The sequence below is a fragment of the Lycium ferocissimum genome, chromosome 4 (genome assembly GCF_029784015.1).
Source record: "Lycium ferocissimum isolate CSIRO_LF1 chromosome 4, AGI_CSIRO_Lferr_CH_V1, whole genome shotgun sequence".
Lineage (NCBI taxonomy): Eukaryota > Viridiplantae > Streptophyta > Magnoliopsida > Solanales > Solanaceae > Lycium > Lycium ferocissimum.
Genome location: NC_081345.1, coordinates 32,856,763 through 32,918,846, shown reverse-complemented (window position 1 = coordinate 32,918,846; position 62,084 = coordinate 32,856,763). Strand labels below are relative to the sequence as shown.

Sequence of the window (62,084 nt, the reverse complement as noted above, 5' to 3'; positions counted from 1 at the left end):
TGATTTTAGACTTTCTACATTTGCTTGTATTTATTATTTATGTTGTTGGATGAATCTTTAGGGACGGGTTCGCCTACCGTGGGTGGAAAAAGGGTAGGTGCCCGCACGATCAATGACTTGGGTCATGACAAGTTGGTATCAGAGCCCAAGGTTATCCGGTCTATAAGTTCAAGAGCATGTCTAGTAGATTCTTGCGGATCGGTACGATGAGCTCTGTACTTATCTGCGAGAGGCTATAGGACATTTTGAAAACTTCCCATTATTTCATTCCTTCGTGCTACTTCATTCGAATTGGTATCTAGTCGATTCTAATTGGCATCTGAATATCTTTATCTTAACCACCCACGGAAGGTAGGAACTCATCATTAAATACTTATGCGATCGATTTTGTTGGTACAAGATATGTCATCTCTATTCTGACGCGTGACCAAGTTCAGTTTCTAGCTATGGCCTGAGGATTAAGTTGTGTGGGATTGTGGTTAAGACTTATTTATTGTGGGGGTTTTCTTGAGAAATGGAAGAGATAGTATAGAGGACCAATTGATCTCTATGTTTTCGGTGTTGGGTTTCTCGGGAGTCGCAGAAGTGCATTTATGGATTAACAAGAATGATTTGCTTGGGATATGATTGGTTTCCAAAAAGTTTCAACATCGTCATGTATTATGATGGTGTGCATGGCACGGGTGTACTAATGGCAGGTCAACGATTCAGCAGTGGCAATGTATTAAATGTCGATATGCGGGGACGAGTGTAAGTTTGGTATGGATCTGTCATGTCCCGAACCATGGTCTGGGCGTAACACGACAATTGGTGCCTAGCTGCATATGACTGAGCGAACCACATGGCTTGCTAAATCGACATGGGGCATGAAGTGATGGGGAATATAATATAAACATGTGTGGTGAGAGTAACACATGAGATTAAATAATCATAAGTTTGAGATTATTTAATAAATGCCGAGCCAATACTGGCTATACGACTATGAACATCTGACATTGCATAACTGAACTACTCTAGTCTATGAAACCTCTGACATGATACGCAGCTGACTACTAAACTATTTATCGGGATAAGGCCCCCAGCATCGCTTGGCTGCATAACTTATAATAAATAAGTAAAAATAAAACCTCGAATGAGACGGTGCTCACCATCAGCTGGTATGCGCAAAGTCCTAACGAGCTGATCCGTCGTCCTGTAAATCAGCATCGTGAAATGTAGGCCCTCGAGCAAATAAAAGGGGACGTCAGTATATTTGAATTGTACTGGTATGTAAAGCTACTGAATGAAATAACATGACACATGAAATAATAGAACTAAAACTGAAACTGCAATCTGAACATGATCATGGGTATATCTGACATGAATATACATATAACATGAGTAAAACATTTTAAGTGGGAGAGCGTTAATATAACCGACATGTAACCACCACGTAAGTATGTGGCGTCTAATCTCTACCTAACCAGCTAAGCCATTATGTACCTTGCCTGGGTACAAGACATGAACATGAACATAAATGGATCCAATAACCCATAATGGGTAAAGATGAAGGAATCGTCCTAACTGAGCAGAGCGATCCTTATCCTAAGCTGGCATATGTAGTTTCAGGCTGTCTGAGCGTTCTCAATAATAGATGCAACTCCTAAAACATGTACATGAATAAAATTGGCTTAGTAGCCCATGGATTAAGTAAACACGATTCGTGAATGTATTATAACATAAAGATAGATATACATTATGGCTTGTATGAAAACATGGAAGTATGTAGGAGTTCATGAAAATAAACATAAAAGTTCATATCTTGCATTTAAGAACCTATGGAATGTAAAATATGGGTATTCATGGATTACAAACAAATTCTCAATTACCAAAATGGACTATTAAGAACACAAAAGCGAATTATTAATACAACATGATATGTCATGGTACATATAGTTAGGGTTATCATGAACATGGCTGGAAACCCTAGTTACGGTGAAATTTTGTATAGTCATAGAAGAACGTGGCATGGGAAAGAACAATGATGTTTCCATACGTAGATAGAAACCCTACATACTTGTAACGCTCCAAAACTTGTAACAATGGTCCGAACTTGGAGAAGAAACCCAAAAGCCTTAGTCTTGAATTCTTGTGATGGGTTTTCTTGAAAAACCTAGGTTAGGAATAATGAATTTCTATTTAGAATTCATGGATATACAATAGAATTCACTTGGAATGCGTGGAATAGGCTTACCTTAGTGTATCTTGATAGTCGGAGGAGAAGGACTTCGTTCTAGGGCTTGAGAATATGAAAAGTGGTATTAAAAACTGAACCCACGTATTTATACTATAGCTGAGTCGGGAAAATATACGGGCACCATGTACGGCCCGTACATGAATGTACGGCCCGTACAATGGGGCCGTACCTGGAATGGAAAATTCCAATAACTTCTAATTATTTTTTATGAGGTACGGGCACCATGTACGACCTGTACTTTAATGTACGGCCCGTACAATATGGACGTACCTGGAATGCCAAATATTAGAGACCTCTAATTTTCCCTTGTGAGGTACGTCCATAAAGTACGACCCGTACAAATGACATAAAATGTCAATTTAACGATCTGAGGTATATTTTCAATCCCAACACTTCCCATCTTGGTTTCTAAGTCCCTGAATCATGAATATTACTTAGTTTGAAGGTATGAGGTGTTACCATATCTCCCCCTTGGGATCATTTGTCCTCGAATGATGGGTTGTGGTGAAGAATGTGTAACATCCCGTAAAGTTGAACTAGGTGTGAATATGTAAAAATCTAGTGTTAAGATGATATTTTATCTATACGAATCCATTCTTGATGAATTCGAGTGGAAGAGGGTCGTTTGAAGTCAAACCAACAATTAAAGTTCTTAAGGGCTTCTAAATTCGTCTAAATCTGAGACAGTCTTCACTTATGGCTAGTTTTAGGGTATTTGCGTTGGGAATTTGAGAAAACTTATAAAATAAAAGTTGTAGGCCTCTGAAATACCTTTCCAACCATATAAAGTGGGGCTCAAACGGAGCTATGTACAGGGAGTTATGATCATTTTACTGAGCGAATATCGATTGTCGGAAAAATGTGCTGGGCGCGCGTCGCGGACCCAGCACGGAAAAATTCAGCTGCAGACCAAAAAAAAACATGATCAGGTGCTGAACCCGCGATGCGGACTCAGCACGGAGCGGGGAATATTTTCTGGTTCCGAATTTTCTTTAAGTCCTACTTCGTTATGTTATTTCCCACTTCGTTTCAAAATCAATATTTCTGAGGAAAAGAACCCTAGAAAAGTCTCTTTAACCCTAAGGTAAGTTCTTACTCAATCTTGATCATTCCCACACTATATCCATCCCCTCTTGATAGCAAATCATCTCTCTAAAACCCTAAGTTCTTGAATTCTCAAGAAGAAGAAGATAGGGGCGTGTGGAATTCGGCAAAGAGTGTGATTATTGAACCTTGGAAAGTGTGTTTGAGCGGGATTTAAGGTATGTCTAGATTTTGCCAAAAATCTTTCTTGAAGTATGTCTGTATTCCAAAAATCATCTTTTCAACTATGTCTACTTGTGAAGTACGTTTATATTGTGAAAGCATAATTTATATTTGAGAATCCATCCTTGATTATTTGTATAAGTTATAACTCTTGTTTGGTGGAATTTCTTTTGGAATTAAAAAATAATTTCTTTTAGACAAGGTCATGCGTGTGTAGGGTCAAGCCCGCATCAACCTTATACGAACTCTACTACTTTGTGAAACTCGTGTTTCCCATTATTGGATGATTGAACTTATTTTTCTAAAGGTTGGACTTTAAACCTGTTTTGTTGTTGAATAGGTTACTTGAACTTGAAATTGAATAAGAGATTTGAATAATATTTCTAAATCGGTTATGACTTGAAATGCCTCTATTCTGAGATGATGACTTGAGAAGTAAGATTCAGCTCTAAGCCACGATTGATGATTCGGTAATATACCATGATTTGTATTTTGTTCGTGTTTGGGCCTGTATGGGCAAGCTGTGCTAGTCTAGAGGATGATTAGCCGTTATGGATCCTAACATATCAATACGAGTATTCTTTGTGTCAGTCCAGAGGATGATTGACCTCCGTTGCTTCATAGCCCAAAGTATCTATTGCTGTGTCAGTCCAGAGGATGATTGACCTCCGATGCTTCTTAGCCCGGAGTATCTATTCTTTGTATCAGTCCAGAGGATGATTGACCTTCGTTGCTTCCTAGCCCGGAGTATCTATTGTTGTGTCAGTCCAGAGGACGATTGACCTCCGAGGTATGTCACCCATTGCATTTGTTGCTGTGCTAGTCTAGAGGACGATTAGCCTCTGTTGGAGTATCTATTGCTGTGCTAGTCTAGAAGATGATTAGCCTCCGTGGTTTCCTAACCCGGAGTATCGATTGATGGATTTTCCTGTGAGTGGCTTGTTTCGTACTTTGATTAGCCTGTGAGTGGCTTGTTTCGTATCTTGTTGCCTGTGAGTGGCTTGTGGTGATATTGAATTCGTAAGTGAAATACTTGGCATGGTAAATGGTAAGGAGTTAAGTTAATATGTCTTTCGTTGTTGGATTCTTTGATGACTCTTTAATGTTGCAAACTTACGTTATTCCTGGGTTTGAATTGTGATTTTCATTGATATCATTTTATTGATTTTATTCATCATATCTTGTTTTGTTAACTATTTCCCCCTTAGACACTTACAGTACGAGTATTCATACCATTGTTGTTTTTGATGGTATGTTAGGTACGGAGAAAAGGTGTTCTTGATACTCAAAAAGCTTAAGAAGGACTTCTTTATATTGTAACTTGCGAGCCCACATGTTCATTCGTGGGACACCCCTTATCATTTTTATTTACTATTCTAGTTTTTCGGGCTGCGTCCCGATGTGTCAGACAAATTACTCTTTTATCTTAGAAGTTCCATATTACACATTCTTGTGGGTAGTTGTTGAGTTTTGTTTAACTCTTGGGCGTTCGTCACGTTTTGGTTAAGTTTTATGACATTAAAGACTTCCGCTAATTTAATTCATATATCATGATTTGATTGTATTTATTTTATAAACTGTTAGAGGTGAATATTGAACCTGGCGAGTTCAAGTGTTGTTATTTCATCTTTTAGGTTCTTTCGATGTTGTTCATGACGTCGGATGCCCGTCACGTCTAGGGTAGGTTTTGGGGCGTGACGAAATGTGACTGGACATGGTTTGAGTACATGAACGTGAAGAAAACATGACATGAAACATGGTAACTAAACTAACATGAATGCTGGGACATAAGACATGAATAGAGAATGCATGAATGTGAATGTGAACGTGAAATGTGAGGCATGAATACTTAAGGGACATGACATGGATTCCGAAGGTATTCACCTTAAATGTCTTCTGCTTGCTCTGCAAACAAATGAGGATATCTAGATTTCATGTCCTCTTCGGCTTCCCATGTAGCCTCTTAGACTTTCTAACTCCTCCACAAGACCTTTACTGAGGCTACTTCCTTAGTTCTCAACTTGCGCATCTGACGATGAAGAATTGCCACTGGGATCTCCTCATAGGTTAGGTCATCCTTAACCGTTATAGTTCAGAAGGAACAATCAATGACGGGTCTCCCACATACTCTCTCAGTATGGATACATGGATTACTGGGTACACAACAACTAACTTTTATCCCAACTCTAGCTCATAAGCTACTTAACCAACCATTCGCAGGATTCTATAAGGTCCAATATATCTGGGACTGAGTTTCCCCTTCTTGCCAAATCTCATCACACCTTTCATAGGTGAAACCTTTAAGAACACCTAATCATCAACTTGAAACTCTAAATCTCTTCGCCGCACATTTGTATAAGACTTCTAGCGGCTCTGAGCTATTCTCAAACGCTCTTGAATCAACTTGACTGTCTCCATGGCCTGATAGACCAAATATAGCCCTAACAACTCTGCTTTACAACCTTAAACCAACTAATAGGTGATCTACACCTTCGCTCCATACAGAGCTTCAAACGATGCCATCTTGATGCTAGAATGGTAACTGTTATTATAAGCAAATTCAATGAGAGGCAAGTGATCATCCCAATTACCTTTAAATTCTAGGACACACACTCTCAACATGTCCTCAAGGGTCTGAATAGTATGCTCTGCATGACCATCTATTTGCAGGTGAAAAGTTGTGCCGAGGTTTACCTTGGTACCCAATCCTTTCTGAAAGGATCTCTAAAATTTTACTGTGAACTGAGCACCATGATCTGAAATAATGTACACTGGGGTCCCATGCAATTTGACAATCTCATGAATATACAACTTGGCATAATCTTCTACTAAATCGGTGGTTTTGACTGGCAAAAAGTGCACTGACTTAATAAGTCGGTCCATAATCACCCAAATCAAGTCATGTCTATGGGGTGAGCAAGGTAGACCTGTTATAAAGTCCACATTTATCATCTCCCATTTTCAAATCAGAACATTAATATTTCGAGCCAACCCACCAGGCCTCTGATGGTCGACTTTCACTTACTGATAATTTGGACACTTAGCCACAAAATCTGCTACATTATTTTCATATCATCACCAATAAATTTCTTTAAGCGTCAGCGACACATCTCCGTGAACCCGGGAGGAAAATATCCGGAATGTGGACTTCTGTCATGATTCTCTCTCCGAGCCATCCACGTTTGGAACACTTAGTCTGCCTTGGTACCGCAAGGTACCATCATCTCCCCTTTGTTCAAAAGACATCGTCTGATGCTTGTAAATCACCTCTTTCAACTGTAATAAAAAGGGATCATTAAACTGCTTCTCCTTCACTTTGGCCACTAGGGAGGAATAAGCCTTGTTCTGAACAACAACTCCACCATCTTCGGTGTCCAAGAGTCAAACTCCTAGGTTAGCTAAGCGGCGAACTTCCTTTGTCATAATCCTCTTATCAACCTCAACGTGAGCTAAACTTCCTGGGGAACCTCAACGCGCAAAGCTAAAGATATCTACATCATAAACTTTAAGCAATTCAAGCCACCTCCTCTGCCTGAGGTTCAACTCTCTTTGCTTGAAAATATACTGCAGCATTTTGTGATCGGTGAAAATATGAACGTGCACTCCATAAAAATAATGACGTCATATCTTAAGTGCAAAAATCACGACTGCCAATTCCAAGTCATGCGTCGGATATTTCTTTTCATGAGCCTTAAGCTGACGGGATGCATAAGCCACAACCTTACTATGCTGCATTAAGACACATCCGGGACCAATTCCCATAGCATCACAATAAACTACTAACCCCTCGGTTCCCCCTGTTAGTGTCAAAACTGGAGCAAAAGTCAACATCTTCTTCAACTCTTCAAAACTTCAAAACTTTTCTCACATGCATTTGACCACTGAAATTTGTACTTTTTTTGAGTTAACTTAGTCAATGGAGCTAAGATAGAGGCAAATCCCTCTACAAAAACATCCGTAATACTCGCCAGCATCCAAGAAACTTCTTATATAAAAGTTTTTTACGGCATTTATATTTTGAGAATCAACTTTCATACCTGCACCAGAAATTACATGGCCTAAAAACGCCACTGACTTAAGCCAAAATTCACACTTAGGAAATTTAGCATAAAGCTTAGGATCCTGAAGTGTTTGCAACAGTATTCTTAGATGTTCTGCATGCTCAGTCTCACTACGGGAATGTACCAAAATATCGTCAATAAACACAATGATGAATAAATTAAGATAAGGCTTGAAGACTCTGTTCATAAGGTCCATGAAAGATGTTTGTCAACCCAAATGACATGCCAAGAAAACAAAATGATCATGACTCAACGCGATCGAATATCAATTAAGATGGTATCCTGATCCGAGGTCAATTGTAACACCTCGTATCGTTAACCTAAGCTTTGATCATGATCCTAGACTTAGAGAAGTAGATAAATGATGTGAGAATTGGAATTTCCCTGTTCAGTTGTAAGATGGGGGTTTACGCCCATGAACAGGACCGTATTTCACGGGTCGTAAATCAAGTCGTAAACCGACACCAAGGATTTCGAGCATTCCGGAATTTGACATTTGATGTTACATTGTTAAATATGGACCGTATTTCAAAATACGGCCCTTATTTCAAAACGTATTTGGAATTTGGGAAAACTTCCTTGATGAAAGTTGTAGATCTTTGAAATACCTTTCCAACGGTATATTATGGGGGTCAAACGGATATATTTACAAAGAGTGACCATTTTATCAAGAGACGTTAACTTCACGGACCGTATTTCAAAATACGCCAAAAGATTTCAAAATGCGGCCAAGATTTCAAAAGATGAGGCGGTGGCCGTGGACGTAACCGCAATTCTCTGCTACAAGATATACATCTCAAATCATTATTTTTCATTCCTTCAAGCTCCTAACGACCTCCTCTACCCTCTCCCATCATCAAGAACACCAAGGTAAGCCTACTCGAATTATTCCAACTCAATTCTAACACATATCTTAATGTTCTAAATAAGAAATCATCATTCCTAAAACTAGGGTTTTCAAGAAAACCCATCTCAAGGTTCAAGAATTCAAGATTTTGGAAATCATCTTCAAAGCTCAAGTCTTTAATTCAAGTCTTTGGGAGCGACAAGATACGTAGAACTTCCATCCACATGGGAATCTACGGCTCTTCCCCATGCCCGTTTCGATATCCTGAAGTTCAAATAGGCATTAAACCCAACATATTGCTAGCCCGTATTTATGTATTTATATACATGAACTTTGTATCTATATTCGTTATTGTATTCCTAATCTTCCATTACTTTATTAAGCCTACTAATCCATGAATCATGAATTTTTCCTCACGTGTTCTCATTATGTTTATATGAAATTTTATGATTTTATTTAGCAAGTTACAAGCATGTTTTCAAGTCAAATTATATATATAATTATGAACTATTGTTATTACTCATGAATCAAGAACATGTTTAATACTATGACAAGTTATCTTATGAAACCATATTACAAGATATTTCATGAAACCATGTTACCGAAATCATGATTACAAGTTATTTACAAGTTATTTTTACGAAAATCATGGGCTTCTTAGCCAACTATATCACGTTCATGTTTTTGGGATTGCATTAGTTAACCGAGAAGGCTCGTATACCAAAAATATCGTCAATAACACCTTTCATTATGCAGCTGATCCTTACATGCTTATTATTACTTAAATCTCATATCCCCTCGGGCAAGGTGAGTGTTTTCCCCGGGTAGGACGCAAGTACTCGTATCATGTTGTCTACATAATATAGCATTCCCCACGTTACAAGAAGTTTTATATACATGTATTTCTTATTGATTTATCGTTTTCGTACTTTACTCCCGTTTCATGCCTGTTTGGTTTCGGGCCCCATGTCCTATACCTATGTTGTGCCATGTTCTTCATTTCACAGGTTTTACATAATAAATGACCAATTATGTACTAACGGGTTCTTAAACGCGATCTATACACCGGAATAGATCAACGCTTATTGGTGAGCCCCACCTGGGACAGGAGTCCGTATTAATCATCGAGTGGCCACGTCCGGGCGAGGTACATGTTTTAGAGGTTTCAGCGTACATTAGGGCGACGGGCTATGCTGGTCAATAAATTACATTTTCATGATTTTACACTATGAGATAATTTTAAGATTTTATTCCGCAAATTACATTTTCATGATTCATTTAAATTGCATCATATAGAGTAGTATCGTTTGATGCCCATGTTGACGAAGTTACGTAGGTTCGGCGACACAATAAAACGAGTGCCGTGTTACGCCTAGGCCATGGTTCGGGGCGTGACATCAATTTTGGAGTAACATTGGGCACCCTGAAGTTGGTCAAATAAATCAATTATGTTACAGTATAAACACTTATCAATTCAACATTATGCTAAGTAAAACAACTTTGGAAGGATAAGCATTATTAAGTATATTTTATCGAAGGATGCATATATGAATTTAAGGTCCTATAAGAAAATGAGTGGACGAAGTTGAGTTAGTATGACTTTGGAAGAAGATGAGCTCTACTTTGAACGACAAGAATGAGCCAACTTGGGGAGAGGATATCTTTTAGCATATGAAGAGTTTTGAAGTAAATTAAAAGCCTAAAATGAAGTTCATGAATTGTAGTTTCCAACGCAACAAACCGTTCGTCGATATGACATCGGAGTAGAGAGTTATGGACGTTACAAGTTAGGCGGAGGAAAGAGAGGCGCGCCCAAAATACAAGTGAGCGAACACGCGGCTACAAAGGCGCGAACGCAGCCATGCTCGAAAGGCAAAACCGACTCTAGAATAATATAAAATGGGGTTAACCCCCTTATTTTTCATCCAAACACCCCTAAAACTATCCCAAACTCTCTAGAACATTCCCCCAACTTCCACCCATAAAATTTTAGTCCAAATCAAGTGAAATCTCTGGATTTAGGTTCGGATAGCGTATAGTATGATTATAGCATCATATTGCGATGAATCTTGGCTTGGGTTCATGTGATATTGGAGATATTGTGTTCTAGTGAGGACAAGGTATGAATCTCTCCTTAATGATATTGCTTTAGGTTTATTTATGAAGATACAGAGCTATTAAATGGCCGTATAATGAATTAGTTGGTCGAGAAATCGAATAAACATCGGGAGATCTTTTATGGAGTATTTTGGTATTGATGATGATGTTGTTGATGTTAATGTTGTTGTTATTGTTGTTGGTTGTTGGTATTGTGATTTCGTGCTGGTGGATATAAAAATAGTGGAGACGCCGCCTCGAATTTCGCGCATTCTAAAGTGGGTTTAAGGCTCAAGCTTAAGATAAGCATATGACGATAAGCTTAACAATAATATAAATTCTCTTGAATGTAGATTTAAGAGCTTGGGAGGATAAGCGTTAAGTAGTTAAGGAGGCCAAAAAGGTATGTTAAGGCTGCCCCTTTCTTTCAAAAGGCATGATCGCTATGTTATGATTCCATACATGTTTCCCCTAACATCCTTATTCCCAAAAGCAAGAAGTGCATGATTCTTAGAGTTTCTTATGATGCTAAAGATAATGTTTTCTATGATGAAAACAATTTTTTTTTGGAAATACCCAAGAAAGTATATCATAAGCTTCGCAACCTCTTAAAGTTTGAATTTCACTTACACTCCGCTAGTATAAAGAATTTTTAGTAAATTTAATTTGAACTTGTTGCAATGTACAATCTACCTTATTTTTCAGGTTGTTAGTCCCATAATCCCATTTTCTATGGATAGTCATCTGTAATAATCTTTTATGTGATATGTTAGAGTAAAAATTCTTTTACATTATCGGTGTATAGAATTTCTTTATTTGGTACATCTTTATCGGTGTATAGAATTTAAAGTAATTAAAATGACATTCTTGAATGGACAAAAATGCAAAGGCATGTAACTTATATGCTTCCATTGTTATATATATAATTAAAAAAAAAAAAAAAAAAAAAAAAAACACCTTTTTCAATGAATAAAAAGGCAAACGGATGTAACTTATAAACTTCCATTGTAAAAAAGAAATGCACTATTTAACATGTAATGACAAGTTTCTTGCTTATTATATGGTAATTTTCTTTTATTAAGTAATCTGATAGTGTAAAAATTGAAAGATTAAATTCAGGGAAAAGCGCCTGTCAATAACATTTGCATATATGAAATTACTTGTGGTGGAAATGCACTATAGGGGTAATTGTTAAAATGGAGTGAAGTGGTTGCAATATTGGGGGCAGCTGCAGCTTTGGCGACTGTGGCACTGGCAGCATCACCATAATTTGCTTGTGGTGGAGTCGGAATGGTCGGGGCCATGGCGTAGGACATGAAGGGATGACAAGGAGTGGCAATTGAGGTTGGATTATAAATAAGGGGAGCTGTAAGAGACTGAGCATTAGCTCGAGCTAAATTAGCAGTCATATTGTTAAGCATTCCTGCATTGCTCATGCCAAGACTAAGACCATCCATTCTTGCTAGTAATGGCATTTGAATATGTGGTTGCATCATCATCATTTGCTGGTCCATGTTTCTAGCATAGTTTATCAACTGAATTTGTGCTTGAAGCTGCTTTAAGTACTTTATCACTTCCTCCAGCATTGATGCTTTATCTGTCTGTATATACATAATCCATAATTATGTGAATATTCCATCATCCTTAATCTATATATGGAGTATAAATTATATAGTAGTGCTTGTTAACCCACCTTACTTGCATTTGGCACCAACTTCTGTAGAGCTTTCATCTTTTCATTGATTCTATCTCGCCGTCTCTGCTCCAAATAACACAAAACAACATATGAGGCCACAACCAAGTTTTAAATACTATATATTGTTCCATTACCTTATTTTCTGATATCCTAATTATAGTGAAATCTAAATTATATACATGCACTGACAGCGTAATCTATATGTATCAAGCTACTTTATTTCTTAGGTTACTAATTTCACTTTCTATGGTTAGTTACCTTTCATATTGTCAGTATATATAAGTTAAGCTTTTATAGTGTAAATAAATAGTCTGCAACTTAGGCATTCATATAATCCATCCTGTGCATTAAATCCAACATACCCGCTCTGACTGGTTATGAACAGCAGCCTTTCGGCTGTGTTTTAAAGGGTTGGAGCTTTTTCTTTCACGTTCTTCCTCCTTTTTTTTCCTGTCACAAGTGGATCCAATATGCATGAGAATTTGGTAACATATATATATTTTCTCGAGATAGACATATACACCACTGCAAAATATAATTTCAAAGTATTATATATATGTCCAAAAACATATATAGAGGGACATATCTAGGTGGCTGCTGCTATAGTGATAATGCATTTGATCATCATACTAGCTAGCTAGCTACTACCATTAGAAATTTGGCTTTTAGCGATCACTTTTTAGTGAAGAAACATGAATCTGATTGTTTTAAGTGTACTTATAGCAGCAAATTTTTTTGTTGGTTTACTTAGGAACTATGTAAAAAGTCAATTACCGAGCCACCATGGAAGGGGGAATCCTCGTTACAAGTGGCTTTAGACTTAAAACTGCGAGAAGATTCATCAAAGGAACAAGGCCATGTCATCATGGTGGTATCATTGTCCCGAGCACTTGCACGAGCGCTAAGTTCAGCATGCTGATCAATCATATTCATACTAAATTCTCCTACTGATCTTCCACCAACATATAATTGGGGGTCAGAATCTGATCTCATCCTCTTTAGTACTCTTGTTTGTTGCTTCAGTGCAGAAGAAGTCTCACCCCATTGACCCCCACAAGAATACGCATTTTTCTCCCTGTTGATGCTTGCCTGATTTTGGGCACTTCCCATTAGATTATTAGTATGATTTTGCTTTTGGAAAGTGGCTTGATGCACGAAGGACTCTAGTGTGTCGCTGGCCCTTTCCCATTTCTGTTTTGCTTGCTCATTGTTACTTCCAAGTCTTTGCATGGCTAGTTGCCCATTTTCCCATGTTAGCTCTGCAACTTCACACTTGGACCTGAAATTTTTTAAATGCAGATATAAATAAATTTAAATGCATATAACATTTATGAAAAATGTTATCACTATCTAGTATAAGAAGAGCATACATGGTGTCAAGACGAGTCTGATTCTGCTGGTTATGCATGTGGCTGCGGGGGTTTTTGTTCTCCTCTTCTTCTTCTACATCTTGTTTTTGTCTTTGTTGCCTATGATTCCAAGTATGACTCATATTGGTGCCTTTGACAGAGTCTACCCTCTTTATTCTCAGTTACTGCCAGTCGTAATATTGAGTTGGCTTCTCTCTTTTATACTAAAAATATATTTCAGTATCTTCTGGTCCCCTACAGGATTGTCATATTCAGCTGACTGTTTAATGTATACAACCATGTAGTAGCAATAAAAGCCTGGATTTCAAATGGATAAGTTTTGGCATCTTAGTGTATATGTTTTACTCTTTTTCCTTGATAGACTCTGGGGAATCAAAGAGCAAAATTTATCCACCTAAAGAGGTGCAAGATTTGGAACTGCTCTCTTCTTAGATATTACCTTTCAACAAAGATATTTTCCAGTTAGATGGGGTTAAGAGCATTCAATGCGATTAAATTAGACTTTGGCTGCTCTGACTAGTGATTCAACAATTCAAATAAACTGACTGGATCTTTGTATGTAGGTGCAATTATGTTAATTTTCAATCATTTTAAAACTTATGTCCACCTCAGCAGTGGAGGTGGGGCTGGTCCTTTAATGTTATCTCTTGTCACTCTCATCTCTGATTTCGTATAAACATCAGTATAAAGTTCTAATTCAGTATAAAGTTCTAATTAAGTACACTTAACTTAAAATTTGGAATCCTTACTGATCTCAAAATCAATGTATATTAATTAATGTGGGTAGTAATTTCTTACTGATAACTTATTCACTCTTCCCAAACTTTGCTACCGCTGGATGCATTGTGCATCGGGATGCCCTTTTATTCAGTAATACCACTAAGCTAGCATGGAACAGAAATGATGCTGCTTTAAATGCATTGGTCCTGTGTGAAACACTTGCTAGCTAAGGCAGCAGGCAGAGGGACAAAAGGTTTCCTCAAAGTTAGTATGTTTTGTTGTGAATTAAACATGTCAAGTATTGTCGCAACACCTAGTCATCAGGTTGAAGATTGGACAGAGGAATGTTACATACTCCTCATTTATGGGATCTCCTATTTTGGACTCCCCAAGTACCTACGTGTTTGCCAATTGGATTTAAGCTGTATACACTGATGGTCAATAGCAGAGCTATGTATGGTGAAGGGGTTCAATTTAATCCCTTTCGACAGAAATTTTTTGAATCCCCTAGTAAGAACATCTGGCTTCGCCACTATTGAAAAAGTCAGTTTTTTTACACTGTCACTTTAGTTTAACCAGGCATAGTAGGTTAGTTACCATTTTTACCAGATTATCAATTAATGTTAATGATAGAGGCTTACCAGTACTTACTTTATAAGTGAAATGATTCTGTAACTATTTTTCACACCATCATTGAAATCAAACTTAAAATCTTTTTAATTATGCGACTGGTTCTGGAGACATATCAAATCACAGTTGATTATGGATTGATATATTTGAATGTTCTTTGCGACCACAACAAACATTTCAACATATACTGCACTCAATTCTAGTTGCTTAATTAGATATGTGGTCTCATGTAGGGATGTCAGGTGGGCACCCATAATCAATTCAACAGAAAAGGATTTACCTAGAACTGTATGAAAAATCATTTTGTAGTATTTCTTGTTTCCATGTGATCCGTATTAATTGATGTTTCAGATATTGATATACAATATCTGGAAATTGCACGTCCAAACTTAGATGTTGAAAATGGTTTTATTATGAATGTACATCAATAGCTAATAGAGACAGTTTTCAATAGCTATTGAATGTCCATCAATAGCTAATAGAGACAGTTTTCAAGTCTGTTTAACCATTCAAACTCTTTGTAAATAGATTATTTCTCTTCATGATTGAGGTACAAGAAGGGAGGCCTTGGAGCAACATCTGACCAAGGTTCGAAATCTAGGAAGGTTGTTAACATTCGCTTTCCCCCGAGCCTGCCTGGGCAGGAGTGCCTAGTAAAACCTTAACTGCACAAAGTATTTATACCAAGCCAGTGAATGCATGGTGTGTATCTTTCATATACACATTTATAACTTAACTATGGTCAAGTGATATGTATTATCACCTTAACTTTTAACTGCTAAGATTATATTACTTGGCTCGGTGTAAACACGTGTACTGGTAAGTATTTACCGACTTCAGACACTAGGTTCCCCTAATGATTGAGATAGAAGTCTCTGTCTCTAGCTAGCTAAGCCCTGCTAGCTTCTGAGAAACAAAATTCGTGGTTCTAACTATAATGCTACTGTTGGCATTTTGTTTGAGTCAGCCGGTCTGTCACGTGTTACTGTATTGGTCCATCATCAGGCAAAAAAGGGCCACCTTTCAATTCTGCATGCTCATTAGCATACATATATTATCAAATGAAAATGACAGTTTTACTTTTGAGCAACAGTTAGTCTAGTTTATCAATTGAAGTTTATGAATGTCAGTAGAAGCAGGAGACAGCATGTTGTTTGAAAGTTTGCAAAAATATGTCAGGAAGGCCTCTATTGATTGTGTATGAAAAGGCTTTAGCCTATGTTAATATTGACTCTTCCAGGAACCAGTAACGCGTAAACATGTCAAACTGGTGGTAGATTATACCAGTGTTATAATGCAGAATAATAGCAGCAACTATCACTTAAAACACTTGAATTGGTTGTTCTTTGATTACATCCGTTTCATCTAATGATCAAATGCAGCACAACAGAATTAATGCGTTTCTGATGCTATTTAGTTCTAGTATTTACCAATCATGGCACACTGGGGAAACAATTGTTAAGATGGGTTTCACGATAAAATCAATGAGTGACTACAATTCTTGTGTAGATAGAGTTTCAGAGGATTCATATACAGGTCTTGTTCTCTCTCTCTCTTTTTTTTTTTTTTTTTTTTAGAAGCAGAAGCATGTAACAGGTCCATTCCCTGTTAATCTGATCTTGTTTGATTTCTCTTTCACTATAGATTCTTCGTATCTTCTTTTCTCTTCTGCTTGTGTTCTTGCTCCTTTGGTGATATGATCAATCCTCGCTAGTTTGTTCTTGTAATGCTGCAAATTCCTTTTCATAGCAAGCTCCAATTGATTCTGCAATCTCCCAATAACAGTCATTTATAAGCACTAAGCATTTTGCACTATAACATCTTGAAAACTTGGAGAGTACTAACCTTTCTCCTTTCCATTTGTTGTTTTGCCATCATCTTCTTTTCATTCTCCCAAGCAAGAAGCGCAGAAAGCAGTTCATCATGTCTGAAATTTGAGAACATTCCTTATTAAGATCCTCTAACATATATCTTGCAACAAAATATTAAAAAAGTATGTTATAGCATTAAAAAAAAAAACATGCAATAAGTGTACCGCTTTCTTATTTTGGCTATCTGAGCTTTCTCCCAAGCATCAGCTTCATTTTCTGCCTTTCTGCTTCCTCTTGAAATCCCATTTTGCATTTTATCATTAGTAGTAGGAGTTATGGTCATTATTTCTGTCGAAGCTTTATGATTAGACGCCGATGGCCTTCTCATTGGAGCTTCAAATCAAACATGGTAAGGTTGCCAAGGGAAAACCATTTTAAGTTCTAAATGTTTACAATGTAAAAGATATTTACACAACCAGGTAAAATAAACTTATAAGAGGTAATTACTGATAAATCTCAATTATAAGCATTGATTGATAAGCTAGTAAAAATGTTAAATAACCTGCTATAAAAGGTTAAATTAAATCTCCGTGGAAAATTATGTATTAGAGTGTTGAGATTTACCTGTTTCTGCTGGCCTGATAACAGATCCTCTTGTTTTTGTCTGATGTTGAAAGCCAGCCTTTTCTTCAAGGGAACATATAGCAAATGCAGAAGCTGCCATTGCTGCTGCAAATTCGCCATCATCCAAATCATAATAGTTCCTTTTCATCCGGCCAAACAATTATTACTTCAGGTTCCTGTTCTGATGGCTGCTAACGAAACTTTAGCTATTAAAACTTCCAAACTAGAGGAAATTCTGCCTTGATGTAAAATATCTACTAGATACAAATAACAATCGATTGAAAAGTCTAGAAAATCAAGAACCAGACAGGACTAATACTAAGCCTTCAATAGTGTCCTCCAGATGCTAGTCCCTTTTTGATAAACTCAGATTTTATTTCATTAACCTTTCTAAAACTTGAGAAAAAAATTAAACAGAAAGTAAGAAGAATTTACAACACTACAAGTCTACAACCTGTTTAGTGGAGAAAGACAGGCTTATATGTCCAACATTATGTACATAATCTTTGCAACTATGTTTGGAATAACTTTTTGGAAAAGCAATGGACTTTTTCATCTTACTTTCCTATTCATTCTTTCCCAACACCTTTGCGGCTAATCAAGAATTTAGACGTTGTGGATTCTTAGATATCTAATTTTATTTTATACTTAGTTTTTACACATATATAATACTATAAGGTTTGGCCTCAAATTAAAACACTGAATTCTATCAAACTCGCGAATGCATTGGTGGATCCAACACTGTCCTGACCCAAAAGAGATAGAGATAGAGATAGAGAAAGAGTGCTTAGGAAGCAAAGATGAAAAGACAAGCTTTAACCAAATTGACAGCCCTTTCTTTCTTCTTGACTTATTTCAGTGTAAGATGGTCCTGGAGGAAAGGTATGTCTCTTGTTTCTATTGCATGCTTTGCAGGAAAGGTAGCACCTGTTGGAGTTTATAGAGTTAATGTGGGCCTATTTTGTGTAATCAAGCCCAAGAGTCCAAATGGAAGGGTACTTTGGGCCTCATGCAAATAGTAAGGCCCACTGTAATTTTGCTGAAAGGCACTTATGCCATTATTTTGTGTTGGTCTTTAATTTTTGTCCTCATAACAAATAACTTTTTCACAAGACATAAAATTTATATTTTCGCATCATAATATCCCACAAGTTGTGTCTCCCATGACTGTGTCCTTAAAGAATTTATGCCCCGCTAAGCATAAGTTTGATTGCTAAAGGTCAAAAATTAAAGACCATCTCATTTAAAGGACAAAAATTAAAGGGAAATTTGGACGATTTCCCTTATTCGAGGGTGGTCTTTAATTTTTCCCCCTCAAATTGGTGGTCTTCAATTTTTTCCTTCGCTAAAAACCCCTCGGTCCTGGGTTTGAATCCCTGCTCAGTCAATTAAAAGTTTTGCCTTCAAAACTCTCCCTTCAGGCAGAGTTTTAAACTTTACCTTCAGGCAGAGTTTGCCTGATCAGGTAGAACTTGACTACAAATTCTACTTAAGGTAGAGTTTTGCCTTTAGGCATAAGGCACACTCTCCCTTAAGGCAATTTTTTTTTTTTTTTAAAACTCAGTTGAAATTTTACAAAACTCTGCCTTGCGATTTTTTTTTTACTGAGTCGGGGTTCGAACCCCAAACCTCATGATATTAGACAAAGGACAAAAATTAAAGACCAGCAATTTGAGGGGTAAAAATTAAAGACCAGTGACTTTGAAGGGCAATCCGCGCAAAAAAAAATAATAAAAAAATAAATTAAAGGCCAATCCATTTGAAGGTCAAATCGTGCAATTGCATCAGGTCATTAGCACAAATGTCCCTATTTCGAAGTGGTCTTTAATTTTTACTCCTCAAATTTGTGGTGTTTAATTATTTTCAATTCAGCACCAATTTTCAATTCAGCACTTTTGGTGCGGCATAACTTTAGATTCATATGTATCATAACATCCCACAAGTTATGCCGGACAAAATAAAAATTTCAGCACTCAACATAATTTGAAAAATACTACACAACTTATGCCGCATTACTACGGAACTTGTGTCGAGCAAGGCAAAAGTTCAATTTCCGAATATAAAAATGTTACAGAACTTTCCGAGCGAAGCAGGTCTGAATATTTTCATTAAATGAGCAGCAGGACAAAAACTAAAGACCACACATATGAGGGGCAAAAATTAAAGACCAATGTGTTTGAAGGGAAAGCTCTGCAAAAACTTCATTTGTGTTCATTAATTATTGTCCCTCATAACAAATAATCTTTTCGCGGGGCATGAATTTATATTTCCGTATCATAATATCTCACAAGTTTTATTATAGCTATTAAAGAACTTAATTATGTCCCGCTAGAAATAAGTAAGGACAAAAAATTAAAGATCAGTCACATTTGAAGGGCAAACCGTGCATTTTCTTCATTTTATCTCCTATTGTTGGTACCATATTTCATGGTCGAAACAAATTAAGTATTGAATAGCAACCTAAACGGCATGAAATCTGCACGTTCGCAGGCACCATTGTTGTGCCCACTGCGACTGCCCCTACCGGATCTTGATTTCCCAGCCGAATCGGATTTTAGCAGCGCGGACGAAAGTGAGTATTACTATGTATCCAATTATGAAGATGACAATTACACCAACGACGAAGGTGAGGGTTATTATTCAGATCAAGAATACGATAAACCAAGCTACTTCCAACACGTCGATGAAAGCGTACCGGATTCCCCGGCAGTGAAATAAGATATCTATGACAATAGCAGCGATGACGAAAGTGAAAGTGAGGGTAATGTTTGTAAACTGAGGATAATAGACGGTATGGACTATGATTCAGATGAAGAATACGATAAACCTATTTGGAAGACCTACTTCAAACAGCTCGATGAAAGCCAGGGTTTTGATATTAAAGATTATCCTGGTCCACCCCCGTTGGCTACTGTCTATCCCCAACCACACTACTTAAATAGTAGTAAAAATTATAAGATGTTGAAGGGTCGTGCTGAAAAGGCACTTAAGAAATACAATGACGATAAGGTATGTTCTAGTCAGTTATGCATGCTATCTTTCTTATCCATAAAAAAATAAAAATAAAAATAAAAATAAAAAAAGGTTTGCTCTAATCATATATTTCATTGTCTTGCCTGTTTCCCGGCCTTTTCCTTTGTTTGTTTTGTTCATGAGAAAGCTAAGAAAGTTCCCTGTTTGTTTGTTCATAAGAAAGCTAAGAAAGTTCCCTTGTTACTGATTGTAGGGCACCAAACATGTGGTTGAGAAAGTTCTTAAGGTGAATGGAGGTGGCTGTTTTTACTACGAATGGTATCTTACTTTTCAGTCAAGACGATGGGGCCTTTTCAGTCAAAACGGACTATTTTCAAGCTAAGGTGGTCGAAGATCTAGACGATAATTTGGAGATCGGATTGTCAGGCCAAGGAAGAAGAAAGATTTGGACATATAGTGTCTGCATTGAAATCTCCTTTCCTAGTACTCAACCTTGAGCATTATGTTAAATGCTAGAGTTGATGGTCACACCTGAAATATCGCTTTTTCGTGCGTTTCACACTCCAACTATCAGTTGTTCTATTTTTTCTATCTGAACTATGACGATCTATGTATTTAAACACATCTCGAAGTTGACTAGGCCAACTATCGGTTGTTCTTTTTTTCTATCTGAACTATCACTCTTTACGTATTAAAACACATTTCGAAATTAACTAGGCCAACTATCGGTTGTTTTTTGTTTCTACCTGGACTATCACCATCTACTCAACTAGGTGTATTTTAATACATAGATTGTGATAGTTCGGTAAGAAAAAAGAAACAACGGATAGTTTAATATATGTGAAACTCGCGAAAAAGTAATCGTTCATGTGTGTTTTTTACCATTATCTCTAAATGCTATTATGGGGACGTTTATCTGGATTACAAGCTTCGTAACTTATGTTATTTGACTGTCATGTTCAATATTACGTTGGACATGTTAAAGTAGTAATGGAGTGTTTCTGGCAGGGGCGGTCCTATGTGATTTCAAGTGGGTTCATATGAAAAATAACATTGTATATACATGTATATTTAATCTGTTTTTAAAAAATATATATGTATATACAATGTTATTTATATATTGAACCCACTTGGTAAAAATCTTAGATCTGCCACTGGTTTCTGGTGTGAAAAATATGGAGGAAAAAAACTTCAAATGTTGATTTCGAAAATATCCCTATGTTCAGGCTATTAAGATGAGGTCTACAAAATGAATCCACCAGTGTGTTTTAAGCCTAAAGGTCCCATCCCCAAGATCTATCTGAAGCGTCCTGGGAAGTTTCTTGGTAGGCTTTTAGATACTATATGGTTGAGATTAAAAAAAAAAAAAAAGTGAAGTTGAATTTAAAAATAAGTATTTGAAAATTGTTCTACATATTTAAAACTAGGGATGTACATGGATCGGGTTAGTTCGAATTTTTCAAATACCAAACCAAACCAAATGCATCGGGTTTTTAAATTTATAAACCAAATCAAACCAATAAAATTCGGGGTTTTCAACTTCGGATTTTCTCGGGTTATTAGATTTTTTCGGATCTTTTTCCGAAAAAGTCTTCATACAAAACATATGACTTTTACTTCAAATATTTCTTTAGTCCTAGTAAGATACAACTATATAATTAAGGTGTTTCTTAAGAAAATAACACAAAATTTGAGATGGGCGATGACATCGCATTAAAATATTCAACAAAAAAGATAGTAATAAAATTGATTAAAATAAGTATTGCTAATTAATAAGCCATAAAGAAAATGACTTTAATCTAAATCCTAAGTTATGCTAAAATAAGTACGGCTAAAAAGTATTAATTACATGACAAAAAAAAAGTAAGCTATGTATTTTTATGCTCTAAACCAAGTATGCAAAACTGAAGAATAGATATCCAAAATTACCGTCATTCCTAGTGTTAGAATTGAATTTCTTTTGTTAGCATTAGTGTTGAGTTGGTTTTGATTTGGATTTTATTTGTGTTACTAACATCTATGAGATATAAAACTTACTGGCATTCAAAATTCTAAGTTCAAACTTAAAATAATATGATAAAAGACAAAAAACTATGAAAAACTTTAGGAAATATTTACAAATTACATTACAAATAAATATTTTTATGTATAAAATATTTTAAAAATCGAATACACGTAATGTCGGGTCGGTTTGGTTCGGTTTGACTTTTTTAGCTAAAACCAAACCAAACCGATTATGGTCGGATTTTTTTTTTCAACACCAAACCAAGTCAAACCAAACCACTAGTCGGTTTTTTTTTCGATTTGACTCGATTTATCGGTTTGGTGCGATTTGTCGGTTTGCTTTGTACACCTCTATTTAAAACTTAGAAAAATGTTCAACACCATCTATTTTCAGGAAGAAACTCATATTTTTCTTATGCTACCTTAACTCTCAATTTAAGAAGATGAAAAACGAGTATTAATAAATATTTATAGTTGTATTCACAATTATATTGTGATCACACTCAAAATTAGAGTTCGCACAGGTGTAATTTTTAAACTTCTATTCATTCATTGGAATGAAATACTAAAAGAGTTTATTAAGCTTGCTTTGTGATTTGACTCATGTTGACCGAGTTGAACCAAATATTACTCAATGTGAAGAAAAAAAAATCATATAAAATACATTTCTGAAAAAACAAAGAAGTACTACTTCTATTATTCAGCCATTGTTAATGTAAGCCATTGCTAGCGACAAACTTTAAGCTTAAGACAGCTCACAACTGGAAAATCCAACAAATAATTTGACTTTGGTCATGCATTTGCCACCTCATTCTTTAAATTTTGTCTTTCCTCTTTCTCACATCAGTCTCTGAACTTCAAGAATAGCAACTGCCCTTGATTCTTGAATGAATGAATGCTAAATTATTGCTATTTATCAGCCAAAAAAAACATAAAAATTGTTACCATTTAACACCCTCATAAAAAAATTCCAACCTCAGCTGATAAACTTGAGAAATTACACTACTAACACTTACCCTTTTCATTTCACACGCTTTTCTTGTCCTTCACCTGTGCATTCTTTTTCCCCACCACAAGGCACTGTCAGACAAATAATAAATCTTGGCCTTTTAGTATAGAGGCTGTAAATTATCAGTGTGCTTTTTTTTTTTTTTTTTTTCTTTTTCTTGGAAATCGTAGTTGTGCTCCACTATTGTCACTGATGGTGAAATTCTTGTAGTGTTTGAGTTTATTTCTCAACTGGGTTCAGCTCAATTTTTTTGGGTATGTTGAAAGATATTAGCTTTTTATTGTTTTGTAATATCAATTGTTCAGTGTTAGTATCAGGGACTTCTTGTTCTTGTGATTGTTGGATCTAGTTCTAGCTGATTCTGATTTGTTAATTTTCTATCTTTTCAATTTTGAGTTTTACTATCCATATTTCATGATAACTGAAGTGTAGTACTTCCAAAGTGTAATTATCTGCACTTGGTCAGTTTTGTTTTTGAGCTTATGTAACATCTGATCAAGAAAAGCAAGTTGGTTTGCAGCCTCATTTCCTGTTCATAAATTGTTAATCTGCTTTTGATTTTTTGACATTATCTTGGATTTTTTAAACCTAACCAAGAGAAATTAATTGAATCTATAGTTTCCAGAAGGGCATAATAAGTAAATTAGTTGTTAGCTTCTTCAAGATACCCTTATATACAGAATGACAAGAAGAAGTTATTTTGTTAAGCTGCTTAATCAGAAAATTGCTAACTTTCTGATGAAATGTCATATTTTTCCTCATTGTCATTCATGTGGAAGTTCTTTTATGTGGTTAAACTTCTCTAAGACTCTTAACGTTTATTGTATCCTCGTTCTTTACAGCTTATGACCCCGTTCAAAGAGGGGTGAAGCTGAGTAGGTTAACAGCCAATGGGTTTCCGACCCTTCTTGTTAATCTTTTTGGCATTGTGTCCTGCATTTCTGGCACAAATAGTCGAAGATACAGCATTTTTGATTGATGGAACTATAAAAATTGCTGAGACAGATGATAATTATGTATGCGCTACCGTTGATTGGTGGCCTAAAGAAAAGTGTAACTACGATGAATGCCCTTGGGGCTCGGCTTCTCTGATAAATCTGGTAAAGTTCTACCACTAATCGTTATTGTGTGCATATATTGCTTTGCTAATATCACATCACATGGAATGCGCAGTTAACATTCTTTTATTTTCTTTTGTTTTTTCAGGATTTGTCTCACCCTTTTCTGGCAAATTCTATTCAAGGTTTGCATGTTTCTGTCGTGTTATAACTCTTCCTTAACATTTGAGATGTTGTTGTTCTTACTCTAATTAACAAACTTTGATTGGTAAATTCTACAACCTCATCTTAACATCAAATGCACCATCTACTTGCAGTAGTGAGCAGATTAGACTTGATGCTTCTTTGGAATGCTCATTAATTTCTCTTCTGTTCTGATTGCTACTATATAATTGGTGGTACAGCTTTCAACCATTTGAGATTACGACTTGGAGGTTCTTTGCAAAACCGAATACTATATGGTGTAGGCAATTTGGAGTCTCCTTGTCATCCATTTACCAAGCAGGGAGATGGGTTGTTTGGATTTTCAAGGGGATGCTTACTTATGGATAGATGGGATGAGCTAAATAGCTTTTTCAACAAGACAGGGTGAGTTATTAACTTTTGTGCTGCTATCTTATTCCTATTTTCTTCTCACGTTGCATTTGAAGTGCCTTAAAGATTTAACTCTACAATCTCACAGTAATCTGCTTTGCGCTGTAGACTTGGGATTTTGTAATTCCTTCCTTGCTTCATGTTTTCCTGTTCTTTTCTTTTTCCTCCTGAAGCTATTGAGGGAATTTTCCACTAATTGGTTATACCAAAAAAGGGACCATTGGATATCTAATTATATGGATATTTAGAGTATTCCACTGCTAATCAACCACTAAGTATACAAAGCTTACACAACTAGGTTCTTATATAATTTATGTTTCTTCAGGATTTGCATATGAGATTGTGAATGCAGATAGATCCTGGATTTGCATTTAGTAACCAGACACTTGTACATTTCAACATGTTTGTTGATTTTCCTGCGACCTACAAATCAAGAATATAAGCTCTGGAAAGCTGTTATCTCTTTGGATACTTCCCGTTCCTTCTAGCATAACAGTCCCACCTGAAAATTTTGTATTAATTTGAACTTAAGGTACTAAGGAGTATGCCATAACTTACTTAAAATTCTTTGAAATTTGTGAAGACATATACTATGAAATAAATATAAGTGTACTCTCTCTAATAAGAAGTCACTTCAACATGGTATTAGAGCTTTCAAGTCTTACCACCACTTATTAACATAAACTATTTCCACATGTTTGGCAAAGAAAGATAGAGCATTAAACCTGCATGTGAGGAGTGTGTTAAGGCATAATGAGATAAATAGAAGTGCCCCCTATTAATAGCTCAGCTTTTAGATTCGGTGGTCACTCACTCACTCCAACAAAGTTCATCCCAGTTTCACTGCTTATGCTGCAGAGCACTTGTGACCTTTGGTCTGAATGCATTGCATGGGAGGCACCGGGCTGGTAAGCGTTCCTGGGAAGGGAATTGGGATTCCAGCAACGCCCGTGATTTCATAAGTTACACTATTTCCAAGGGCTACCAAATACACTCATGGGAATTTGGTATAATTGCTGACAGTTTCCTTCTCTCTTTTTATGGTAAATCACTCTAGTTTAATAAGGGTTGGATTTCCTTAAAAGTGGTTCCCCTTGGTTTGCAGGAAATGAGTTGAGTGGTAAGGGGATTGGTGCAAAGGTTGATGCTGAACGATATGGAAAAGATGTTATCCATCTTAACAATCTCATAGACCAATTGTATAAGCATTTCCAACCGCGACCACTTCTCTTAGCACCAGGAGGATTCTACGATAAAAAGTGGTATGAGACGTTCCTTGAGGAGTCAGGGCCTGGCACTGTTGACGCCTTGACTCATCATATATATAATCTTGGTCCAGGTGAGCTTGCATAAATTTTTTATAGGTAGCTTGGAGCTGTATGAAAGCCTCTTCTGATTTAGAGAATCTAATGCAAGGATTGATCACATCACATCTAAGCATTGACTCTGTTTCCTGGCTCGGCTTGTTTCAGTTTATAAAACATTTTTCACGTCTTTTTACAAAAAAAAAAAAAAAAAAAAAAAAAAAAATTATTTCCACCTATAATGTAACACTAGCTATTGACATCACTAGGAGGTTGGGAACCATCTAGTAAGAGAAAATTAGTTGGTAGAACGAAATTAGATAGATTCAAATCTGCAATGTATTTTGCAATATGATATTCAGCTTATGTCTCACTCTATCATTTCAATTACTTTGTTCCTGATATCATTTGAGATTGCAAACTGCTACTTTTAGAGTTTTTTTCTGCTTGATTATTTAGTTATGTTATATTGGTTTGAATCATGGTTGCTTATGGCAAAAGTATATTATCATTTTTTCACGGCAATTATAGAAGAGAGAGAGTGGGTGTCATTATTTGCCACTCGGCGTTACCATTGACAGCACATTTCATGAACATAAATGTTAGTATTTACTTCTGTTATATTCAATTTATGAACGGCTGCTCTGCTAGTGGCAGTTGGATGTTTTACTTTATCTATCTTTTTCTTGTAGGTGTTGGTGAGGTGTTCTATTTGTGTATAAAGTTACATTACAACTTGTGTTCTCTAGATTCGTAAGTCAACTTACTCGGGTTGCTCCATTGAATAAACCAGCAAATTTCTGTTTCAGGATCTGACCACAATCTTGTAAACAAAATTTTAAGTCCTCGGCACTTAAATAAAATTGCTGACACGTTCAGTAATCTTACCCAAACTATTGAAATCAATGGTCCTTGGACTTCAGCATGGGTTGGAGAATCTGGTGGGGCCTTCAATAATGGAGGTCATAACGTGTCTAACACCTTTGTGAACAGTTTTTGGTAAATTTCTTGCCTGACTTCATTTATTTTTATCATTCAGTAACAAAATGTAATCAGTTAATTGTTTTTACTCATGCTTTATCTTGACCTGGAATTTAGGTACTTGGATCAGCTTGGGATGGCAGCCAAGTACCACACTAAAGTATATTGCAGGCAGACTTTTATTGGTGGAAACTATGGGCTCCTTGACACACATACATTTATCCCAAATCCTGATTATTATAGGTGAGATGATTGGCTACCAATCCTGCTATTAAAAAGAACATCTTTTCTTAATTCTAGTTATTAAGTCCCTAATAACCTGATCCGAAATCTTTATCTTCCTCTTTCAACGAACACAGTGCACTTCTTTGGCATCGGCTGATGGGAAAAGGAGTTCTTTCTGTTAGCAGCAATGCATCATCATATTTGCGCTCTTATGCCCACTGTACAAGAGATAGAGTAAGAGCTTCGTCGATTCCTGAATCATTCATTTGTAGAATTTCAGATGCATCATTCGGTTAGAAATGCATTAACCTTCACAGAAAGTAATTTGACCGTTTCCTGAAAGGAAGTTTTAAGTTTACCCAAATTACTGAACCTTGCTTGTCATCAATAGTGCTATTTATTACTTTTTCTGTTGCATTGAGTCCATCCGCTTCTCGTCAATCTAATTTTTTGCAGAGGCTAAATTTCACACTTACTTGTAGTTAGGGCAGCAAAGATGCAATGAGAACCCAACCATATGAGCTTTGCACAGTCAGCCCAAGCCCGGGTCGTGGTAGTTGGTTATCAGCATAAAAATAGTCATAATATGTTGAAACCTCTAAATAATGAACATGGAATTCATTGGACCGTGGCATCCATGTTAGTGTTAAATGGGCAAGGTGTTCCATCACATTGCTGCCCGAGTGTGAGAGGGTTTATGCTAAGTTCCAACACCATGACAGGCCTATCAGCTGAATTCTTTTAGCACTGGAATGAAATGGTTTGAATTGAGAGAAAAAAAATAGTATAACATTCATATAGCCCCCAAACTAAATGGTTTGAATAGAGCTGATCCGAATGGATATAGGGGATTCATGTAGCCGCCAACTAGTTTTGAATTGAGGTAGTTAATTGATTGATTGATAGCGAAGCAATCTGTTTTTCTTGATTCATATCTTTTAGACCATTTAAAAAATGTAACTTGCAAAGACCATATATTTGGAGTAACAATTAGCAAGATAATTTTGTTAAGTGCTGTGATTATAATTGGAGTCTATGCAATTCAGTTCCAACTAGTTTTTCTTTTCTAAGATGCTGGTTCTTGCTTTTGCTTAGTTTGGTGGCGAGATTACCACTCCTGGATAAGGTTTAAATCTGAGTGTCTATGCTTCTTATGTGCTGCTTAAGATAAACGAGTCAATCAAAATGGAGGATAGAACATCCTTATACTGAACCATTTTGTGGCATAATGGTGCAGCTAGTTTCTGGTAGGTAGCTACTATTCCCATTTTATAGCAATACTGTAGGTAACTTTTTTCCTCATTAATCTATATTTGGTAAAGCCTTCATATTAACGTGTGATGATTTGCATTTCCCTGCTAGTGCTTAAGATTTAAACCTTTCAATTTCCTGGTGTTCCCTTTGTGCAGGCAGGTGTGACATTACTTTTGATCAATTTAAGTAACCAAACTCATTATGGAGTCAACATCGAATCTAGTGCTAGAACTACCTCACATGTCAACGAGAAATCAAATCACAAGAGGTCTTTCATTCATCATAGTAAGAAAACTGTTTCATGGATTGGAAGCAAATCATCAGACGTTACATTATCACGAGAAGAGTACCATCTGACTCCACTAGATGGGAACCTTCAAAGCAAAACTATGCTTCTGAATGGTAAACCATTACTACTCACAGAAATAGGGGAAATCCCAAGTTTGTCTCCAGTCCTTGTAAACTTGAAGTCTCCAATATCAGTTGCCCCCTTGTCCATCAAATTCATAGTCTTCCCAAACCTTAGCTCTCCTAGTTGTAGATAAGGATTAGGAGATACTACTGCCTGTGAGCTATAATCTAGAACTATATTGATTCATATACCTTAGTAATTGTATAATTGATAATAAACTGAGCCGCCAATTTTTTCACAGTTATGTATTTTATGTCTATATAAATCCCTTCCCCTATTAGTGTTTCGAGGAACATGTGTCTTGTAATGTAAGTTAACTACCAACTGGCATAATTCAATATATTTCAGTTTTTCTTGGTGCTTATTGGATGTTTTCATGGGACAAAATACCAAACATTTTATAACTGGACTGTTATTGCTTTCTAGCAAATGTCTAAAATGTTGTACATAAAGAACAATAAACGATGCCATCAAGCGATAAGAACTGGTGTTGGTCTAAAGGGCGTTGAAGAACTGAATTTAATTCAGTTTTGTCTGTATCTTTGTGAGTGTTTTCAAGTGAAAGTACTCGAAATTAGTTGTAAGGACCCTCTGCCTCCAACCATATAAGTTTGAGGGGTTGAATCACCAAGAAGCAAAAGTGGAAAATGGCCACTGTTGAGCTCCTAGTGGGATTTGACAGGACAGATGTAACATATCAAGAGACAAAAAAAAGGGAATTACTTGAAATTTAAAATAGGATTATTGTTGCTATTTTAACAACTGTTAGGACGTTGCACATTTTAAGGGAAAAGAAAGGTTTTTGAAAGAAGTTAGACGATACAACTCTTATTAGCTTAATAGCTTACCTAAGAGATACTCGATGAGAATTGGTTGATTGGCTGAAAAATGGATGTTGAGCATAAAGTACATTCAAGGTTTTTGAAAGAAGTTAGACGATACAACTCTTATTAGCTTAATAGCTTACCTAAGAGATACTCGATAAGAATTGGTTGATTGGCTGAAAAATGGATGTTGAGCATAAAGTACATTCAACCATATTATCAAGCAGTACCTTTTTGTGTTTAACATTATTTCTCTACAATGGTTACAACAGCAATTTGTGGACCTGCCTTCCGAACATCAGACAATTAACTTGGTTTACTGTCATAGAATGGTGTAAAAATATAATACAAAGTAAGATAAAACTAAAAATAACAAAAAATGACGGAAAGGGGATCTGTGAAGAACTCAGAAGCGTTGAAATGATAAAGAACTGAAGCAAGTTATCATCCGAAAGCTCATTAACAGGTCAAACAGACCTCTCTGGTTTACTTTCGAAGCAAGCGGCGAATCCTCTGGTTGGCCCCTTTAACTCTGACACCAAGCTCATCAACATCATCTTCAACATGATCCAATGCCTTGTTCTGCCTGTAATGTCCCACAGCATATATAGAATTATTAGAAAATTTAGAGAACTTCTTGTGCTCGAGTTTTTATATAAAGGTTATTTTATAATATTGGACTGAGACAGGTTTAAATGGAGAGATGAACGGTCAGGAGATGTGAACGGTCAGGAGATATGAACGGTGAGGCTTCATATAGCCTATGCCAACTTGCTTAGGATTAAGGAGAAATTGTTGCATATACATAATTCTTAGAAGTGCTTAGAACAATGGCATAGTATAATTAGGAGATAAAGGAGGGTGGAGAGAACAAGGGAGGAGACTGGAATCTTTTTAACAGAATTTTATAACACTAACCTCTCAATTTCGGATCCCATGTCCACAGCCATATTCTTGAGCTCCCCCAACAGATTGCTGAGATCAGATAGGCCATCATCTTGCTTTGCTTTCTCAGCCTGTCAAAATTTCAAATGCAAGCAAGAGATTTAGCTAACTGATATTATGAGTGATATTCATGCAAATGGCAGAGAAAGAAAAAAGGGTAAAAACAAGGAGGAGCGGAACCATGCTCAATCATCAATCTGATAGTGACGAATGAACAATGTTTCATCAGTAGGACTTCAAATTTATGTCAGAATCACATCATAACAAAGAACGCAACTTTTTCAAGAGAACTAAGGTACTGCGAGGATCATAGTGTTTTACACTCTTGCTGTTACACTTCAGGGGTTCCAAAAGGAAATTTCTGTTATAAGTTCTTCAAAACATCAAGCACATTTAAAAACATAATATGGCTGTTTCTCGGGTTTTCACTCAGAGAAAACAAGGTCCTTTAGCTTTATGAGATGTTGCACTAATTCCCTCTAGCAACTCCTTTTTTAATATTTCCTCCTTTCATGAAACACAAACAGGTTTTCCTTCTATGTTAACTATTTCCCCACCACACCCCAAAAAAAAAAAAAAAAAAAAAAAGGTAATCCTTCTCCCAAACACGTGTAGACAGAGGCCATGAAATTCCGTTAGGTCCACTTGTCTTTTTCTTGTACTCACATTTCCTTGCTCATCATTTTAAATGAAGCTATTGAGAGGTTGAGTTTCTACAATTATATCTTTCTATAGACAATGGAATATAACGATGTAACTCTAGAATTAAACAGAAAAAAGAAGAGAAATGAACATGATTAATTAGTAATTTACTCTCTTAATTATCAAAGTTAACCAAAAAATTGCAACTTGAGTGTACACGAGAAACATTAGACGAAAAGGCGTCAAAATGCTAGAAAGGTGGATGGCGAAGTGAGGAAAGATGTCGAAAAGAAAAATTCCAAAATTAATAACATCCAGCATACTGGATGGTTGAAGGTTTGGGGTGTATTTGGATCTCGAGAACTTCCTTATTTAATTTTTTGTTTCTTTAGGAGAATTGTGACAGTATTGTCGATTTTTCCCGAGTCACATGAACATACCTCAACTTTCTGCAGTGAATTTGTAGACTCTGGGGGTGGTGTCCGTGAATTTGACCTTGCCTTAGGTGCAGAGCTCAATCCTAATTTCTCCCTCTGCTCCAAGTGGTTGCCCCTTCTTTGAACTGGATCATCTGACACTGTGCCACATTAACAGAGCATCAAACTAGCTATCATTGTCAGTTGACTCAACCTTTCCGTTACTACTCCTTTCAACATCTTGTGCACATTAAATCCATCATTTTTCCTTCACGATCATCAATCATAGTAAATGAATAAGAAAAATAAAATGAATTACCTCTTGTGATAAGGGGCCCTGTAATTGGGCGATTCGTCTTTGGCTTCCAAGTCCTAGAAAATATGCCGCCAAGACTCCCCAAGAGTTTTTCACCCTGAAATTAAATTTCAAACATAAGTCTCACAAGGATAACAGGTAAGAATTGCAAAACACCTGCAAAAAGCAATTAGATGCAAAACATGTAATGAAGGATTTTTTTGTATTAAGTACATGCAATGAAGAATTTATCAGTTCAAAAGACATCTTTAAGGGCGTGAAGACTTCTAGGTGGAAGGGTAGAAACAGACTAGTTACATATAAATCTATATCTCCTTCTAAAGACAGCAGAAACACAGAAATAAGTTAGATAAAATAAAAAAAAAACTTCATGAAAGGACAATTAAAGATAATAACGTATAAATTATAGGGTATAATGTTTGACCACACAATTATTTCTGCTTCTGCGAACTAGAAAAAAAAACTTATATTAGTGAATTAAACAAGTCATACCCTGCTAAGATCATGGTCAATATCTGCTGCAGTCATATGCGTTCTTGTAATTTGTTCTCCCTGTTGATGTAAAGTGATCAAAGTTTTTGTTGCATCCTCACGCATATCTTCTGCGATCTTCAGGCAGCTGTTAACAGACTTTGTAGTCTCTTCTGCCCTGTACACGGCATAGTTTTCCAACTCCTCTACAGTTTGGTTCTCAAATCCTCCAGATTCTTGGAAATCATTCTTGTATTTATTTCTTACTGTTGAAGTTGAGTAAGCACTTGAAGGAGTCTCTTTAATTTCATCATCATCAAAAGGGTTCGTACTCAAATTTGGGGTAGCTACAGAAGGATCTGATGATGTTCTCCTTGATGGTTTTACAGTTTGCTTCTTGTCAGATTCATCGTCAGAATCAAAAGGATTCGACCCAGAATTACCATGGACCACAGGATCTGGAGACTTTTTTCTAGCATTCCAATGTAAAGGAGACTTCTTAAGACCATGCATTTTTTGATAGATGAGAAAGCAACGGGGATGGACCTGCTAGAGATTAAGGAATTATCTGCAGAAAGAGATGATCAAACTATTAAGCGAACATTATAATAGAGACAATTGTTAGTCTGTTACTTGAGACACGATAAAAGGATGCAATTCAGTTAAAGATCGCACGAAAACATCGGCTAGAAGCTAAAGATCAAGAGCAGTAAACACACAAAAGAAAGCAAGAAAGACTCAAACCAAGCTTTCTTCAGAGAAATAGCATTAATAAGTAAAGGACTAGTTCAACATCAAGTATGCAATTCTAATACAATACTAAATCCATTCTTGTACTCTTTGGGTAAAGGGCAGGAGCGCCCCATAATAATTGACGAAGAGGAAGGCTTGGAAAGGGATCAAACATATTGAGGAGGAGCTTTCACAAAGGCCAATAGCCGATAGCTGATGTCACTAGCCTTAATGTCTTTATCTACTTGAAACCTGTTAATGTCCCACTATTGGTCTTACCAGCTGCCTATCCTTTTCTCTGCTCTGAAGAAGCCGTATACGTGCCTTCACCTCATCGAAGGTTTCTTTGGACACCAAGAAGGTTCGATCTGAAAGAGAATAGAAAGGCGCAAACTGCATCCCAACTCGCTTCCTATTCTTTTGTGGGTCCGGATCCACGGGCTTTCTTTTCTTAAGAGGTGATTTTGAAAATCAACCAACAGAAAAGTCCACAGCCCACTTGACTCACATCCTCCCTCTCTCCCAAATAAATGAAACGGGATGAATCAAATGAATAAGTTTTATGATTGATTCAGGGTGCAGCGAAGCCAAATTATATCAAGGCAAAGGGACTTACTTTTCCTCAGGTTGATTCGTCATACTCAAATTTAACTGTGCTAAATTGCTAATGGAAAGGAAAATAAGGGTTATGAATTTTTCTCTATTTGGACCAGTTTCATTCAAATAACACAGACAAGCAAGGCTAGCTTGGTGGTAGTTGGGAATTTAGTTACCTAAGTCAGAACACTGTTCATCCTAGGAAAAAAATAAATAAGAGAAAACCCAACAACAAGGACCAAGAATAATATAAAAAATTTAGGGGATATGCAAGTCCAGTTCTATTTACATCTCCAACATACTAACAAAATGGAATTTTCCAAGTTTCTTGTGTAGAAGTAAATTACAGCAATCATCCTTAAACTAAACAGAAATTTAAGAATATTCCCCAATTGATATTCCTAACTGCTATCGTGCTGATTCTCAATGACCCACAAATCATTTAAAAAAAAAAGAAAAGGAAATCAAGATTAAGCATAGGGGGAGTTCCCTAAAGAGTATGTAAGATAGCTACAACTAATAATTTCTGAAATAAAATACATAAAAGGGTACAGCAAGCAAAGAACAGAAACAACAAAAAGATCATATTTTTTTTTCAAGAACTCAATAAATAAGAGCACCATGACTGAAGAACAAATACACCAAAAAAAAAGAAAAAGAAAGAAGTCGTTATGTGCAGTACCTGAAAATCCAAAGAAGATAAACAGTGCAGAAAATCTAGAGAAGAAAGATTTTGAATAAAAAGTGAAGAAACTATTGGTTTGAAGTGGGTATAAATATAGGGGATATTTTTTTAAATTTATTATGAAAGAAGCGTGCAACAGGGGATTGTAAGACTTTTGAAATTTAGCCAACCAAACCAATGTCGCAAATTGGACCGTTTCTTCTCCGTATGCCTACGTAGACCTGACTTTCTCTTGTCAACTGCTTTCTTTTCCTTTTTTATTTTTTTTTTTTTTTTTATATATATTGAAATTTGGATATTACTAGTAATAATTTTCATCCATTTTTATTGAGGGTTAGGTCACATCTTTGAGCAATGACGGAGCCAAAATTCTCAGTGTGGAGATTTAAAATATAAAAACAGTAAACACATGAAAAAGTTTCGGATTCGATATCTATATATATATACATAAAAAATAAATTTAATTTTATATATGTAGTATATATATATATATATATATATATATATATATATATATATATATATTGTCCAAGAGATGCATTAATTTTGGAAGACAGAAAAAATTACTAGTCTAATTTCCATGAAGTCCTGTTAATCTACATTCTCCCCAATTTAAACCTCAATTTCTCTTATATAGAAACTCTATGTTGCCTGCCCACTTGAGCATTTAGATTTGTGATAAATAATTTTATTTAAATCCGCCAAAGAAATTAAACTGATTAACATGTCATTTTGCGAAGGATGTACTAGATTGGTACTGAGTATCTTTTTCTTAACAAGAAATTTATCATTATTTCAAAAAAGAAAAAAAAAATGATCCTAAGTGTTTTTCAAAGGTTAATATATTACCAGAAGGAAAGTACTATGCACTCATTTATTTCCTATTGACAATAACATTTTAATAAGGAAAAATCAAAACCACCAAAGAATGTTTTCTTATTTTACTTTTTAGTAGTAAAAATGTATATATGTATATTAAGGTTAAAAAAAGGATGTGGTGGTCGGTGGATTGCAAAATAAGTAAACAGGTGTCCGCGTAATGCCATTATATTTATTGACATGTAAGAATTTCACTAACATTTGCTTAACTTAGAAGGATTAGATTAGTCTAGAAATTCCATTTCTTTGAGTATTTCCTAATAGCTAGTCACCAATCTCTACATTTACCAAATATAATTGACAAGTTATGCGTTCATTATATGACTACTATTTTTAGTACTTTGTATATTTCAGTTTCAACTGAATATGAGAACACTATCCAAAGAGAGATTTAGGAAAAACCTTTGATCTGATTTGGAAATGGCACACGTCACACGCCCTTCAGGGAAGGAGCTTTTGCACTTTCCAGGCACCTTCCATGCAACCAGTAAGATTAATGATATAGAACAATTCTTAACTAGTAAGTTCACATTGTGACTTAGCTAATTACGATGTAACATTCTGTCTAAAGACAAAAGGCACATTGCATTCTTTGTATGGTTCACCCAGGAAACAAATACTCCCTCCGTTCACTTTTACTTATCCAATATTTCAAAAATAGATTTTTACTTTTACTTATCACTTTTAGCAAATCAAGAGAAGACAATTTTATTTTTTGTTGTTTCACCCATAGTATTAATTACTCACTTCAAATCATTTTTCAAATCCAATAAAAATGTGCACCAATTAATATGGGCACATTGGTAAATTATGTACTTCATTTATTATTTCTTAAACAGCGTGAAAAGTCCAAAGTGGACAAATAAAAGTGAACGGAGGGAGTACTCTTTATGACGTCTTACTAAAGCGTGTGATCATTTCATCTAATTTAAGCGGTTAGAGAAAACACATGTTTTTGCCTTAATTATCTTTTCAATACAGTTGGCGTTCTCATGTGAGCTACATAAAAAAAAAAAAATACTTTATTTCTCACACAACTTGTATCAGTTGTGTGAGACTTCTTTTGTTTACAAATTAGTGGATCGAAAGTTTGTGGACCCAAAATATAAAATTTAAGTCCACTAATTTGTGAAACTTTAACATTAGTAGGGTTTCATTTGCGAATTATTTGCATTAAAAACTTCTCTCCATTAATTAGTAATGAAAGGATTTTTGGCTTAAATATAATGTCATGAATTTTTAAATATTTTAACGTTAACATGTGGAAATGAAAATCAAGCTGGTATTTTTCTTTAATTCTGATGAAAATGGCTCGAACCTTGAATTAGGTAAGTGGGACGACTGCAATAAAAGGATATCAGTTGGAAGCTTATAGGGCCTGCTAATTAAGTTATGTACAGTTGTTCAACCAGTCTCGGCTAACTGGATGGAAAAGGACCACAATATTGTCATACACTATCATTTTGCATAACGAAGTTTTGGACTTAAAATTTTCCATGAAAAGAATAAACTTATGCACAAAGTCAAGCTTTCGATGAGGAAAAAGTGATTAATAAACTTTTGATATGAAGGTGCCCTTAAAGAGTTGGTTCTGGATTAAATTTTGAAAATTAGGTACTGAAAAACGTTTAGAAACAATGTATTTTGGGGGGAAATTGTGTTAGGCTACCTTTTTATAAAACCAATTAGGAAATTCTTTTAGCTTTTTTTGGATCAAGTAGACAGGAAACAAAGAGTTTTATAGACAATTCATTTCATGTCATGTTCTATAATCTAAGTGGACTTGGCTATACTGAATATTGTATTTATGACGACTAAGGGCTTTAGTTTTGCCATTCAATCATTGACCTTCTGGTAGCCTAGACTAAGTCTAATTAAGAGTTCTTTTATTTGTTTGATATGATATGTATAGGTGGTCCTATCTACTGAGTCTTCATTTTCTCAGTTGTATAATTTTTCAAGTTGAGCATTTAGCATGGTTTTGAAGATTATTGAAAACCAAGAGTATATAGAGATAACCACATTTTGACCCAATCTGCTTTCTTTATTTACAATATAAAAATGTCTTTTATCCTTCATGACATCATTCTCTTATCCCATCTTCTAACATCTCATGACTCGTATCCCTTCAATGTCAAGAAAAAAGTACCACCAAAAACAAATTAAGCAAGCTACACTGTTGCAAGAGGAGGACCAAAGAGGCCAACTAATGTTGGATCTGCTATCTACACAAGTGGAACCTAAATACTAAATGCATGTTCATACTACCTCTAGTCTCTTAAATATAAAAATAACAAAAAAATAACTAAATGTAAGAACACCTACTAATTGTGGTTCCTTTTTTTCCAAAATACAATGAGAAACATCAAGTCAAAAGATTCTACAAGATGGTTTAACTTACAGAGATGCAGCTCCAACAAGAATAAACCTTGGTTTTAAGCCTAGAGGCTCGAGAAGGGAGGGCAAAGATGTTGTCAGACACACATGATTTGAGGCGAAAACTTCTAATTTTTAACCTTCACAAGATCACACTTCAAATCTGAAATTATGCTCAGAGCGAGTAAACTTGTAAAACAACTTCGAATAAAAATTAAATGACGACCTCAAAAAATGCGGATTTATGCACTTTGCCCTCTTTTAATGTCATGGGCCTATTAACGAAATAATAGGAAGAAATTGCACAGTTTGCCCTTCAAATGGGCCGGTCTTGAATTTTTCCCCTTCAAATGGGTCAGTCTTTAATTTTGTCATGAAATCGAGCTTTATGCATGGCTAACGCCTTAAGTTTCTTTAAGCGCGCTATTTCATAAGCTTTGTGGGTAGAGATGACAAATGGATGGGTTGGGCTGAATTTGGTGTCACGCCTCAAATCTGGGTAGGCGTGGCTGGCACCCGGTGTCTTACTTGGCACCTAGCGTACCACTCGTAAGTATGAAACTGCAGGCTAAACAATCATCAACCTAGCCAACTGAAAGTGCAAGAGGTGGTGGGGGGGGGGGGATTGTAACTTTTTCGATTTATTAGTCGACTAAGTGATACTGGTAGTCGACTATTAACCCATTGATTGCTAAAGTGAAATGCAGTAAATAAATGACACCAGATATTTTTATCTTTGGTTCAGATTCAATGTGAATCCTAGTCCATCCCTTGGGTTGCAAAGGGTGTTCTCTGCGACTCTTTGTAAGTGTTTCGTACAAGGGTGATTTGAATGAAGCTCTACGTCACACTCAAAAGCACTCGTAATCTTTTTGATACAATGCCTCACACACTATCTATGTCTCTCCTTTCTTTTTTGTTTACACTATAGATCACTCGAAATACAATATTTACTAAAAGTAAAGTACGAGAACGAGAGAATGAGACTAAGGTATAGTTCTTGCAACGTAAGCCGCCTTTTATAGTGTTTAAAGCTCTTCACGCAGAGATGTCAACCAAGGGACTTGATCCTTGTAAAAGGAATTAGTGATCCTATTTCCAAGAATAAGGTTAGAAGTTATTTGGTGCGTCTTGATACTTCTTGATGGTCTTTTCGCTGTGATGAAATTGTATCTTGATCGAAGATTGTTACTGCTTGATTGAATATTTCTCCTTAAATACGGCGGATCTATATTACTCTTTCCTTTCTTGAACTTGATTTGTCCGCTTTCCTCTACCGTAAGTATCTCTTTTAGCCACGAAATATACACCATATATTTGTGCCTTGTTGAGGTACGAGGAAGATTCCATGTGTAAGCCCGTAGGTCTGCAGTGAACTTAACACTAGATACGTGGCTTCTTCATTCCGTGGTCCACACATACGTAGTTAACTTCCTTGTCTGCTTCTTGTACTTAGTTTGATTTCCATACCTACACAATTAAAATTATTATCATTAAAACTTGACACTAACAATCTCCCCCTTTTTGAGGATGACAATTTTAGATAAGATGCAATCAATCATGTAGTCAACTTCCCTGTTAACATGGCGGATGCTCCTCCTGACTAGGTGGACGCTCCCCCTGAATAGTTGACTTGTTCTTCGACTTAGTTGACTGATGTTCTCCCCCTTTGGCATCACTCAAAAAACAAAAGCAGGCAAACACACAAACGGCAAAGGAGATATAGGCATATAACTAGCAATTAAGATGCTGACTATAGCAGCACAAGAGTAGCAAAAGACATGGGCACACAAAAGGGACTTAGGTCCCACAAACATATTGTTTAAACAGGACAAAACACCCAAAAAATAAAAGGATCTACTCCTGGCGCTTGAACACTGGACGACGAAGAAAATAGGCCAAAGTATTAACAATAGCATCTTTCATCTCAGTCAACGGTGCAGTGAGACTGTCAGGAATGGCACCAACACTAGCTTGGAGTTTTGCGGTGGGTTTGACGGCCTCTTAACCACAAGCCATCAGAAGCTTAACCACAAACTAGAAACATCAGCACCAGTTTCCTTAGTCGACTCACGAATCTTTTCTACTTGAGATAAAGTAGATGCCATTAAATCTTTGATGGATTCAATTTTGTCATCCATAGCAAAAATTTTGGAGAGAAGGTCAGCATAGCACTCGGCAGAAATGACAGAGGAATCTGATTTTTTTACTTTGGTAGAGGGACCAGGGTTAGATTCGTCGCAGGCTTCTTTGAGTACCCAAGACTCATTGCTCAAGACATAACCCATGCTACCAAATGCCCGAGAGTTGTAACACTGCTTAACAGGAGTAACGAGAAAGTCAACAAGGTCAATTTTATGGACTTCAAGTATGCGAGAGATGAGCATACCATAAGGAAGGCTAGAGGGATTTGAAGCACACTCAATCATGTAATTGATAACAATGGAGGACAAATTGATTTTCTTTTTGGAGAGAGAGACAGAGAAAGCAAAGATGGCATCTCATTGAGAGATAGTGGAGTAGGACCCGGCCACGAGGAACAATGGTAGTTGCAACCATATGGGCTAGCACCCGAGCTTCAAAAGAGATGTTTGAAGGACGATTTGAGCGAGAGAAGGAGGAGGAATTTGAGAGAGTTTTCTTAACATCATCAAACGACACTTCGAGAGACTCGACGCCGAAATTTTTGGGTAATTCGGAAAAACCAGAGCAAGTGCAACCAAGAATAGAGTCAAGAACGGAGCAATTTAACACAATGTGAGTACCAAGGACCATGGTTTCAAGTTCATCAGGTTTAGGGGAACGAAGATTAGCATAGAAGATACGAACAGGGGTTTCATACACATGAGCAGGGGTTTTGAAGAAATTCTCCCAACCTTGATAAACAAACAGATATTTAACTTTCTGACAAAGAGACAAGCATATGATCAAGATCAACAATCCTACCGAGACAATTGTTTTTCTTGAGAGACATGAAAAGATCCAGGTGTTTATCATCCCAAATTTTTTGCGAAGGTCAGAGTTTTTTTTCACAGATAGTTTTGAGTTTCTTTGAGGAAACGGAGCATGCAGCATCAGAAAAAGCACGCTTACCAAGATTGCAGAGAAGAACTGAGTCAGAGGCGTCAGATGAAGAGGAGTTGCCGGAGTTTTCCGAGTTCTGGGGAACAGTAGAGGGGTTTTTACCATTGTCCTTAAGCCTTGAACTTTGACGCGTAGAAAGAACTTGGGATTTTTGATTTTTTGCCATGGTGGTGGAGAGAGGGAAGGTAGCCAAGAGGATGTTGACAGAGATTGGAAGAGACGCAGTAGAAAGGAGGGAGTGTGTAAAAAAAAAAGGAAAAGGTTTTATGGGGAAGGAAAAAGGATGGAGTAAAAAGATGGAGAATTGTGTCAAACATTTAAGAGATGTGAAAGAAATTATGGCAAGAATTTATAATGGAGCGAAAAATTAGGCACGGATTCCAACACGATTTAATCAGGAAAATTCGAATAAGCACAGATAAGGAAAAAAATAATTTAGACAAATTTACCAATAATACCCAAGGATGTTCTTAGTATGCAAAAACGTTCTTGAAGGGGTTTAGTAAAAATATCGAGCGGGCGATTTTACGTATTCACGTAAACTATTTCAAAATCTCCTTAAGCAACATGATCTCTGATGAAATGATGTTTAATATCTATATGCTTAGCTCTAGAATGATGCACAGGATTTTTGGATAGACAAATAGTACTTGAATTATCACAAAAATTTTTGATAGGTTTAAAAGACAAGTCGTAATCACTTAATTGATAAGACATCCAAATTAATTGTGTGCAGCATTGACCAACAACAATATATTCAGCCTCAGTAGTAGAGAGAGAGAGAGACTGATCCCTGTTTTTTTGCTATTCCATGAAATAAGGGATTTTCTAAGAGCAAGTACATTTGGTACTTTTCCTATCATCCTTGTCTGCAAAATGCATACGAAAAACCTTCAAGTGTAAAATTATTAGTGTTTGGATACCATAAGCTGTAATTAGTTGTTCCATGAAGGTATCTAATAATGCGCTTGATCACAGTAAGATGAGATTCCTTTAGAGCAGCTTGGAATCTAGCGCACCTGCATACACTAAACATAATATCTGGTCGACTGGCAGTTAAGTAAAGTAATGATCCAATGATACCACGATACATAGTTTCATTAACAGGTTTTCCTGCCTCATCCTTATCAAGAGTACATGTAGGACTCATTGGAGTTCCCATAGCTTTTGAGTCAGCCATTTTGAATTTTTGAACAAGTTCCTTAGCATACTTGGCTTGACATATGAATATTCCACTGTCAATTTGATGAATTTGTAGTCCCAAGAAGAATTTTAGTTCTCCCATCATGCTCATTTCGAACTCACTTTGCATAAGATCAGAAAATTCCTTGCACATAAAAGGGTTAGAACTTCCAAAGATAATATCATCAACATATATCTGAATAATGAGATTTCCCATAGAGGATCGTTTGAAAAAAAGAGTAGTATCAATTTTCCTTGTGAGAAACCATGACTTACTAAGAAGGAGCTTAAGCGATCATACCATTCCCTAGGAGCTTGTTTAAGACCATATAAGGCTTTAGTCAATTTAAAAACATGATACCAAAATTTTGGGTTTTCAAACCCTGGGGGTTGTTTAACGTACACTTCTTCTTCAATGAAACCATTTAGAAAAGCACTTTTGACGTCCATTTGAAAAAGTTTGAATTTTTTAAATGAAGCATAAGCAAGCAAAATTCTAATAGATTCTAACCGGGCAACAGGTGCAAAGGTTTCATCGTAGTCGACTCCTTCCTGCCGTGAGTAACCTTGAGCAACAAGTCTAGCTTTGTTTCTGACCACTTCTCCGGCCTCATTTAACTTGTTTCTAAATACCCATTTTGTTCCAATGATTGAGGTATTTTCAGGTTTGGGAACCAGATCCCAAACTTTGTTCTTTTCAAACTGATCAAGTTCTTCTTCCATAGCTTTGACCCAGCTTTCATCTTTTACGGCATCAACGACCTTCTTTAGTTCATATTGAGAAATAAGAGCCAAGTTTACGTTATTTTTTCTAGATGCTCTAGTTTTCATTCCTTCATTGATGTCTCCAATGACAAATTTCTTTGGATAATCAGGTTCGCTTCTCCATTCGTTTAGAACTATCCCAACAGTAACATCAGTTGACTTGGATGTCTCGGCAGTCGACTTAGCCAATTCATTTTGTTCACTGGATCTTGCGACCACAGTAGCCGGCAGTTGACTATCTTCTTCATTTGTAGTCTTTCCTTTCTCAACCATGTGATTAGTATCATCAAATACAACATGAATAGATTCTTCAATAGATAGAGTTCGTTTATTAAAGATTCTATAAGATCTACTAGTTGGAGAATAACCAAGAAATATACCTTCATCACTTCGAGGATCAAACTTACCAAGATTGTCTTTTCCATTATTGTGAACAAAGCATTTACATCCAAATGAATGAAAGTAGCTAACATTTGGTTTCTTACCAGTCCATAACTCATAAGGAGTTTTCTTAAGGATTGGTCTGATCAGGCAACTGTTTAAAATATGACAAAATTTGTACTTCTTGCTTGACCAAAAAATGATGTGGTAAGTCTCTTTCTACGATCATTGTCCTTGCCATATCTTGAAGGGTTCTGTTCTTTCATTCAACCACTCCATTTTGTTGAGGAGATCTAGGTGAGGAAAAGTTATGAGTACATCCTTGGTCATTGCAAAATTCCTCAAAGGCTTTGTTTTCAAATTCTCCTCCATGATCACTTCTGATAGAGGTGATGTAATATCCTTTTTCACACTGAACTTTCTCACAAAAAAACTTGAAATTCTTTAGCGTATCATCTTTATGAGCAAGAAATATTACCCATGTAAAACGAGAGAAATCATCTATTATAACAAAAGTATACCTTTTTCCTCCAATGCTAGCTGTTCTAGTAGGACCAACAAGATCCATATGAAGTAACTGCAAGGGTTTTGAGGTAGACACAATATCTTTAGAATTAAAAAGTTTACGGTTTGCTTACCTTTTTGACATGAGTCACAAATATGATCTTTGGTGTAGTTGAGTTTCGGCGGTCAACTACCAGATCATGTCTTGCCAATTTTTCTATTAATCGCATACTAGCATGACCAAGCTTCTTGTGCCACATCCATGGATCTTCTCCCATTGAAGCCAAGCATATATGACCTGTTGGATTTTTGATAGAGTCCAACGTGTACACGTTTTTATTTCTGTTTCCAGGAAGAATTTTTGTCCCAGTAGAGTCTTCGATGATACAGCCTGTTTTTCTAAACCTTACCTCAAGTTCTGAGTCGCACAGTTGACTTACACTTAAGAGATTGTACTTGAGTCCCTTTACCAGCCAAACATTAGAAATATCACAAGAGTTATCGAAAGAAATAGTACCAATACCAATTACCGTTCCAGTCGAGTTATCACCAAATGTTACTAATCCTCCATCAAAGTCAGTGCTTGATTTGAACAAGCTTTTGTCGCCTATCATATGTCTTGAACATGCTCTATCTAGGTACCATTTTCCATTTTTTCTTTTCTTGTGGTGTTCCTGCAAGATAAATTGTTTACTTTTGTTTGGGTACCCAAGGGTTCTTGGGTCCTTGATGGTTAGTTTCGATACACATAGTTTTCTTGGGTTTCCATACCCAACTAGGAGCAGTTGAAAAGCGAAATCTACAGTTATAATAGTTATGACCAATTTTTTTTATAGCAGCAACATTTTGAGAGGATTTTCCCTCAAAACTCCATAGGTTGGTTGACTCGTTCACATGTCTAGTTGTTTTAGACTTCCTTTCAGTTGACTTAAAAACTTTGGTCGACTGATCTGTCTTTAAATGAGCGGTTCGCTTACCTTTAAAATTATTTGTCATAGACATGGGCTTTTTCCCAGTTGACTTACTTGTATAAGTTGACTGGTTAAGCTTGATATGACTATGACTTGAGGGCTGGTCAAACATGTTCATCTTAGACCGTAAATTATAAATTTCATTTTGAAAAGAATTCTTTTCCTTTTCCCAAACTTCCAATTTTGATTCCAATTCATTTTTCTCCCTTTTCAGCTTCCTATATTCATAAAAAACGTTATTCATGTCTATAAGAGTTTGATCCAATAAATCTTGAGTTTCTTCACATTTGGAGCAAGAATAGGAACTTATCTTATTACTTTCTTCAAGAACCATGAAGCACACATCTTCAACTTCTTCAGCTTCTTCATCTGATATTTCATCTTCACTCCAACTCCTGAAGGCTCGTTGCTTTTGATAGCTTCTAGTTGGCTTTCTTTTTGTCTCAGGACATTCAGATGCGACATGGCCATATATTCCACATTTATAGCATTTTCCATCGTTCTTTTCTTTGACCAGTAGAAGTTTTACCTTTTCTAATTGAACTTCCTTTTCTATTATTTCTTGATCTTCTCATGGCTTCTACCACATGTCTAGAAATCATGGCAACTTCTTCTTCTTTAAAGTCATCATCAGATTCTTCAACTTGAGCCTTGAATGCTACTACCTTTTTCTTTTCATCCTTCTGATATCTTTGAATGTGATTCTTTTCAAAAGCTATCAGATTTCCTCTTAATTCATCATAAGTAAATTTATCCAGATTTCCATCTTCCAGGACAATTGCTTTGGTTTCCCAAGTTTTTGGTAGACTTCTAACAAGCTTTCTAACCCGTTGAGTATTGGTGTAAGTTACTCCAAGGGATTTGAGTTCTCCAATGATTTTGCTAAATCTGGTGAACATTGATTCAATGTTCTCATCATCCTTCATTATAAAGGCGTCATAATCATGTCTTAGAGCATCAATTTTAGTTTCCCTCACTTTTAATGTTCCTTCATAAGTGACTTCAAGCTTATCCCACATTTCTTTGGCAGTGTCACAGTTGGATATTTTAGCATATTCTTCTCCACTAACTGCACAGTAAAGCAAGCCTATTGCTCTAGCGTTTATTGTTAGTGTTTCTTGTTGCTCTTTAGTAACATCATGTGATTCCAAATCAATATTTGTTGTATCTGCATTTGGAATAGGTTTAGGCCCTTTCTTGATCACAATCCATACTGATGATGCATTGGTACAAAGATCTTAAATCTTTCCTTCGTGACGATAGTGTTCTCCATTGAAATATGGTGGTCTTGTTGTAGAGTGCCCATCTTGCAAGATTGCTTCAGGAATATGATATCCAGCCATTTGATCTTTTCTCACTTGCGATTAAGCAGTAAAATGTGAGACCTTGCTCTGATACCAATTGAAAGTGCAAGAGGGGGGTGAATTGTAACTTTTTCGATTTATTAGTCGACTAAGTGATACTGGTAGTCGACTATTAACCCAGTGATTGCTAAAGTGAAATGCAGTAAATAAATGACACCAGATATTTTTATACTGGTTCAGATTCAATGTGAATCCTAGTCCAGTCCCCTTGGGTTGCAAGGGTGTTCTCTATGACTCTTTGTAAAGTGTTTCATACAAGGGTGATTTGAATGAAGCTCCTACGTCTACACTCAAAAGCACTCGTAATCTTTTTGATACAATGCCTCACACACTATACTATGTCTCTCCTTTCTTTTTTGTTTACACTATAGATCACGCAGAAATACAATGTTTATTAAAAGTAAAGTACAGAGCTTGAGAGAATGAGACTAAGGTATACTTCTACTTGTTCTGTGAAGCCGCCTTTTATAGTGTTTAGGCTCTTCACGCAGAGATGTCAACCCAAGGGACTTGATCCTTGGAAAAGGAATTGGTGATCCTATTTCCAAGAATAAGGTTAGAGCTGTTTGATGCGTCTTGATACTTTTTGATGGTCTTTCCTTGTGTGATGAAACTGTATCTTCAATCGAGAAGATTGTTACACTGGATTGAATATTTCTCCTTAAATGCGGCAGATCCTATATTACTCTTTCCTTTCTTGAACTTGATTTGTACTGCTTTCCTTAGCTGTAAGTATCTCTTTTAACCACGAAATATACACCATATATTTGTGCCTTGTTGAGGGGTCTGAGGAAGATTCGATGTGTAAGCCCGTACGTCTATTGGGCTTCTTCTTGGATCCGTGGGCTTCTTCATTCCGTGGTCCACATATAGTCAACTTCCTTGATGTCCTTGCTTCTTGTACTTAGTTTGATTTCCATACCTACACAATTAAAATTGTTATCATTAAAACTTGACACTAACACCAACAAGGCCTACTTGCAAGCAGACAATACCAAGCAAGGCCAACAAGGCCGTACTCATAATCACCTGTAAACAATATCTATCTCAAGTGAAAGGGAAACATCCCAAAACATATATATATATATATATATATATATATATATAGACAACTATGCGGGCCGACAAGGCCGCCATGAGCATCTACAAACAGCATAGCCAAAATAAACATGTACAGGGGCCCGGCAAGACGTCCATACTAACATACAGAATATACAAGCCTCTAAAGATAACACAACTGTACTGTGGTGGGGACAGGGCTCCGACCTATCCATCAAGTCTATATATACACAAAGACTCCCAAAGTCTAGACTTGGTACCTCCGGATGAAATGAAGCTTACCAATCAAGCCAATACTCTACTCTGGTTACTGGAGTGGTCTGTTTGACTGTCTATCAGAACCTGCAGGCATGAAATGCAGCGCCCCCGACAAAAAGGACGTTAGTACAAAATAATATACCGAGTATGTAATGCAATTGAATAATAACTAAAACTATGTGATATAAGTAAATATCTTAGAATCAAAGATACTCTGAAAATACACTTACCTGATCTGGCTCATCTCCTAAATGATATAATATAGTAGTATAGCTAGCTGGGCACATATAAGGCTCGGTATATCTCCATATATCTCCGTACATCTTCAATATAATAGTAATGTACAATAGTATATGTGTGAGACAATTATGAATTCTCAACAAAGACTAAGTATAACAAAATAGAGGTGAAGCATTATCAATGTAAGAACTCTACGATATATGCTTCTCTTATACATTTATTCGATTCTCTCTCTCTCTCTCTCTCTCTCTCTCTCTCTCGCTATGGATTCATGCCAATGAAAGAATGAGGTATAGCCCTTATATACATCTCGTCGTCTAATCAATCACAACAATGAACCCAAGCCACATCGCTTCAATCTATAACAACAACAATAGAGCTTGTATTAACGAGGGAAAACCAGAATATGGTATATCAAGCGACAAGCTCATCTCTCAACCCAACCAAACTTCCCTTAACTTCCTTCTATTCATAATACAAATAGCAACAACATCAATAACAACAACTAAACTTAATATCCCATAATTCCAACCACAAGATGGCTCAAGAACAACTCAAACCGGTCCAATATACAACAATATACCAACTATGGTTTCCACTCATTCAAACCAACTAGCTAGGAGGCAATTCAACTCAAACACATACAAGAGATGATTAATCTAACCTCAAGCAACAAGAATCACCTCAAATCTAATGTTACTTCACCTCAAGGGATCCTCTCAATTCAGCACAACCAAAGGAAGAACAAGCTAGCGACTACCACGGGATTTTCGGTGTTTGATTCACGTTGAAACTCCTTGATTTTACCTTGGGAGAGTATTTTCAAAGTGTTTTGGACCAAGAACAAGTGAATAATGACATTAGAACTCACCCCCACCGATTTATACATTCATTAAAGTTGCCACCGCCTCAAATATACGGACCCTAAATCAATATACGGTCCGTATTTTGGACCGTAAAATCAAAAAATACTCCCAACGTCTTTGTTTCAATTTTATGGTGGAGCCCTCAAAATATACGGTATGTATCCCATTATACGGTCTGTAAAATACCCAAAAAGAGTCCCAACTTTCGAGTAAACGTACTAGATTTGTTTATGACCTGCCCAAAAGTCACTTGGACTGAAATGGACTAAAATGCGGGTCACAACCCAACCCGCCCAATTTTTACTGAGTTTTAATTTCTTTATTTGTTCTTTTATAATTTTTAGTACCTTATAAAATTATTATTTTTCTTTATTATAATTTTATATAACATATCATATATAATATTTTCGACAAGATTTCTTATGGGTCAATTTGGGCTATATAGCTGAGCTAATAACTGACATGCTCAAATATGAACGGGCTGGGCGGGTTATATTTTTATGCACTTATTTTGGCATCTCTACTTGTGGAATTTTATGATTCGAAAATATAAATTTATGCCAAAAAGTTGTTGGTCTTAAGGGGAAAAAATTTAATAACTTGACAAAATAGGGACCAAAGTGCAAATGAGTCCAAGTTCTGAAATGAAAAGGAAAACTTACACAAATACAACTTTTTAAAATGTTAATTAAAAGGATTACAACTACTTTATAAAAATTACATAAATACAACTTATTCAAAATTTTAACTTTTTAATTACAACAATACAACTTCTTACATTCCTAAAATATCAATAATACTCAATTTTAAGAGTTACTACCATTAATGCATATATTCACTTTTTACTTTCTCTTTCTTTCAAACCGTTTTTAAAATATTTTTTTCTTTCGTTTCCTCCTCTTTATTCTTTTTTTATTTTTTTTTTTTCACTTGATGAATGCAATTATTTTTTTGTGACTTACAATTTTTTATTTAAATATATTAATATTAAGAAAAGTACATGAAAAGATATGGTATATGATTTATGCAGATATGGTATATGGTATAAGAAAGTACATGAAAATATAACTGATATGGTACATGGTACATGAAAATATACCTGATATAGTATATGGTATATGGAGATATGGTAGATGGTATAAGAAAAATACATGAAAATATACCTGGATATGGTATATGGTATATGGAGATATCGATGCACTCATGCACATATTTGCATAAATATAATATGTAGTATGTTATTTTTAATATATGTTATATTAACACTATCTATGTTTGAAGGCTAAGTTCAAGGGGAAAGTGGAAAAATCTTCAAAAAATGACTTAAAGCCAAAGGTACATGTTTAGTATATATGGTATATGTATATTGTTTATGTCAAGTATACTTAATATTATTTCCGTACTTAATATTATTGCCTTCATCATATTATTAATGATAGATAGGAAAGGAGAATTTGTATGGACAAATAAAGGAAAAAATATAACCTGTATAATTTGGTTACCATATTTATACTAAATTGACCATATCTAAAAATTTATGTATATTATTTATGTCACTTGTACTTAATATTATTGCCTTCATCATTTTATTAATTCTATTATTAATGATAGGTAGAAAGGAGAATTTGTAGGGACAAATTAAGGAAAAAATATAACCTGTATAAATTTGTTACCACATTTAAAGATTTTTTCCGTTTATCATTTATAGAGTATATTTTGTAGATTCTGTAAATTAAAAAATAGTTGTAGGTATTGTAAATAGTTGTATAGTTACTATAGTATTTTTGTAAGTTCCCCAAATGCAAACATAGAGGGGCCCAAATCACTAGGTAGAATTCGCAGAAAGGTTATTTTGTTCCTTTGCCTTTGGAAAAAGTGCTCTTCATTCTTCACGGTAGAATTTAGGGTTCCGTTGGGTCTGTCTGATTGTTCCTCATCGCATCATGAAATCTGCATGTTCGCAGCCACCACCACTTCCCCCATTGCTGCGCCCACTGCAGCCACCATTGATGCGCCGACTGCGACTGGTCGTACCGAACCCACCAGTTAGCAGGGACGACGAAAGTGAGTATAATTATGTATCTGATAATGATGATGATGACAATTGCGCATACGACCAAGGTGGTGAGGGTTATGATTCTGAAGATGTTGAATACGATAGACCTATTTTGGGCAGCTCCTTCCAAAAGGCCCATCAAACCAACGTACCAACCGGACTCTATTCCTTTTTCTCAATTACTTTGCCTATCACGATAATTTTTCACTTTATCCCCAAACTTTTTTCACTTTATTTGAAAAAAATTCAATTTATTCTGAGTCTAGGGTCTATCAGAAACAACCTCTCTACCTAGAGATAAGGCCTCCCCCGACCCCACTTGTGAGATTAATGGTTATGTTGTTGTTGTTGAAAATCAACGTTTAGCCATAAAAATTATAAATACAATTTGAATTTGAAGTTGTAGTTGGAATTTGAAAAACACCTGGAACTCTGTTTTCACTTTTTTTTCTTCCATTTTTTTCACTTTCGGTACATCCAATTAACCAAATATTTTTTTTTCTCAAAAACTATAGCCAAATACAAACTCCAACTTAATAAATTCCGAATAAAGTGAAAAAATATTCGGTTTCTATGACCAAACGCCTACTTAGATGCATCACGTTGTTCCCATTAATCTGTATATACATATTCGTTTACCGGATTTCAGGGGGTAGATTTGCCAGCCGTACCGCCAGTGAAAGAAGAAATCGATAGCAGCGAGGACGAAAGTGAGGATTATGAAGATGACAATAGCACCGACGATGAAGGTGAGGGTAATGTTTGTAAACTGAGGATAATCAATAGTATGGAATATGATTCAAAATCAGAATATAATAAACCTCTTTGGAAGACCTACTTCAAACAGCTCGATGAAAGCCAGGGTTTTGATATTAAAGATTATCCTGGTCCACACCCGCTGGTTACCGTCTATCCCCTACCACACTACTTAGATAGTCCTAAAAATTATAAGATGTTGAAGGGTCATGCTGGAAGGGCACTTAAGAAATACAATGTCGATAAGGTATGCTTTAGTCACTCATGCTATCTTTCTTGTCCAAGAAAAAGAAGTTTGCTCTAATCACATTTTTCATTGTCTTGCCTGTTTCCCTTTTCCTTTATTTGTTTTGTTCAGAAAGCTAAGAAAGTTTCCTTGTTGTACTCATTGTAGGGCACCAAATATGTGGTTGAGAAAGTTCTTAAGGTGAATAGAGTGGCTGTTGTAACAATATTTGGTATCTTACCTTTTCAGTCAAGACAACAAGTTCATTATCAGTCCAAAGGGACTATTTTCAAGCTAAGGTGGTCCGAGATCAAGACAATGATTTGGAGTTCCCCATTGTCAGGCCAAGGGTACATGATAGCTACTAGACATTCTAAGATGTTGCTTCTGATGTTTTAACAAGTTTAAATTTCTAACTGTAGTCTTCAAGTATAACAACTGCGGATTTATTATAGAAGAACCAAGAGTTTGTAAGTAAATTCACCTCTATAAGATTAAGAACAGTTCATTAGAAACATATTAACATGCTTTAGGAACCAACTAGCAGCAATGGAAGGCGTAAGTTTTTCTAAGTGTACTACCTTCTCTATCTAACTTTATGTGGCCGCATTTGACGTGGCATGCCGTTCAAGATAATAATGTGTTTTTATATTGTATAAGTAGTATCGATGAAAATCTCATGATAGAGGTTGAAAAGTGTTGTGGGTAAAGTAAAACCCCATAAAGTCCAATATTGATTAATTTATTGAGGTTAGCTTTCTACTGGATGATTTTTGAAATGCTTCCGATAATGAAGTTTTGATGCTGAGTTTTTCTAATATATGCAAAGTTATTCCTTTTTTATGACGTAGAGATCTATCAGTTGCTTTTTGTTAATATATAAATTGCACTGTTTTCACTTTTCCGTTGTCAAATAATTTGTAGTGTGTAGTTTGTTGATTTTAGTGAAATAGGTGAATGTTTTCATAAAGTTTTATCAACACAAATCAACAGTTCGTGTATTTGCTTTTTTGTTTGTATATAAATAGCACATTTTCTATTTTCAAATAATCTGTATTATGTAGTTTGTTGATTTTAGTTAATAGGTGAATGATTTCATAGAGTTATTCCTGACACTAATTAACAGTGCGTGGAACTCACATTTTACAATGTGCAATTTGCTCACCTATTGCAATGAATTCTTGGTGTTGCTTTGTGTCTTGATTATGCAGTGTTTCCTAATTGATTTTAAGGATGCGTGTCGTTCTTCCCTTGGTTTAATTTGTTCTGAAAAAGTACTAAGTTATTTTGAGGGGAAAAAGGTAAATGAATCTGCCATACCTTAATAGTTTATTTTCCTCGATGAAGCATTTTTTTTAGAAATTTATATTAATTCTGAATATGCTTAAGAAAGGAACGTGAATGAAGATCATGTATTCTGTTGATGTGCTAGGAGTGTTGTGGTTCATGCTGTAGCTTAATTGCTCAAAGAATGGCTAATTTTCAGCATTTGTGGGTTACTCACTAACTCCAGGTCTTTTGTTACTATACAGGTGAAGAAAGATCTGGACATATAGTGACTTACAGTTTGCATTGAAATCTCCTTTCCTAGTACTTAGCTTAAACTTGAGCATTGTGTTAAATGCTATTGTGGCGATGTTTATCTAGATTACAAGCTTTGTAACGTTATGTTATTTGACTGCCCTGTTCATAGTTTGTTGGACATGTTAAAGTAGTAATGGAGTGTATCTGATGTGAAAAGTATGGAAACAATGAGACTTGACTTTATATTTAAGGAAACAATGCGTGTTTCTCTTTTGCGTCATTCCTCTTTATCATTTTATTTGGCCAATCAGGGACATGTGTTCCAATGAGCTACACAAATCCTCATAGCAAAGTAATATGTACAAGGAAAAAACTACACCTTCAATATACATGCATTCTACTGCCCATATTGAATGGATATTAAGGATAGAATGTTGAAAACCTATCTTAATATTTCTATGGAGATATGGTCGCGAATATGTTTTTTTTTTTAGAGTACAACTTTGATTAATTTGAAAAAACTACATTGATTTTGAAAAAAAAAAAAAAAGAACAAGAATATCAGTTGTCTCGAACTCGCTTCATACTGTAATTGCCAAAAGATGAACTTGGAGTTGAAGGTGTTGCGGTTCTTTTTCTTTATTTTTTCGGATTGTAAGATTATATAAATAGTGAATAGTACTAATTAAAGAAGAATCTAGACCCTTAAATCTTTCTTGTACGCTTGTGGTGCATATTGAGAACTAATGGAGCAACAAAATACTGGAATAACAACCCCTATATTTTTACCATAGTTGCAGGCTATACAAATTATAAGGAACATCCAAATGCAGTGTAATGGTATTGTTCATGATCATTATGCTCTGTACTACAGTGGTATTTTCCATTGGTTTCATTATTTCTTAAGGACTTTTCTACTCTTTTCAATATAAATTTTACGCTTTTGGTGGCGCAAACCTTTTATTTCATCCAAAAACAAAAAAAAAAAACAAAAAAAAAAAAAATAGAAACAATGGGACTTTATAACCTCGTGTGTCCTGTGGGCATCAACTTGCGTTGACTAGAATGGGTTGACTCTTTTTATTTTTTATAGCTAATATGTAACTAGACAATGCCTTGGTGACTAATTCTATTAAATTAAAACCCAAACTTGAATCCTTACATCATGAATAAAATAAGAAATACTAAAACCAATATAGACCTTATAATCTAAATCGGTACTACAAAGTTGAACTCTGGATGTGTGTCGTATCTCCAGATTCTATAATGGGATATGATAATCTTAAAATAATACTACGCTTAATTTTTGCGAACCCACGATAGCCCCATTTTTTCCCGTAAGTATTCTTGGCTAGGTAGAAGTCCACACCTTTTTCTCTGCCATAGCCGACGATAAGTATAGCGTGCCACGCTAAATCTTTTCCTTCTTGAATGAGTTTTTCTCTTTGTCTAGTTTCTTCCTTTGTAGGCCCCATATATACTCTCTGAAATATTCAAATAAGCATGATGAACACAAACATTTAATAATTTAATGAGTAACTTAGCTATAAACAAATTAGATAATAAAAAATTAACCTTTCCGTGGTGTTTACAAAAGCTGAGCACGTGAGGAATAATACAGGTGAGCGGTTGTTGTTCAATAAGATCTTCTATCATTTTCTTTTCTTCTCTTACCGTTTTACCTTCGCTCATTTCCGATACTATATTGAATCCACTTATCTTAATATACTTCTACAAAAAAAAAAAAAAAAAAAAAGTAAATAAAGATAATTTATATAGTATGAAACAAAATAAAATACATTAAATAATTACACTAGCCGAATCTGATGGGCCCAAATCTGATGCTCTTTTACATCTACCCCTTTTCTTTATCTGCAAAGAAAAATAACCAAAGTAAATAAAGAGAATTTATAGATAGTAAGATAAAACAAAGATAAAATACATTAAAGAATTATACTAACCACTTTTGATGGGTCCAGACATGTACATTTACCCCTTTTCTCCATGTACGGGTATATGCTTTCTCTAAAAATCCCATAATCCATGGCAAACCTAAAAGCTTGGTTATAATCGTGTGCAAAACAAGCATGTGGCTTCAAGTTTTTCAACCATTCGGGCTTTCCATAGTGCTTAAGCATGCAGTCAAGTAAATGTTGTTTTGAGAGCGGGATTATCTCTCCCTTTAGAAGAGCATAAGCCGCCGTTATTGCTTCTGTTGAGACGAAGGCCCAACAAATACCTATATAAAATCATGTAAAAGTTTCACCAAACTAAAACATGAGAACAAAAAAATTGAAATTTTGATTAAGGATATTTTAGTCAAATCCCTCTTGATTTTTTAGGAGTAAGTGAATTTATTAATTCATGTGTCTAAAGCCAATAACATCAATTAAAATGAACTAGACGGAGTAATAATAATAATTAAAAGAAGCAAAACTTACAACATCTTCCCTGATCATCAATACCTAGAAGGCAGTTTTTGCCTACCCACGAAAATTTAATCTGAAAATACCATAAGAACGAAAAGACAAAAAATAATAATTACTAGACAGACGCTTGTGAACATAATATAAGTTTAGTAAAAAAAAAAAAAAAAAAGTGGCGTTTAGCCCATAAAATTAATACCTTTCGAAAGAAACTTAATTTGCCGATAATAGAGTCTTCAGGCACTGAGAAACTCGATCGCTCCATGACTCACTAACTAAATACAAAAAAAAAATTAGGAGAATCTTTATTACTAATTTTTCAATAAATGTTAGAACAAGTCTGAGTTGGTTTGTGAAGTTGAAGTTTTATGTGATGTTTGAAATGAATCAATCTCATTTAAAATTTTAACACAAACCAGATCGATAAATAAAACCAGGACATATATGAAGAGAGCAAACAAAATATCACGATAAACAACTAAATCCACCTTATACAGGATACTCCATTTCCATCTCGTAACTAAATACTCGTAGTCTGTGACAGTGTTTAGCACATACCAGATAGACAAAACCCGGACACATATGCAGATAGCAAACAAAATCTCACGATAAAACAACTACTATATAGCAGGGGCGGCTCAATGATATTTATGGCCTAAAGCCAAACTTCATCGAGAGGCATATATATATATATATATATATATATATATACACGTTCGAATCACCAAGGGAGCAAAAGGAAAAGCTTCTGGGGGAAGGGTAAATTTTTTTAAAAAAATGCATGAGAAATAATGAAAATCAATGTGCTTTTAAAATATGTAGATGCATAAGAAGAAGAAAAAAGCACAAGCACAAATATCAATTTAATTGGAAGACATGAACTAAAAAATGGAAATGTGATTTGCCAGAAAAGTATATATTTCCTTACACTTAAAAGGCTAATTATCTCCTAGTTTGAGTTGTCCTTTTCAGTCTACTTTTTTCTTTTTACAAACATTCTTCTAGAAGATTCATATTTATTAACAAAGAACAATTTAGTCAAAGGCTAATTATCTCCTCGTCTGAGTTGTCCTTTTCAGTCTACTTTTTTCTTTTTACAAACATTTGTATTGTTTTATTCTTCTACAAGATTCATATTTATTTGCTAGAGAGTAGATATGAGGATCCCTCGGTTTTTAAATCCCAAAGAGTGCAAAAGTAGACCTACAGAATTCCTGCAAAAGTTTTATTTCCTTTGTGAGTGATGGTAGCACAATAATCTTGTCTTTACTTATAATATGCAAAATGAAAGCTTTTGTAGTTTTAAGAAAATGGTTACTGTAAAACTGAAATTAACCTTAAAAACACCCCTCTTCAAAATCTCGATTACTGTCATAGACTTCAATGATGAAATGAAGACAAATAAGGAAGGGGTTTTAAAGATGCAGCAGAGTACGTAATATTCCCATCTCTTTTCTTCTTTTGTCTCTATTTCACCATATATAAGAGTTTGAGAAGATGGAAATAGAGTATGGATAAGAGTGAAGAGTTTGAGAAGATGGAAATAGAGTATGGGTCGTTACATTATGTTACTATTACCAAAGGCGGATCCAGGATTTAAATTTTATGGGTTCAATCTATAGATTTTTAGCATTGAACCCATTATATTTTTAAAGTTAGGGGTTCATATCTACTATTTATTACAATTTTAATAATTTTTTACACATAAATTTAGATTCCGCGTCTAAAGTTTGGAGTTCAGTTGAACCCCAACCTTATAGGGTACATACGCCTCTGACTATTACCATGAAATACCCAACCTTAAAACCCCATATTTTATATCAAAACAAGAAAAAATCCATCAAGAACACACACACACAGAGAGAGAGAGAGAGAGAGAGAGGAGTTGAGGAAAATCAGGGGGAAAAATGGCTTAGAGGAAATCATCTGGTGATATTGTATATCAAAACAAGAAAAAATCCATATGGCTCATAGGAAATGATCTCTTTATGAGTTTATGACCTTTCAGATGCAATGATATAGAGGAGAATTTCATGCACGTAGGGAGTGGTTCAGTGGGAGACGTAGCTTACTAACACATCACGACAAAAAAAAAATTGCGAATTGTCAACAGGTCATTTTACCAATATCCAACCTTCGTGCGCTTGTCGGCTAATAAACGTCCCCTTACGAAATTTATACCTTGTATCAAACGAGGTATAAAATGCATCCCATCCTAGGAGATGGGATATCCCTTCTTATCCCACTTATATTGAGATTATTAAATGGTATAAAATAATCCCAATAGATGTGATAAATTAGTCCCGGAATTATAATCCCGGGATAATTTTGACTACCTACCAAATAAAGTTTAAATTTGTAAAACGTTCATATTTTTAGTCTCCGTCAAATATTTAACAAATGATGTTAGATTTGACGAAAACGGTAGGAAAAAGAAATTTAACCACTAGCACCAAGAAAGTTTGAAATCAATCAAAAATAGCAGCAACTATTAAAATTGAACCTCTAAAGTGATTACTTTAACTTTTAGCAAATTTAAATGATTAAAACGGTTCAGTGAATACTTGATGGACTATTTTAAACTTACTCTCATAGAGACTATTTTTGTCATTTTCTCAGATATTTTCTATGATAAAAATTTAAATTTTATGAGTTCAATCTATAGATTTTTAGCATTGAACCCATTATATTTTTAAAGTTAGAGGTTCATATCTACTATTTATTACAATTTTAATAATTTTTTACACATAAATTTAGACTCCGCGTCCAAAGTTTGGGGTTCAGTTGAACCCCAACCTTATAGGGTACATACGCCTCTGACTATTACCATGAAATACCCAACCTTAAAACCCCATATTTTATATCAAAACAAGAAAAAATCCATCAAGAACACACAGAGAGAGATAGAGATAGAGAGAGAGAGAGAGAGAGAGGAGTTGAGGAAAATCAGGGGAAAAAATGGCTTAGAGGAAATCATCTGGTGATATTGTATATCAACACAAGAAAAAATCCATCAAGAACACACACAGAGAGATAGAGATAGAGAGAGAGAGAGAGAGAGAGAGGAGTTGAGGAAAATCAGGGGAAAAAATGGCTTAGAGGAAATCATCCGGTGATATTGTATATCAACACAAGAAAAAATCCATCAAGAACACAGAGAGAGAGAGAGAGAGAGAGGAGTTGAGGAAAACCTTGCAAAAAATGGTTCATAGGAAATGATCTCTTTATGAGTTTATGACCTTTCAGATGCAATGATATAGAGGAGAATTTCATGCGCGTAGGGAGTGGTTCAGTGGGAGACGTGGCTTACTGAGACATCACGACAAAAAAAAATTGCGAATTGTCGATAGGTCAATTTACCAATATCCAACCTTCACGCGGTTGTCGGCTAATAAACGACCCCTTACGGTCGTTTGATGCTTGGTATAAGCGAGGGGATATAACTTATTTAATTTTTTATCTTATATTTGATAGAAGGTATAAATTTATTACTAAATAAATTTATATAAAATCGATCCCATAAAAAGAGATGGGATATCCCTTCTTATCCCACTTATATTGAGATTATTAGATGGTATAAAATAATTCCAATAGATGGAATAAATTAGTCCCGGAATTATAATCCCGGAATAATTTTGACTACCTACCAAATAAAGTTTAAATTTGTAAAACGTTCATATTTTTAGTCTCCGTTAAATATTTAACAAATGATGTTAGATTTAACGAAAACAGTGGGAAAAAGAAATTTAACCACTAGCACCAAGAAAGTTTGAAATCAATCAAAAATAGCAGCAGCTATTAAAATTGAACCTCTAAAGTGATTACTTTAACTTTTAGCAAATTTAAATGATTAAAACGGTTCAGTGAATACTTGATGGACTATTTTAAACTTACTCTCATAGACTATTTTTGTCATTTTCTCAGATATTTTCTATGATAAAGATTTAAATTTTATGAGTTCAATCTATAGATTTTTAGCATTGAACCCATTATATTTTTAAAGTTAGAAGTTCATATCTACTATTTATTACAATTTTAATAATTTTTTTGGTGCGTTGAAAGTTTGGGGTTAGAACCCCAACCTTTACTAGGGTACATACGCCTCTCACTATTACCATGAAATACCCAACCTTAAAACCCCATATTTGATATCAAAACAAGAAAAAAATCCATCAAGAACACACACACAGAGATAGAGAGAGAGAGAGGAGTTGAGAAAATCAGGGGGAAAAAATGGCTTAGAGGAAATCATCTGGTGATATTGTATATCAAAACAAGAAAAAATCCATCAAGAACAGAGAGAGAGAGAGAGAGAGAGAGAGAGAGAGAGAGAGGAGTTGAGGAAAACCTTGCAAAAAATGGTTCATAGGAAATGATCTCTTTATGAGTTTATGACCTTTCAGATGCAATGATATAGAGGAGAATTTCATGCACGTAGGGAGTGGTTCAGTGGGAGACGTAGCTTACTCACACATCACGACAAAAAAAAATTGCGAATTGTCAATAGGTCATTTTACCAATATCCAACCTTCACGCGGTTGTCGGCTAATAAACGACCCCTTACGGTCGTTTGATGCATGGTATAAGCAGGGATATTCTAACACTAATTTTTTATATTATATTTAATAGAAGGTATAAATTTATCTTACGCTTTATATCGGAATAAAAGTATAAAAATCCCATCGAGAGATGGGATATCCCTTCTTATCCCACTTATATTGAGATTATTAGATGGTATAAAATAATTCGATAGATGGGATAAGCTCCGGATTATAATCCGGGATAATTTTGACTACCTACCAAATAAAGTTTAAATTTGTCAAACGTTCAGATAGTCTCCGTTAAATATTTAATTAACGAAAACAGTGGGAAAAAGAAATTTAACCACTAGCACCAAGAAAGTTTGAAATCAATCAAAAATAGCAGCAGCTATTAAAATTGAACCTCTAAAGTGATTACTTTTGCAAATTTAAATGATTAAAAAAACGGTTCAGTGAATACTTGATGGACTATTTTAAACTTACTCTCATAGACTATTTTTGTCATTTTCTCAGATATTTTCTATGATAAAGATTTAAATTTAGCTTCTACCGTATTTTCTTTGGTGCACGGTATAATGGGAGATATTTTTTAATTTGGTAGAAGGTATAAATTTATCCAGGATAAATTATAATCCCAGAGATGGGATATTTTTAACTCTTTGAGATTATTTTATCTGTCTTTTAGATGGTATAAAATAATCTTATCTGATGAGATAAATTAATTAGGAATTATAATCAGGGATAATTTTAACTACCTACCAAACGACCCCTAAGAAAAAGACGAAAATACTGAAGTGTCCTAAAATTTAGAATATTCAAAAAGAAAAATAGGGAGAAAATAGAAGCTCTTTAAATATTCAAAAATTCTGTTCATAAATTAAACATGCACAATCCACATGACCTTTCATCTTCACACGGACCTAACAGTTGGTCCTTCCACTGAGAAGCAAAGCACCGGAAGGACATTAGTTTCACAATTAAATGAGATGGGTATTTTGGTCAAAGCGGTAGAAGGTACTCTTTTTCCATAGCATTAATGTACAACAGACATAGCAGCTGTTTACGTTTTAATTAAAAAATCAAAGCAAACAAAAATTTAACGAAACCGAATCGTTTTGGTTTGGTTTGGTTTGGTTTTTTGTTTTAAATTTTAACCATAATATTTGGTTTGGTTATGGTTATAAGTAAAAAATAACCGAATAAATCGAACCAAACCGATAATTATATACATAAAATTTATAATTATTTATATGTATAATATTAAACTTTCATAAATAATTAAAGACATTTTTATACCTTTTAATTATTAATTTAATTTTGATCTACTTATTTTAAGGCTTAAAAGTATATGTCAAGTCCAACAATCCAAGCCCAACTCTAATAAGTCGTAAGCGTAAGGGTAAAAGTTAAAAATCCTACTATCTCTTTTCATTTTACACGATATGCGACAAAGGCATATAGAGAAATTTGAAGAATGTAGAGAGAGAATATTTGAATTGAGTTGAAGCCCTTGGTTTGATTATGGTTTTAGACATTTGCTAAATTGGTTTGGTTATGGAAACCGACCCAAAGCCAGAACCATGAACACCCCTACGTAGCGGTATCTTTTGTTAAATGACAAAATCGCCCCGTCCAAGGGCTTCACTCGGTATACTAGACATGTGCCACACGGAGACATATTTTTCCTTTTACATTTATAAAATTTACAATATGATCTATCCATTTGGATAATGGGCTTCAGGGAATAAATTGTGCGACAACTATGTCTAAAGTAAGCTTTGAGTTCAAGTATGCTCTGCTAGAATGCTACTTAAAAATATAACAAT

General features: G+C 35.4%; 4 protein-coding genes across 6 annotated transcripts; 1 reads left to right on the top strand and 3 right to left on the bottom strand.

The window, feature by feature from the left end:
* Nucleotides 1–11,591: 11,591 nt before the first annotated feature.
* LOC132052381 (transcription factor UNE10-like) lies at nt 11,592–13,851 on the bottom strand. The gene is made up of 6 exons (XM_059443893.1): nt 13,574–13,851; nt 13,152–13,482; nt 12,977–13,118; nt 12,566–12,651; nt 12,201–12,266; nt 11,592–12,108 (listed from the first exon to the last, which is right to left on the bottom strand). Exons 1-6 carry the CDS (start codon nt 13,693–13,695, stop codon nt 11,623–11,625), a joined length of 1,233 nt encoding a protein of 410 aa, XP_059299876.1. The 5' UTR covers nt 13,696–13,851; the 3' UTR covers nt 11,592–11,622.
* A 2,619-nt stretch (nt 13,852–16,470) lies between these two features.
* Nucleotides 16,471–18,077, bottom strand: LOC132054610 (remorin 1.4). 2 transcript variants are annotated; one of them, XM_059446583.1, is made up of 4 exons: nt 17,359–18,077; nt 16,959–17,127; nt 16,769–16,850; nt 16,471–16,688 (listed from the first exon to the last, which is right to left on the bottom strand). In XM_059446583.1, the coding sequence occupies exons 1-4, from the start codon at nt 17,504–17,506 to the stop codon at nt 16,497–16,499; spliced, it is 591 nt and encodes a 196-aa protein (XP_059302566.1). In that variant the 5' UTR covers nt 17,507–18,077; the 3' UTR covers nt 16,471–16,496. The 2 variants fall into 2 exon arrangements, with proteins under 2 accessions (XP_059302566.1, XP_059302567.1); XM_059446584.1 differs by having other exon boundaries at nt 16,959–17,082; nt 17,359–18,068.
* A 4,995-nt stretch (nt 18,078–23,072) lies between these two features.
* Nucleotides 23,073–29,534, top strand: LOC132052375 (heparanase-like protein 2). Its single transcript, XM_059443886.1, has 10 exons — nt 23,073–23,598; nt 24,187–24,444; nt 24,551–24,587; nt 24,807–24,990; nt 25,855–26,003; nt 26,102–26,335; nt 27,110–27,299; nt 27,399–27,524; nt 27,641–27,740; nt 28,916–29,534. The coding sequence occupies exons 2-10, from the start codon at nt 24,235–24,237 to the stop codon at nt 29,303–29,305; spliced, it is 1,620 nt and encodes a 539-aa protein (XP_059299869.1). The 5' UTR covers nt 23,073–23,598; nt 24,187–24,234; the 3' UTR covers nt 29,306–29,534.
* Nucleotides 29,535–30,168: 634 nt separating this feature from the next.
* Nucleotides 30,169–34,981, bottom strand: LOC132052376 (SNAP25 homologous protein SNAP33-like). Of its 2 annotated transcripts, none has more exons than XM_059443888.1 (6): nt 34,798–34,981; nt 32,808–33,354; nt 32,319–32,412; nt 32,024–32,154; nt 30,915–31,012; nt 30,169–30,582 (listed from the first exon to the last, which is right to left on the bottom strand). In XM_059443888.1, the coding sequence occupies exons 2-6, from the start codon at nt 33,297–33,299 to the stop codon at nt 30,483–30,485; spliced, it is 915 nt and encodes a 304-aa protein (XP_059299871.1). In that variant the 5' UTR covers nt 33,300–33,354; nt 34,798–34,981; the 3' UTR covers nt 30,169–30,482. The 2 variants fall into 2 exon arrangements, with proteins under 2 accessions (XP_059299871.1, XP_059299870.1); XM_059443887.1 differs by having other exon boundaries at nt 32,024–32,160; nt 34,798–34,973.
* Nucleotides 34,982–62,084: the final 27,103 nt, after the last annotated feature.

Excerpts from the sequence above, each read along its gene's own strand:
- LOC132052375 (XM_059443886.1), top strand. The coding sequence starts at position 24,235 with ATGGGTTTCCGACCCTTCTTGTTAATCTTTTTGGCATTGTGTCCTGCA. Across the intron at positions 27,525-27,640 it reads CCAAATCCTGATTATTATAG|TGCACTTCTTTGGCATCGGC; the intron begins GTGAGATGATTG and ends CAACGAACACAG. Across the intron at positions 27,741-28,915 it reads CCCACTGTACAAGAGATAGA|GCAGGTGTGACATTACTTTT; the intron begins GTAAGAGCTTCG and ends CCCTTTGTGCAG.
- LOC132052376 (XM_059443887.1), bottom strand. The coding sequence starts at position 33,299 with ATGCATGGTCTTAAGAAGTCTCCTTTACATTGGAATGCTAGAAAAAAG. Across the intron at positions 32,413-32,807 it reads TTGACCATGATCTTAGCAGG|GGTGAAAAACTCTTGGGGAG; the intron begins GTATGACTTGTT and ends ATTTAATTTCAG. Across the intron at positions 31,013-32,023 it reads ATTCACTGCAGAAAGTTGAG|GCTGAGAAAGCAAAGCAAGA; the intron begins GTATGTTCATGT and ends AAATTTTGACAG.
- LOC132052381 (XM_059443893.1), bottom strand. The coding sequence starts at position 13,695 with ATGAGTCATACTTGGAATCATAGGCAACAAAGACAAAAACAAGATGTA. Across the intron at positions 12,652-12,976 it reads CCCCTTCCATGGTGGCTCGG|AAAAAAAGGAGGAAGAACGT; the intron begins TAATTGACTTTT and ends CTTGTGACAGGA. Across the intron at positions 12,109-12,200 it reads TGGTGCCAAATGCAAGTAAG|ACAGATAAAGCATCAATGCT; the intron begins GTGGGTTAACAA and ends ATGTATATACAG.
- LOC132054610 (XM_059446583.1), bottom strand. The coding sequence starts at position 17,506 with ATGAAAAGGAACTATTATGATTTGGATGATGGCGAATTTGCAGCAGCA. Across the intron at positions 16,851-16,958 it reads ATAGCCAAAATAAGAAAGCG|ACATGATGAACTGCTTTCTG; the intron begins GTACACTTATTG and ends CTCAAATTTCAG. Across the intron at positions 16,689-16,768 it reads AACAAATGGAAAGGAGAAAG|AATCAATTGGAGCTTGCTAT; the intron begins GTTAGTACTCTC and ends GGGAGATTGCAG.